General features: G+C 38.5%; 3 protein-coding genes across 3 annotated transcripts; 1 reads left to right on the forward strand and 2 right to left on the reverse strand.

Moving 5' to 3' along the window:
• Positions 1-4,415: 4,415 nt before the first annotated feature.
• Positions 4,416-12,984, reverse strand: LOC139729387 (sulfotransferase 1C4-like). The gene is made up of 6 exons (XM_071640315.1): positions 12,825-12,984; positions 11,284-11,537; positions 10,362-10,479; positions 8,078-8,175; positions 6,327-6,510; positions 4,416-4,525 (listed from the first exon to the last, which is right to left on the reverse strand). Exons 1-6 carry the CDS (start codon positions 12,982-12,984, stop codon positions 4,416-4,418), a joined length of 924 nt encoding a protein of 307 aa, XP_071496416.1.
• Positions 12,985-18,180: 5,196 nt separating this feature from the next.
• On the reverse strand, positions 18,181-31,568 carry LOC139729388 (sulfotransferase 1B1-like). Its single transcript, XM_071640316.1, has 7 exons — positions 31,439-31,568; positions 26,744-26,911; positions 25,700-25,959; positions 24,873-24,990; positions 22,881-22,978; positions 20,466-20,649; positions 18,181-19,973 (listed from the first exon to the last, which is right to left on the reverse strand). The coding sequence occupies exons 2-7, from the start codon at positions 26,901-26,903 to the stop codon at positions 19,864-19,866; spliced, it is 930 nt and encodes a 309-aa protein (XP_071496417.1). The 5' UTR covers positions 26,904-26,911; positions 31,439-31,568; the 3' UTR covers positions 18,181-19,863.
• A 3,540-nt stretch (positions 31,569-35,108) lies between these two features.
• LOC139729397 (uncharacterized) lies at positions 35,109-58,523 on the forward strand. Its single transcript, XM_071640326.1, has 20 exons — positions 35,109-35,207; positions 35,991-36,102; positions 40,945-41,008; positions 42,095-42,147; positions 42,783-42,875; positions 43,665-43,763; positions 44,743-44,844; positions 45,308-45,467; positions 46,032-46,085; positions 46,618-46,665; positions 47,372-47,737; positions 48,379-48,480; positions 49,066-49,142; positions 49,953-49,978; positions 50,649-51,216; positions 53,390-55,036; positions 55,433-55,669; positions 56,730-56,898; positions 57,565-57,746; positions 58,307-58,523. The coding sequence occupies exons 2-20, from the start codon at positions 36,016-36,018 to the stop codon at positions 58,481-58,483; spliced, it is 4,311 nt and encodes a 1,436-aa protein (XP_071496427.1). The 5' UTR covers positions 35,109-35,207; positions 35,991-36,015; the 3' UTR covers positions 58,484-58,523.
• Positions 58,524-62,741: the final 4,218 nt, after the last annotated feature.

A 62,741-nucleotide genomic window follows, 5' to 3' on the forward strand; every position in this document is an offset into this window, starting at 1 on the left:
GTCCACAGGTGTTCTGTTGTAAACGCGGTGCGCTTAGTCTTTATTCAAGGCAGCGAAGGGAATATCCAAAGGGTTATGATGTCCACAGCTGTCACGCGGTGCGCTTAGTTCTTTATCTAGACCAATGTACCGTTATCATATCTAAAGTTCCTCATAACAGGGATTATCTATACTGTTTTTATACCACCCTATCAACAAATACATCAGTTTTAAACAAAAATCACTCTGTTCATTTACAATGTTGTTTATTATAATGTATTGTAGTGTACCGGTACATTGTTTTTGCATTATCTTTCATTGTTGGAGGGAAATAAAGCGACATTGGCGTTGTATCAGCGTTTTCACCGTAGCGTTTTCACCGAAAAATGATAAATAATTGAAAGATACGGTAAAAATCACGAGGAATTGCTTTTGTTGTTGTTGTTGTTCTTAGATAAAAGCATATACACTGTATCATACGCTTTGGACATTCCCTTCGCCGTCTAGAATAAAGACTAAGCGCTGTGGACATCATAACCTTTGGATATTCCCTTCGCTGCCTTGTATAAAGATTAAGCGCACCGCGTTTACAACAGAACACCTGTGAACATACCACAGAGCTGCATTTTACAGCTCTATGGAACATACAGAAGACAGTGCTCTTCTTTGTATGGCGGTTAGTTTCGATTCAGAAGTATAGGGATATAACAACGAGACCAAATTGGTTAAAAATTCATTTACTATGACTAAGCTACTCATTTGGAAATGCTATCATAGCTTGATAAGCATATCTATGCCCGACAAACAAAATGACACCAAAAAGGTTTTGCCACCTCAGATGGTACCAATATCTGGCCTGGCCCATGGACTAACTAGTAGTTTTTACTCTTCAGACTGGTGAAAGAATCAACGAGCAGTTTTTGTTTCTAGGAAAACAAAAGGATCTCAAGGCCGCGAACGAGGAAATGCTTGTGGCTATTTAACCAATTAATCAACAACTTTGTAATTAAGATTTTGACTTTAAATTTTGGTATTCTATAGATTAAAACATGTAGATTCCAGAAATGTAAAAAAAAAATCAAATTTGATTTTTTTTTTTGGGGGGGGGGATCTATGATTATTATATTCATGAAATTGTGCCCCCCCCCCCCCCCCCCATGTCAGTTAGGACAACCAAAATTACGCTCAGGATAAAGAGACTCAAGAATAAAAAGGAAACAGGGCAGACAAGAATCTGGAATTTTTTACAAGTAAAGTTTGTGCTTTCTGTTAAGAGAAATGGGCAACAAAGTTATTGCTAAATCAGCAAAACTTAAATGACTTTGGCAAAAATTTGATGTTTTTGAGAATGCTAGCGCCAAATAGCATCGGACAGTGGTTAAATGTACCAATGCACCACTCGAATTAGAAATTACGATTTTGTTTTATTGTTCCAAACTCCAGACCTGAACAATATATCTCATCTCTTTTCTTCTTTTCTCTCTTTCTATACTCTTCCTATTCGGGTACCTTATTCTCGGGCTTTGTTTTGTTTTGTTTTGTTTTGTTTGTCCTTCTTTCGTCTTTATAAATTTAATTATAAATTGTTGTCCTTTTTCGTCAAATGACATTTGAAATACTTTAAAGATTTACATTATTTGTTCTACGTGTGTATAATTTTTCTGTTCTTTCCTTTAGTTATATAAAAAAATTGTTGCAAGGCATGCGGTTACACGTATATTATAATAATTTCATCAAGAGGCCGTTGCCCAAGTCAAGCGTTTTGCTTATTGATAACGGTCTCCTCCGCCTGTACACTTAAAGATCCGAAATGATATCTATGTATAATTACACATGATTATGTATTTGTAATGCGACATTTTGTTTATATTTTCATGATTTGTGAATAATATGAAGAGTTTGTTTGCAAAAAACGATAAGTCCATATTTGCCATATGGAGATATTTGCGATTAAAGGTCAAGAAAAATAAAGAGAATAATAAGAAATTTTTTGCTTCTTTTGACCATAACTTAAAAATATACCTGTATATGTAGTGACCAATATATCTTTTAAAAGGTATTATTTTGAACTTTATGACAGAGATCGTACTTAAAAATCTTCAAAAATGGACTTATCGGTTTTTGCAAACAAACCCTTCATTATTATGTTCGGTATTGTCATACCTGTCTGTCATGTACGCGTGGAGAAATAAAGATTACTGAAACTGAAGCTGAAACTGAAATGACATTCATGTACTTTGTCCACTTGACACGGCATAGGATAATATTATTAGTTGCTCCACTGAAAATCTTGTCATTGGTTTTGAACGTTGCATAATGTAGAACAAGGAAGAGAAAAGAGACGGGAAGGACAAACTGCATTTTGTATGATTGTTTTTATTATTAAATTGTTTATCAATATGAGCATGATGCAAAGTTTCAATTCATATTCAAGCTCCTATATACATGTATTTCTTCACCTTTACTATGGTACAGGTGGGTATTAATCAGACACTTCCCCTTTTAGATGCTTTGAACAAAATTACATACCCATCAAGTTTTGTCCCTTCTTCTACAAAACATTGGTTACCTAATTCAGCTCGTCCGATGTTATTGCTACACTTTGCAGTTGTTCCTTGGTCTGTTGATTTTTGTGGGCTAAAAGATTTGTGATTCATCGCCTAGAAGTTGATGCATCCACAAGTGATAAATGGCGAATATAAAGGGGAGCAGAATTCTCTCTCTCTCTCTCTCTCTCTCTCTTTTGCGTTTGATGAAACATTTATTTTGTGTGATACCATGTACATGTCCATGTACAAAATGGCAGTAGAGATCTGTTCATTTTTAAAGTTATACATTGATTGTTATCCATTCTAAGGATGCATAGCTTCAATGAATTTGGTAAAAAAAAAATAATACGGTTATTCAATTTTGAATTTGCCCCACAGGGCATTAACCAAAAAAAAAAAAAAAGAAACACCATACAAATATTTTTTACAATCGCAAAAATGAGTTTTAAATGAAGGCAAGTTTTCTTTACATTTTGAACAGGCAAGCATCCTATTGTTTTACTAACCCCTGAGTGAATGAAGCTGTTTCAGGCTAGCATGACCTCAATATGTGATCGGTAGCAGCCTTGGCCTTGATTTAAGTCATTTATTTCTACTTTTAAGTACTGTACTTTTTACAACCTTTGCAAAATAAAGCATGGCACCTAGTAACATGATGATGACGGAATCATAGCATCAGATAGATATAATCTTATCTAAAAATATCCCTGGACAGATACACTGTATACTATAATTTCAATACAATTGCATATGTGACGAATTATGATTTTGTAGTCAATTTTGAATAAACACGCATGCAGCGTACAATAAGCAAGAATCATCGAATTCGTCACGGCAACGAAGAACAAAAGAAGAAACACTACATCTGAGTATTAATCATATTTTATCTTAACTGTATTAAAAATGTGCTACATGTATGCTTATCTCTTGAATTGTCTTCCGAACTTAAAGGTCTCAAGAGAAAATGTCAACATATTCAACAAAACTAAACGGGGTCATCCCACGAGCTCAACACCTACGAAGGGTAAAGCCCACGAGCTAGACACTGAAAATATCTAAAGATCTATGAGTCATACACCCACGAGTCATACAGCCACAAGATAGAAACAAAGTGAACGGACATACCATAACTGCAAAGACACTAAGCAAAACCGCCCCATGTTATAGACACTATAGTCAAATAAGGCCCATGACCTCGACACTACTCAAATACTTGTGAGGCCCATGAGCTCGACCCTAAGCAAATAAGGCCCATGATCGCGACACTATAGGAGGCAAATGCCCACCAGCTCGACACTACATATACATGAGGCCCCATGATGTAATGAAAAGTTCGTGGGCCATTTTTGCCTGGTGTCCAGCTCGTGGACTGTACGACTTGTGAGCTGCATAAACTCGTGGGCTGTATAACTCATTGGCATATTATGACTTGTGGGCTCTATGGCTTGTGAGCCGCATGACTCTTTGATGTTGAGCTCGTGGCTTGCATCCAACTGGACATTTGTAAAATACAGGCGACTGTGTATATACAAGCTCGTACGTGCGATTTACCACACTCCAGCAGGTATGGAAATCGCAATCACATTACGCAAAATGTATATATCGTCATTTCATCTAGCCTATATCACTATATCACTGATGTCCCATTTGGTCATACATACAAATCTTTGCATTCCACTTTCTGTTCCTGGCTGCCAACTTAATTTTCACATCACACCAATCTATAATTTTGGCGAGTGTGTTTCACAGTACACTGTGACTAAGTGCAGTAAGATGACATTAATGTAACCCATTATGCCCTAGTATAAACAGGGAAAGTTCTGTACAAACTTTAGTTCGTTTTTTATTTCCCCCTTGAATAGTGGAGTTGGACGCGGATGCTCCATTTCATTCAAAAGATATGTTGAAGTTCGTCCCCGCCATTTCTTTCTGATACCATTCATCGAAGATCTCATTTTGTGCCACAGTGAAGCGAGTTTTCCACTGCCCGATCTTACCTGTGATGTAAAGGCAACATCAACAGACACAGTGGATAGAAATTACTCGAATTATTATCTAGTATACCGATTAAAAAAAAAAATCGGAATGTTAGCGCACAATAAAAGGAATTACCTTCGTTTTTAATTTGTGATAGGGTGATTCTAAAGGCACTGAAAGCCGTAGAATAGTTGGACAACGATCAGTGACGATAGAAAATTTATACAACAATACTTCCAATAACATCTCCCCTTCTATACATGTACATGTTTAGGAGTTTAGGAGAGATGTGAAAGTTATACTTAAAGTGAAAAGAGTAAGTTTCACAAACGCATGTGCCATTGATTTTAGTTTTATTCTATACCTTCTATATTCTGTACAATTTCATATCCATCTACTCAATGTATTGGTATTTAGTTTAGTTTCGTTTTGTTTTGTAAATTCCGTTTTCATCAACACAATTACCGAAAGCAGTTTGTCAACAAATTCGTAACCACTTTACTCGATGGATTTGGATAGCCTCAAATTCCTCAATATTACGGGTATAAAAACCACCGTGCAGTTGTATCACTGATATGTTTTGATTGATATCGTATACTCGGTATCTATTATCTATAGCGACATAATTGCTTTATCATGGTTGTTATGTTTGACTTCTTATATGTGCTGATTAATCAACATTTCATCATTGCCGCAAAAAAAGAAAAGAAAGAAAGAATGTAAGTAATGTAAGGTATGTGTATCATTATACCATGCCATACCCACAAACAAAATCACTTTTCCATCTACACAGTTATCATAACGTATGAATTTTGTTTATTACTAATGCAAGAAATTTCATGAGCTCAATTTTTTTTCACAATGTATAGGCATAAAAGGGTCGTGCGTTTGCTGCAAGACCATGTCCACAGTCAAATTAAGTTCCTTGATCACGGTTGATCTAATTTTATCATCTCTCTTTTCTATTTAATCATCAAATTTTGAACAATTTTGCAGCCGTGAATTATATACACAAAGCATGAATTATCGTGACTGTAGGTATATTACGGTTCGCAATGTTATTCCGAAGGTTCGTTAATCAGAAAAAGAAAAAGGTTCGTACTTCCGATATAAGGTTTGTTTCTATGCACGTCTTTGCGTTTTCTCAATTATTGTATTGTCTAAATAGATATCTGTATTCCATAATTCCCCTTATCTGATTTATCCTGGGACCTACGACTGAACAAGTTAGCTTTTACGTAGGCCCCATCCCGGGGACCCATCAAATTTCTTGTACTATGAACATGGCCAAATATTACTGTAAACAGGCCTTTGTGTTTACATCGAGACAGACTGTTGTACATTCCGGTGAAGTTTCACCTATGCTTTGTAATTTTGGCATTGTGTAGTTGTACTTTTATCTGTATGAAATATAACAAACCTCACATCATTTTCGGATCAACGAACCTTCGGAATAACTAACGATCGGAAAACGCTACAAACTTTCGAATGAACGAAACCTAATTTCTATATTTACGAACCTCTCATAGGTATGCCGAATTTGCGTTTCGGAATAACGAACGTTTAGAATAACAAACACCATCCCCATCACTCATTTTTTTTTTGCTGTGGAAAATAACGAACTGCGCGTTAATCTACTAGTGGTTTCCTATTCACATTCAAATTTAGATAGAATTGAACTCTTATTTACGCTCTTGGTACTTCAATGATACAAGTTGCAAGATAATTCATAATTACAAATATCATTATTAAAAAAAAAACATAAAAACAAAACTACAATCTCAGATTTTGAAACACTGGATTAGACAACATGATACTTGCCTTTGTTGAGAAACGAATTCAGACCAGGCCCACGAGTGAGATTTTCTCGCCCAGACTCTGCGAGCTTGTGATACGTCTCCTTCATTTCCGACAGGGAACTGTTCATCACAACTCGTTCGAGAACTTCGTCCGATAGAGGGCGCCCAATGTGTTCGGCTATATTCCTGACACCTGTCATTGGATCCTATCCAACGTAATAATGATAATAGTTATGACAATAATGATGATGATAATAATAATAATAATAATAATAATGATAATAATGATAATAATAATAATAATAATGATAATAATAATGATAATAATAATAATAATAATAATAATGATAACAATAATAATAATAATATAATGTTAATAATGATAAAATAAATGAATGAATTAAAAAAAATTAATATAAAAAAATTAAGTGTTAATTAGTTGTATGGATATACATGTACACCAAAATCTGATGAAACAACAAAGCGCTTCACAGAATGTCATGGAATTCCGGACCAGTTAAAAGTTACACCGAAAAAAAGAGAAAACTTTTGCAAGCATAGCAGTGAAAATTTTTGCAAGCACAACAGTGAAAATTGTAATCAAAATCGGAAAAAATATTGAAGTTATGAATGTGTGAAGCTTTCATAATTCTAACCAAACAGTTATGGAACAGTCAAATCTGATTTTGCAAATGAATGAGTTGATGATGCCATTGTCTCACAACTTGTGTATTATTATAGGTTGTATACTTAAAATCTTAATTTCATTTTTTTTAATTATTCAAACGCTGTTATAATTATATATGCTCCCGTCTCAAATCCTATAATGATTGATCATTATATTGAAGTCATTTTTATAACCAGGGATAACACAACACACAATGGTTTACAATTTTGTAGCAGAAGAATTGAATTTTCGTCGACTGATGCACACGATCAGTGAATAACGTCATCAGCTCACTCATTTCCTTTATTCATATTGACCGTCCAAAAACTTTTGTAACTTCACAGTTTAATAACTTCCCTAATCGTTATCCGATTTCCATCAAATTTTCACTCTTGCGTTTGTTGTTATTGTACTCGATCTTTCTTTTCCGACCTAACTTTCAAAAGATCCAGAATTTCCCTTTAAGATAAGCCGACGAGGGTGTCTTTGTTTGGTCCATCCCTAGATAAAGTTCTTCACCCACGACGTCCCTCCACCTAACCCGCCGCATGTTAGAATCGGGTACCAGGCATCGCTGGGTGATAAACAATCATGACTGGATCCTCAAGGAAATAAATTGCTACCCTCGTCATGTGAATTGGACTAAACCAAGCGTATATATCATTATCACCCTCACAAACTGTGATTGAGCGAACACTCTATTGACCGGGTTAGGTTTTCCATCATACCTCCATCCATTGTGTTGATGATGGACAGGGTGGCATTCGGATTTATGGGTGATGTTCGTTCTTCCGAAGGTTCGTTATTCCGAAGGTCTGTTAACGCGAAAATGAAATAATGAATAACCAACCGTATTTCATTTTCGGAATAACGAACATTCGGAATTATGAACCTTCGGAATAACGAACCCTATTTCATTTTCTGAACTTGCGAACCATCGGAATAAAGGAACTTTCGGAATAGCGACCCTTCGGAATAATGAACTTTCGGAATAGCGAAACTTCGGAATAACGAACCGTTACCGGATTTATGGGTTATACCATGCGTATTGCTTTGACGGATACACCCCATCAGTATACGTGACCCGTGTTTTTCTCCTTTCTTACCCGCAGAAGCTCCTCGTACTGTACGATTAGTAGATTCTTCTCTCCCCGACTATCCAGGGCCTCTTTTACGTGTGCAGGCCATGATCCCCAGTACATTTCTGTGACGGAAAAAAAAAGAAAGAAAAAGAAAATCAGCAGAGAATAGCATGAAAAAAAACATTAAAGGGATGGTGTAATTTGGGTTTAGATGGAGCTTCATGTTTCCAACTTTTTTGTGAGGTAACGAGAAACCTCTTATGAAATATGAAATAACATACAAACCAAAAATGAATTCAAAGTTTATGACATGAAAATGGTTTTGCAATGGCTACAATATACATCCAAAAACAAAGAGGTCATAATGAAAGGTGGGACCTAACTTTTATCATGATCACCTTCTCTTATCATATTTTTTGAATAACTCAGCGATTTTAAAACTGATTTTCAAAAAAAAAACCACACACGTCAAATTCCTCTTGGTGATATTTCATGAGTGATAATTGGCTGGTATAAGGCTTAAAGGACAAGTTCACCTTCATAAACATAAGGATTGAGAGAATGTAGCAATATTAGTAGAATATATCATTGAAAGTTTGAGGAAAATTGGACAGTCCGTTCAAAAGTTATGAATTTTTAAAATTTTTGTGTTGGAACCGCTGGATTGAGGAGACTACTACAGCTTGTGAGTCATATGCGTACAACAGTTTAAAGAAAATGTAAAGAAAATTCAACATAGTTTCACTTTTTTCGCATAATAAAAGACCACTTGACTTGCCTCTTTCTAAAGGCAGGGGGAATAATATTACCCATAACATATGTCGGTAACGAGTCAAGGGAATGTGTGCTTTTTTCCAAAGATGAAATTTTGTGAAATTATCTTTAAATTTTCCTTATATCGTTGTACGCATGTGACATCTAAGTTATTCATACACTGCAGTAGTCTTCTCATCAAGCGGTTACTGCACAAAAACTTCAAAAATTTATAACTTTTGAACGGACTGTCCAATTTTCCTCAAACTTTCAATGATATATTCTACTAATATTGCTACATTCTCTCAATCCTTATGTTTATGAAGGTGGACTTGTCCTTTAAGGTGCATCAAATATTCTTTCTTGAGTATGAATGTGGCCCTGAAAAGGGCTTACCCACTCCCGGCGTTTCGGCAAGCATGTTGAATTCTTGCCGTTTTGAAGAGAATAGGGCTTTTTACACTTGTAAAATTTTGCTTAGCCCCGGACTGGGGCTAAGGGGGGGGGGGGGGGCCTTAGCCCCACCGTTGGTACGGGACTATCCTTAGCCCACTTTCTGTTTACACTCGTTTTTGCCAAAGTGGGCTAGCCCCACCGATAGTACGGTACTATCTGGCCCTGCAAAATAGCAGGGGTTAGCACCGCAATTGCGGTGCCAAGCAAGTAAGTGTAAACAGAACGAAAAAATAATCCTGGGCTAAGCGACGGAGACGAATTCACTGACCAATCAGAAACGAGGTAATCAAGTGCTGCCGGTGCGTGCGTGTACGTGTACAGTACACAGCGTAATTATGAATATTCATGTGGTTTGGAAAGTCCGGGGCTAAGAAATACGAGTGTAAAAAGGTCAGTTTTCTCCTTAGCCCCGGACAAGAGATAGTACGGGACTAACTGGCGAGTGTAAAAAGCTGAAAAAATTGGTACGGGACTAACGATAGTCCTGGGTCAGAGAAAGTCCGGGGTTAAGAAACACAAGTGTAAAAAGCCCTAATGGGAACGCCGGGAGTGGGTAGGCACTTTTCAGGGTCACATACTTACGCAAGAAAGAATACGGGGTGCAGGGCAACGTTAGTAAGCCTTCTACCACCCCAAGTTCTATCGCCACGGAAGCCTTTCAAAGATTTCTTCATACAATGTAAGCAGTTCCTAAATATCTCGCAAAAAGTTAAAATCACAATCTCCCATTTCAACCGAAACTATACCAGCCCTTTTAGATATGGTGAAGATATGTCATACAGACACTTGTTAAAAATGGAAAATGAACATGAATAGATCCTATGGACATAAATAAACATAATGACGTAGAATGTTCCATACCTCTCTGCATACAATATAAATGATAATGATAATAATTATGATAATAATAATAATAATAATAATAATAATAGTAATAATAATAATAGTAATAATGATAATGATGATGATGATGATGATGATGATAATAATAATAATAATAATAATAATAATAATAATAATAATAATAATAATAATATTCATGTTTATATCTGGAAAGCAAAATTTAAAGGAAGTAATAACACAAGAAGAAAAAACTTACTCCCCTGAAGGAATTGCTCGAAATTATCTTCCCATTTGAGCCCCACTATCTTAGAAACCGAGTAAAAGTTAAACCATGACGTGGTGATATCCTTTGGATTGCGGACGCAGTAGATCGCCTGCAGGAAAAAAAAAGAGAGAACAGGAAATTGAAAGAAGGAAAATTACAAATTAATATAATCGGACATAAAGCGTATATCTGACATTCAAGGGATTAGGTTATGGAGGCCTATCACTGTAAAAGATTGAACGGCAAACCTCTGAAATAATTAAATTCAACAGATCTGTCTCATAGATATGGATGTGTTAGAGACGTGAATCCGCAGCATTTCCCAAATTACAGTAACCATGGTGATTTCAAGTGGTATTGTCTAACCGAGGAGGTCCAAGAGATGGAGTCCAATAGCAGTCTTTAAATCCATGTTTGGTGTCGCCGCTTACACATATTTGATGCATATGCGGAATTTGATCTGCCTCATAATTATGTAGGAAGACAAGTTATTCATTGCTCATGTCTTCGATTATTGCATAATGACCAGCCACTCTGTAAGGAAGGTGCGGATGATAATCATTTCTTTTCCTTCTCTATATCAAAGATGAGTGAATATCATGGACACGGGGATGTGCCAAAAATACAAATTTCGCAAAGAGCGATGAAATAATGATTAAAAAATATCTCATTTGAGCATGTCCCTGGCGTGCACTAATCTGACATATTGAGTTGTAAAGAACGGGTATGCAGGGGTGGATCCAGGAATTCTGAAGGGGGGGGGGGGGCAACTACTGGTGCCACATCCGGGTTTCATTTTTTTTCTTTTGTTTTTAACGAAAAAATAATGGGGGCGTGCACCGGTTGCGCCCCCCTCTGGATCCGCCACTGGTATGTTAACTCTCAGCTCTTGCACCTCCTTGATCCAACCTACCTTAGCTTTCTTCAGCATGTCGCGGGGCATGCGATTCAGTCGGATGTGTGTGAGAATCACCCTCGGCGAGGGCGCCTTATCGATCACGTCTAAGAAAGGCGACATATCCAAATTGGCCAGGTCTTCTTTCTTCGTTGGGAATTTCTGCTCCATGTTAATCATCTCGGCAGCAGAGGAAAGCAGAGTTCGATCAACTTTTTCCGGGTAGCCTTCGTTCAAGATGAGAGCTACGATCTCTATTATCCAATGAGTTCCTTTATTTAAAAGAAATGGCATTTTACAGTCATGAGGCCCCAACTGCCGCTTCACTTACTTTGTAATAATGGCGTTATTATTGTACAAGAGCGAGATGAACGGATTTCCGTTATGTGTGCACATTGCAAACGTGTAACTTCTACAGTATAAGGTGTGTATAAACACGGTATAATAGTCTGTGCTATGTCATAAATCTGTATGTGTTTGACGTAATACATATAATATTCATCTTCCGATATTTCTCTCAGGGTCAGATATAGGCCTACCGATTCAAGCATGTATGACTATAGAAAGGCACATAAATGCTCCAGATCGACAATGCATACAAATAATCATTACAAGCTACAAAACTCCACGCACAAACAAACGATATACATTACTCACATTATACACACCATACATTATCATTGAACATTGCACTGAAGACCTATTCACACACACTCGAGTCATGATTTATATCGCGCTTTTTGCTCTCTAGCATATTCACACTCTCAGATACCCCCCCCTCAAAAAAAAAAAAAAAAAAAAGAAGATATCACGGTCCAAATGATAACGGCCAACCTGTACTTGGACTTTGTATTTACTTTGACTCAAAATCATTGTCTCAAAATGTCCGACCTATTGCGCCTGGTATTATGGCTTGTAAAAAAAAAAAGTACGATTTTGCACACCGTTCATACAGATACCTCACTCCGCGAATACTATATATATAGCAATCGCGACTATTTAGGTAAAGTCGCACTTTTAGTGCCACGCGGATCGCGATTTGAATCTCACTAATAGTCGCGATATAATGTCCACAAACCTTTTACAAAATAAAGCCAGTGTTTGCGCCCCGACGCAAATAATCGGGACTATAACTAACTGCATGGTGGTTGCGTGAATGGGTCTTCTTACACAAAAGCATGTTTCATTCTGCACAACCACATGTAATCAGGGGTGTGAGACTATACTTGCACAAAAAAAAGTCTGAAATAATCTAAAACCTATATATAAGAAAAAACCTCTGCAATAGACTAAACTGTTAACATTACAATGCATTTGAATTGCAAGAAAGTTTGAAAATGGGTTATGGCAGATCACAATAAAGTCTGAAGTCTCACATCTCTATGGCATATCCACACATACAGGAATTGTATATAGATTTTTGTTCCCAATTGTGCCCCCCACACACATACGCACACGCAGACACACACACAGACACACGCACACAAAAATGTGAAAACATAGCTTTTTTTCACATTGCAAAGACCCCCTCCCCCTTTTCCATTTCCCTCCGTTTTTACCTGATTTTGGGAACGTGATCACCCAGACATCGTCGGGACGGACTTCGAATGATCGAAGTGCTTCGATGCTTGATCTGAGAACGACCTTCGGGTACCATATCCCATCATGGTAGTACTGTGATAGAGCTTCCGGTGGACTCTGGGAACTCTGTGCAGCCATCTTAGATTCTCTGTCAAGACAAATTAGTGTTAATTCAGCGGCTATTGAGTCTTTACTATCCTGATATCGATCTGCATGTGCAATGCGGCTGAACCTATGGTTCCAATAGGATTGTGAAGGAAATGACATTGAATTTCAATGACGATATCATCATGTTATTATGTTATGCCCTGATAACATTCTTACGAGTATTGGCCTATATGTATATTACGATAATCCAACGTGATTCTGCGATTCGACATGACACGACATGATCATACTGATATGATATTGATATTGATATTGATATTGATATTGATATTGATATTGATATTGATATTGATATTGATATGATATGATATGATATGATATGATATGATATGATATGATATGATATATCATATCATATCATATCATATCATATCATATCATGATTTACGATGCGAAAGAGCTTGGGTTATGACTTGATATGACGTGATAGTGCACGATGAAATGTCACAGTGACATATTACGTGAATGTGCATGCCATGACAAAATTGATGCATATATATAATATTACCAAAAAAAAATAATTCATCAGTATATAGAATACAAGAGGTATAGAAGCCGATAGGTGAAATCAAACAACTCGGGGCTACATGCATTTTTAAGAATGTCTGTATGGCCAGGGAGATGGTAAAGAAGCGCCTATTGCTATAGTATAATTATTCAACCTCCCTGGAATGACATAAGGCTATATAGAAGATGCCCGACACAAAAGGCACCCATGCATTTTGATGTCGTTAAAGTGCATTTGACCTTTATTTCCCTTGCAATAATCCATGGGTATGAAATCACTGGTGTCACCTCCACTTACTTCAAGGGGCTCATCCCAGCATGAGCTCCATAACCACGTGTCACGACCCAAGAGAGATAAATATCTCTATAGAGAACGTACACGAGTTATACAGCCCAGCTAGACACCAAGTAGAACAGGCCCACTACGCACTGTATGGCTAGTAGTGTAGGACCTAAAACAGGCCCATGAGCTAATCACTTCGGGAAAATAAGGCCCATGATGAGCTCGACATCAAAGGTAAAACCAAGAAGTCCACGAGGTCGACACAACGTGCATTAAGACCCTTGATGTTTAGTGTCGAGATCATGGGCCTCCTTTGCCTAGTATCGAGCTCATGGACCGTATAGCTCGTGGGCCTATTATAGTTGATGTCGAACTCTTGGGCCTTGAATGCCTAGGCTCGATCGTGGGACGACGGAGCGTTTTCAAAAGTGTGTGTGTGTGTGTGGGGGGGGGGGGCACTTCCGGGTTTCATGAGCTAACAAGCAAGTAAAAAAAGAAAGTCTTCGGCTCATCTCTCCCCTTCCACTTCAGGGTTTCTTCAGCTGACAAGTAAAAAAAAAAAAAAGGTCTTCAGCGCAAAAACATAATCTTACAGCGCTCACACCTCAAGATCTCTATCTATTTCTTTTTAGTGCCACTTACGTACTTTCGGGTTAAAAAAAAAAGAGTGAAGGGGCCCAAAGTGATGACACCTTATGTAGTCCTTTGTATGGTGCACAAAAAGTGTGTGTGTGTGTGTGGGGGGGGGGGGGGCGAGCCCCCCTGGCCCCCCGGTTCCGCCGGCCATGATCTTGTCTTGATCGCTCCACTCATAAGTTGCAGGGTAATGTAGTGACATGATTATTTCTCAATAGTTATGAATATGGGGGCGCTGTGGCATAGTGGATAAGACTCCTGACTCCCGATCGGAGGACCCCGAGTTCGAATCCCGCCCAGTGCTTACGTCCTTGGACAAAATGTTTTTACCCACCATGTCCCTCGACTCGGGTGAATGAATGAGTACTAGGCAACGCTATATAATAGGGTAATAATAATGGCAGGGCCCTCTGGTAGAGCAATGACAACACTGAAGTAGCTACCCTAGGTAAATATGTAAGACCTTATTATTATTATTATTATTAATGATTTATGATATGACAATGTGATACATTGCATACGACAAGTATTATTATATGACTGCAATTATGATAAACATCCATGATATCATGGTGCATGTGATGATGATGGTGATGATATGGCCGGTATGCTACGATATAAACTGATATGGCAAAGGAATTATAACAGGATTGATTGATATAATTCATGACACGACAGAACATCATCACCATGGGTTTTCATTCGATAGATCCAAGAAACATAATCATTGATGATAGGGGAGAGAATGAGCACATATTGATATAGATATAACACTTATGAATACAATGTCAAATTCCAATTCAAATTCAAATTCAAACTATGTTGACTATACCCGGCCAGCAAGTTTACCTTAACGATAGACCCTTTTGCACACAATGTCATGCAGTCCGGTCAATATACGGCAATCGTGTAATAATAGCTGAAGTGAAGGCTTGACTTGCAAGATGAATGAGTGCCTGCCTGTAAATTATACAGTAACACTGAGTGTCATATAGCAACTGATGACATACCGTGTTCGAAGGTATCCCATTGACCTATTAGTGGCATTGTGATAAGATTGAAGGTCAAGTAAGAATAAAGATAGACTGGCGATAAAAATGTGCAATTATTGTATACACTGATTGGGTCCATGATTATGTTAATAATAACAATAAAAGGGGTATTTATAATGTCCTTTACCACTCAGTCTGGGTGATCAAAGGGCATGAACAATCTTACCTACACCATAAAATAGAGAAAGGAATAGAGAAAAGAAAGGAAGGATTCAGAAATATTGAATCATTGACTAATCATTCATATGCTTAATGACTTATATATAGGTGTGTTTTCAGAACTGTCTTTAAGGGATTGTATAGTTTCGGTTCAGACATAACTTCAGATTTCTAACACTTTTTTTTTTGCGAGATAATGAGAAACTTTTTATGAAATATGATAGAGCATGTAATTTTAGGAGGAATTCATTGTTTATTTGATGAAAATTGGTTTCGAAATGACTGAGATATAAAAAAAAGAGCGATCCTAATAAAAGGTGGGACCCAGCTTTTATTACGATTGCTTTGTTATACTTTGTTTTGGGTGCCTCAGCCATACTTACCAAACCCGATTTTCATCAAATAAACTTTGAATTCCTCCTAGAATGGTATCTTCTTTACTATTTCATAAGTGGTTTCCTGGTATCTCGAAAAAAGTTAAAAGCCAAATTCTCATCTCCACCAATACTAAACCATCCCTTTAAAAGAATTCACTGAGGAGATAGTACGAATGTGTACAGAAGGCTTGTTCCAATTAAAGAGAGGATATCCTGCCGTAATGAACGAAAGACCTGTCACCCCACATGGTTTTTGTTTTGGCAACTATGAGGAGGCCAATATTACTAGAACGGAGTAATCTTGAGGGAGCGTAGGCCTACTGATGAAACAGAGAATAATTATACTGTGGGGCACATCTTTTTAAACAATGATAAACAAAAAGTAACAACTAAATTGAGTGCGGTAAAGAATGGGTAACCAGCGGAATGACCCATGTACAGGAGTAATATGAGTGAATTTTGATTTAAGACTGATAATTCTTGATGCAGAGTTTTGGACTTTATGCAGTCGTTACAGGTGACTGTGGAGCAAACCATATAGAAGGGCATTGCCGAAATCTGAACGAGATGATACATGGACAATCTTTTCTGTGGCCGAGCGAGTGAGGTACAATGTACTTACTTCCGAACAAAACATATAGCATGTACAGGGTGCCTATACGGAGCTGATATTGCCTATCTGAGCACACATGGACATAGAAGAATCGAAAATCATCTCAAGATTTCTACAGACAGTTTATATTGGTATGGATAAGTCATCAATCTCAATAGATCTGAGTCGAACTTTCCTCAGTTGTGACTTTGGACAAATTAATAACAACTCATACTTTGTTAGGTTTAATTGTCAGGAGCGAGAGCTCCTCCCTGAACGTATAATTATATCATTGACATATCGTTGGAGTCGTTGCAACCAAAGTTGAAGGGGAAATCCAGTCCAAATTTAAATTAGTTTGATAAAAAAGAGTAAAACCTTACGAGTTTAGTGATAACAAATTGACTGAAACCGGATGAAAATAAGGACATTATGAAGTTTTGCTAATTTCTGCAAAGAAGTTCTTGAACAGTGGATATGAATATGGAAATTAGTGAGCTAATCATATCATAACCTCACAATTTTCCATTGATCGTGTACAAAATGATGACGAAAATTCAATGTTTCTGTCATGGAAGTCTTATTTGTTATTCTCGGTTGAATAACTTCAGAATAGTATTCAGTTAGATAAACCAGAATTTGAGCCTAAGGCATAATAGCGTTTGAATGAACAATCCTGTGTACAAACCATGTGGCAAGTTGTGGGGAAATGACACGCTCACTTTGTATTTGCATATTCATTATTGACCGATCAAGAACCGTTTCCTGCCAGCGAAATTTCAAAATGTCCTAACTTCCTTATTTTCCCCCGATTTCTATCAAAATTTTACCGTTGAACTCGTAATATTTTACTCCTTCCTACCCGACTAACTTATATTTGGACTGGCTTTTCTCCTTTAAAAAGTCCTGATGTGAGAGATTAAAGTCAGTGTTCCTTCCCAGTAAAGGGTATAAGTAGGTGAATTGCTGATACAGACACACAGACACACACACACACACACACACACACACACACACACACACATATATAAATTCCACTTGACTACAGCTGGATTGTGAAGGCTACGATGCAGATGGCGTCTTGGCGAAAAACTGTATCTGGCTGTTGATAATGATTATACAGACACTTGAAGGGGATTTTTTTATTCCTCTTTCTTTTTGAATCTGACTACAATATTTGTCTCGAAAGAGAAAGAGAGTGTGTGTGTGTGCGTGTGTGTGTGTGTGTGTGTGTGTGGAAGGGGGGATGAAGGAATAGGGAAGGCTAGAATTTGAAATGTTACGAGTATAAAGTGTGTGCTTTCTGTTTAGAGAAATGAGCAACAAAATTATTGCTGAATCACCGGTTGCTAATACAGATCATACAAAATGACTGTGTGAATGCTGAGCCAAATAGTGTGAGTCAGTAATTAAATGGTATACATTAACTTGTCATGGCATAAAGTATGTAATTAGTTGCTCGACTGAAGACATTTCCATCGGTTTTACAAGTTGCATAATGTAGAACAACATAGGACTGGGAAAAAGACGGAATGAACAAGCATAATTTTCTATGTCCATATTTATTAATGCATTGTTTATCAATATAAGCATGATGCAAAGCTTCAAATCATATTCAAGCTCCTATATACATGTATTTCTTCACCTATACTATAGGACAGCTGGGTAATAATCAGACTCTTCCCCTTTTACATGCTTTGAACAAAATAATATAAACAGACGGGACAGATATCATTTTATTCATTGTAAGGATAATAAAGCTTCAATAGATTTGGTCAAAAATATGGTTATTCAATTTCAAATTTGCCCAACAGGGCATAAAAAAAACAATAGTTTTTACAAAATGAGTATGATATGGGCAAGTTTTCTTTAAACTTTCTCAGGCAAGCACCCCCGGCCCCCATTATTTTACTTGCCCCCTAGTGAATGAATTTGCTCCAGGCAACCAGACCTCAATGTATGATCGGTAGCACCCTGCCCTTGATTTAATTCATTTATTTCCAATCTGAATTAATGTGTTGATATTCAAAGTTTGCATAAGAAAGCATGGTATCCAGTAACATGATGATGGCGGAAATATAACTAGCATAAAATAAAAATTTTATCGGAAATTATCCCTGGACAGATAAGATACACTGTACTGTTATGGATGTCAGTACGATTACATAGATTACGTGGTGGATATAATTTTGTGTACAGTGTACAATATACGCAAGAATAATTGAATTTGTGACGGTAGCGAAGAACAAAAGGAGAAACACTATACATCGGAGTATCAATCAAATTTATGTTAACTGTATTAAAAAGATGCCACATACTTATCTTTCGATTTGTCTTACGAACTTAAAGGTATTAAGAGAAAATTTCAAAGTACTCAGGAAAACTAAATGGGGTCATTCCTCGAGCTAAACACTGACGAGTCATACGGCCCACGAGCTAGAAGTGAAACTATCTAAGGGTCCACGAGTCATAGAGTAACAGATAGACACAAAGTGAACGGACATTACTACAGCAAAGACACTACGTAAAGCAGGCCCATGAAATAGACACTAGTCAATGTCCATGAGCTCAACACTAGCTAGGCGAAATAGGCCCATCAGCTCGACAATACATAAACATTAAGCCCCATGATGGAACGAAGAGTTCGTGTGCTCTTTTTGCGTAGTGTCGGGCTCGTGGACTATAGAGCTCGTGGTTATTGTGTAGTTCGTTGGGCTGCATAACTTGTGTGCTGCATAAACTCGTGGGCTGCATAACTCATAGGCAGTATGATTTGTGGGCTGTATGGCTCGTGGGCTGTGTGATTCGTGGTGTTGAGCTCGTAATTTGTACCCATCTGAACCTCGTATTAAAAATACAGACGACTGCGTATAATACACAAGCTTAAGTGCGATTTACCACACTCCAGGTGTGAGAGTCACAATGATTATACAAGTTACAATCAGATTGTACAAATATGATATCATCGTCTCATCTACATTACTGGAATCCCATTATCTTATACAGACAAATCTTTGCAGTAGATTTTCTAGTTATTAGGAACTGCCAAATTTATTTTCACATAAACCCCCGAACTGAAATTTCGGAACAAATTTTGGTGAGAGTGTTTCACAGTACACTGTGACTAAGTGCAGTAAGATGACATTAATGTAACCCATTATGCCCTAAACAGGGAAAATTCTGCACAAACCTTAGTTCGTTTTTGATTCCCCCCTTACTGGTGTTGTACACGGGTATTCCATTTTATTCGAAGGATATGTTGAAGTTCGTTCCCGCCATCTCTTTCTGATACCATTTATCGAAGATCTCATTTTGTGCCACAGTGAAGCGAGTTTTCCACTGCCCGGTCTTACCTGTGACAAAAAGGCAACAGCAACAGACAATGGAAAAAAAAAAATTGCTCGAGTTATTATATACCAATAAGAAACAATCAGAATGTTAGCACAATAAAGGAAATTACCTTCATGTTTATTTTGCGAAAGGGCAATTCTAAAGACACAGAAAGCCGTAAAATAAGACTAGTGGGCAATGATACAAAATTTATGCAATAATGCTTGCATCTCCCCTACCCCTACATTGCAGAGTAATAAAAGAAGTCAAAGTAAAAAGAGCAAATATCACACATGGTTTAAATTTCGATATCATTCGAGTTGTACGTATTCATGAACTATTCACATAAAAATGAATTGAACCATATTCACATTTTCGGTATAGACGTACGATCTGTGATGCAAGCAGCAAGAGAATTCATAATTACTATGCTTTAAAAAAGCAAAAAAAAAAAACAAAAAGCTTCAATCTGAGATTAAAGAACACTGGATCGGGTACATGATACGAGTACTTACCTTTGTTGAGAAACGAATTCACACCCGGGCCTCGGGTGAGATTTTCGCGCCCAGACTCTGCGAGCTTGTGATACGTCTTCTTCATTTGAGAAAGCGTACTGTTCGTCACAACTCGTTCGAGAACTTCGTCCGATAGAGGGTGCCCAATGTGTTCGGCGATTTTCCTGATACCTGTCATTGGATCCTATCCAACATCAAAAGGAAAAAAAAGTTAACTAGTTGTATGGCTATACAATCATGTACACCAAAAATCAGATGAAACAACAAAGCGCTACAGGATGTCATAAAGTTCCGGACCAGTTAAAAGTTACCCTGAAAAGAAAGAGAAAAACTTTGCAGGAAAAACAGTAATAACTTCAATCAAAATTTCTCTTTTTAATCAAATTTTTCTTGAATAGTGGAGTTGTCCGAACGCTATCATGATTGTATACGCCACCGTCTCAAAATAATCCTTACATCTGATTGACCATGATATTGAAGTCATTCTGCCGGGGATAACTCAATATCTTACAATTTTGTAGCTGAAAACTGAAGTTCGCCGGTTTTTGTTCGCGATCACTGTAAACTGAGAGGTACTGTAATCATGACGATTGTCATCAGCTCATTCATTTCCTTCTTCACAGTGACCGTCCATTGCAAGAAATTTTGTGAAAATAAGAATAACTTCACAGTTTCATAACTTCGCAAATTGTTATCTGATTTCCTTAAAATCATACTCGATCTTTCTTTCAGATATAACTTTCAACTGATTCGCAATTCCCCTTAACCGACAAGGGTGTCTTTGGAAGGTCCTTATAGATAAAACTCTTCACCCCCGAAATCCCGTCGCCTGACCCGCCGCATGTAAAATTTGGTTTGGGTACCAGGAATCGCAGGGGTAATCAAAGTAAAAGTCGTGGCTAATGGATCCTCAAGAGGATATCTTGCTACCCTATGAGAATATGAGTGATTAATTGGACCAAATTAAGTGTATCATTATTATGCTCATAAACCGTGAAAGACTATGGCGAACAATCTATTGAACGGGTTAGGTTTTTTCATTATACACATTGTACCCACTTCCCTTTGTTGATGACGGGTTGTATGATGGCAGTTCGGATTTATTGGTGATGTTCGTTATTCCGAAGGTTTGTTCAACAAAAAATAAAATAAGGTTTGTTTATCTGAAAATGAAAAAAAAAAACAACATCGCCATATTCCGAAGGTTTTGTTTTTCCAAAACACATAAATTCTATTCGTAGAAGTTCGTTGATCCGAAAGTAAAAAGGGTTCGTTTATCAAAACACTAATTACGGCGTTATTTCGAAGGTTCGTATTCTTAAGGTCCGTTATTCCGAAGGTTTGTTAATCCGAAAGTGACATACAGGTTATCATTCCGAAAGCTCGTTAAACTGAAAATGAAATAAGGTTTATATTCCGAAAGTCCATTAATCCGAAAATAAAATAAGATTTATTAAACGGCGAAAGAAATATATAAAATTCGTTATTCCGAAAATTGAACAACCTGTGGCGAAGACGGGGCATTATTTCTAAATATGGAGTATAGCTATAGAGGGTGAAAGGGACTGATATAATAACAAGCAGAGATCGCAGGATCATTTCAAAGGGGATGATCCCTCCACGCATACGTTATTTATTTATCACTATTATTTTTTTTTTTGGCCTTTCAGTGGCTCCTACTTTTGCGTCATGGCTTATCCTGTTATTGATGATGTGGGGAGGGTGGGCAGGGTCGCAGACGGAGGAGGAGGGGGAGAAAATTCTTCTTTGCTTCGTAAATCAAAATTACAGATTATACGATTATAATATTCCAGCTCGTTGATAAGTGTATGTGTATCGTGAGTGTAATTGTGCGTGTCTGTACATGTCTGAGCGTGTGTGTGGATGTGCATGCGCGTATTTTCATTAAAATTTCATTGCGTGATAGGCCCTATCTTAGGTTTGTTTTGTTTTTTAAAGTAAAACAACGTATTTTGTCACTGACTTTTTTTTTCATTTCCGGAATTTTGAATCTTATTTCATTTTCGGATCAACGAAGTTTCGAAATAACGAACCTCATTTTTCAGATTAACGAACTTTACTTTATTTTCGGGTTAATGAACCTTAATCTTAATTTCGGATTAACGAACCTTCGGAATAATAAATATTAGGAATATCAAACCCTATTTCATTTACAGAATTACGAACCTTTGGAATAATGAACTTTCAGAATAAAAAAGCTTCGAAATGAAGAACATTGGGAATACCGAACCGTATTTCATTGTCGGAATCACGAACATTCGGAATAATGAACTTTTGGAATAATGAACCTTTGGAATAACGAACTGTAACCGGATTTCTATCACGCCTATCATGCCTATTGATTGTTTGACGGATGTGCCCCACACGTGACCAAGGTTTTTTCTCCTTTCTTACCCGCAGGAGCTCCTCGTACTGTACGATTAGTAGATTCTTCTCTCCCTTATTATCCAGGGCCTGTTTGACGTGTGCAGGCCATGACCCCCAGTGCATTTCTGTGACGAAATAAATGAAGATATCATAAACAGAGGAAACATGAGGAATCTTTAAAATAGGATAAAGAAAAGGCATATACAGTGGCGTATCTAGGGAAAACGGCGCCCGGGGCAAGCGCGAAAATTGCGCCCCTAATTTCTGAAAAAGTGTTCAACCCCAACCCCATCCCGGTAGGGACTTTAAACAAAGTCCACATGATATGCTTTTTCAAGCACTTAAAAGGGGTCTTCTGAGGATGATTTAAATGTAATGAATTTTGATAAATTTTGGTATTTCAGCTTACAAAACATGGAATTCTTGTCTTTTTTGCTAATCAAATCTTACAATTCTAATCAAGATATAGTGACGGCCTTATAGATAACAATTTATACCAACAAACTGCATGAGGAATTTAAAAAGTACTCTTATTTAGTACGCGCGAGTTAGCCGAAATTTGTATATTTCCACGTCTTCATCACGTTTTGTTCTTATCTCTTTTTTCTTTTTTTTTTTTGGGATAAATTTTTGCGAGAGAGCGCAGCGAGCGAGCCGAAAATTTTTGTATTTCAGCTTACAAAACATGGAATTCTTGTCATTTTTTGCTTATTAAATCTTACAATTCTAATCAAGATATAGGGACGACCTTATAGATAACGATTCATACCAACAAACTGAGGACTTATAATACTGGTACTCTAAATTAGTACGAGCGAGTGAGCCGAAATTTGTATATTTCCGCGTCATCATTACGTTTTGTTCTTATCTTTTTTTGATTTGTTTTTTTTTTGCCCCCCCCCCCCATGCTCGAAACCGTTGGCGTCCTCTCTTGATCCAATTGACGATCGCTTCAGAACGAATGAAATTGCAGCCGCTGCTCCTGCTTAATATGAAATGACATGTGCAAAAGACATTGTCATTTTGTCCGCGTCATCGTCACGTTTTGTTCTTATCTTCTTCTCTTTTTTTTGATAAATTTTGGCGAGCGAGCCGAAAATTTTTGTATTTCAGCTTACAAAACATTGAATTCTTGTCATTTTTTGCTTATTGAATCTTACAACTAATAATCAAGATATAGTGACGGCCTTATAGATAACGATTTATACCAACAAACTGTGGACTTGAAAAAAATACTCTAAATTGTACGAGCGAGTGAGCCGAAATTTGTATATTTCCGCGTCATCATTACTTTTTGTTCTTATCTTGCTTGATTTTTTTGCGCCCCCCCCCCGTATGTTCGAAACCGTTGGCGCCTTCTTTTGATCCAATTAGCGATCGCTTCAGATCGAAAGAAATTGCAGCCGCTGCTCCGTGAAACATTTTGCCTGCTAAATATAAAATGACATGTGTGAACACAAAAGACATTGTCATTTTGCCCGCGTCATCATCACGTTTTGTTCTTACCTTCTTTATTTATATAAATTTTGGCGAGCGAACGCAGCGAGCGAGCCGAAAATTTTTGTATTTCAGCTGACAGAACATGGAATTCTTGTGTGAACACAATAAACATTGTTATTTTGTCCGCGTCATCATCATGTTTTGTTTTTTTCTTGTTTGATTTGGTTTCCTGCCCCCCCCCCCCACCATTCTCCCTCCCCCCCCCCCCCCCCCTTTCCGGGCGAGTTTTTTTTTTTCTTCTTCTTCTTCTTCTTCGTTTTTTTTTCTTTTTCTTCTTCTTCTTTTTTTCTTCGTTTTTTTTTCGTTTTTGCGCCCCCAAGGAGTGGCGCCCGGGGCACGTGCCCCCCTTGCCCCCCCCCCCCTAGATACGCCACGGGGCATATACACATTAAATTGCACCTATTCTTCCCTTTGTGACGAAGAATGTTCTATATATCTCTGCATACGTAAACTATGATATGTTTGCAACTGAAAAACAAAATTTAAAAAGAAGACACAGCACCAGAAGGAAAGACTTACTCCCCTGCAGGAATTGCTCGAAGTTATCCTCCCATTTGAACTTCACAATCTCAGAAGCCGACATGAAGTTGAACCATGACGTGGTTACATCTTTCGGATTGCGGACACAGTAGATGGCCTGCAGGAAAAAAAAATAGAAACGGAACAGAAAATCGAAAGAAAGGATATGACAAATAAATACAATCGGACATAAAGCGTATTATACCTGATAGCATACAGGGGATTAGGTGTCGACATGTAGGCCTACCGTAAAAGATTGAACGACAAAACCTCTGAAATACGTTAAGCCATACAAAATCTGCCCTATTTAATGAAAACGATATCGATCGATGTGTTAGCTATGGTATAGAGAGGTGAATACGCAGCAATTCCCCAAATGTTAGAATCCATAATGATATACCGGTACTGTGTATCCGACCAAGCGGTCCAAGAGATAGTGTCACAGCAATCTTATTCCTTTGGAATCTATGTTTGATGCCGCCACTGAAAAATAGTTGAAGCATCTGCATTAATCTGCCTCACGCATATATAGGAAGACAAGTTATTAATGTCTTATTGCATAACGACCAGCCATTCTCTATGGAAGATGCGAATGATAATATGTAATAATTACTTTTCCATCCATCCTATATACTGAAAATGAAAGATGAGCGAATAGGACATTATGTACATAGGGAGTGATACTGCCCACGCAGAAATTTCGCAAAGATTAATTTGATAGCAATCGTGCTCGTCTGGGCATGTCCTGTACTAATCGAACATAAGACGTTAAAATGGACCGGTATGGTAACTCTGACAGCTCTTGAACCTCAATTTATCCAACCAACCTTTGCTTTCTTCAGCATGTCGCGGGGCAAGCGATTCAGCTGGAGATGCGTGAGAATCACCCTCGGTGAGGGCGCTTTATCAATCACATCCAAGAACGGCGACATGTCCAACTGGACCTTGCCCACGTCTTCTATCTTCGTCGGGAATTTCTGCTCCATGTTAATCATCTCAGCAGCAGAGGAAAGGAGAGTACGATCAACTTTTTCCGGGTAGCCTTCGTTCAAGATGAGAGCTACGATTTCTGTCATCCAGTGGGTTCCTTCGTAGAAGAATCGACATTTTAAAACAGTCATCATTTCATCAGAATCGGAATCACGTTAACTAAAGTATATAATTAATGTATATCTAGAGGTAGCAATCTTATCCGCTCAAACACATGTGTATGCGCGCGTACATGGAGTGCAAACTATGGGGTTCCTATAGGTAAGCATTGTTCCCAGTTTGTTCCCAGCACACACACACACTACACACACACACACACACACACACACACACACACACACACACACACACTTTTTTTCCTTGATATTTTATTGATTTCATTCCTAAATCAACCCATTCTGGATGTAACATGAACATAAAAGGAACAGATGCAATTCAAAACACAAACAAATCCATTTGTCCATTTATAGGCCTACTGCAAATCATCTCTCTTCAATATAAACAACTCGATTATAAATCAACCCTACTGACAATTTTTTTCACGAGAAAGTATTGACATTACTAAATACCAAATGAATAGAATAAACTGAATCATGTAACTCACACTTACAAAAGCATATACATAAAAAACAAACATGCGTTTTACAAATCTATGAAATCATTCATGAAAAAACCCAACCAACCCTTCCCCTACCAACCAAACAAAACTACATCTATCCTATAGGACACCCACCCACACCCACACACACACACACACGCACACACACACATACACACACACAAATTCAACACACAAACAAACACACACACGCGAGAGCATTTTATATCACATCAAGCGTATAAAGAAGCCTCTCCCCTCCCCCATTTCCCTCCATTTTTACCTGATTTCGGGAACGTGATAATCCAGACATCGTCGGGACGGACTTCGAATGATCGAAGTGCTTCGATGCTGGACTTGACAACGACCGTGGGGTACCATATCCCATCATGACAATATTGAAACATTGCTTCCGGTGGACTCTCCGAACTCTGGGCAGCCATATTAATCTCTGTCAGGACAAATCAGTGTTAATATTTATGCAGTTATTGAGTCTGTCTACTAATAAAATTTCATGCTGTGGCTAAGCCGATGGCTCCAATCGGAGTGTGATTGAAACAAATTTAATAATGACATGTCAACATGTACACCGTATTTTGCTTCGATAACATTTTGTGAAAAAAAAGGAAAAAGGAAGAAAAAAAAGAAGAAATTGAACACTTCTTTTCAAATTCAAAATTTTCATACAAGACTGCAATATACAATCGAATGAAATACAGGATATGTTATCCTCTTTCCTATACTGGTATATCAACGCCCGAATTATCACACACATCTTTCTCTTGGAAGGTGCAAAGAAAGAAAAAAACAAACCCCAAAACAATTGGCAATAAAAATGCCCAAATCAGTTTATATTCCTATGCAGATTCTTAGCAACAATGGATTCTGGAGATAGAATATACACGATGGCTTTGTATTTGAATGAGAGAGAAAAAAAAACCAAGTTAATTGAACTGTACGATTGGATTTTCAATCTGTCTTTGACTTTCCAGAAAGTGGGAAAGAGTTGGAGCTTCTACCGAGTCCAAATTTTAATGGATCTGAGTTCAGATTTTTCATACAAAAACGGGCGTGATCACACTAGGCGTTAAATTCCTCTTTGTGTTGCCCTCACCAATTTTGTATTAGAATGAAATTTCCTCTTTTATTGATATGCATTTCATTATTCTATTGCAGTGTGGTATGAAATTTCTAAACTTGAAAAAAATGTTCACTTTCTTTCTTTGCTGAGTGAATTTAAACACACTGAAATGTGAAGCGTTCACCCATCACGCCCATGGCAAGGACGCTCTGTTCAGATGCTGGTCCCGATTTTCGTATTAAGCGGTCAGCATTTCTTTTTTTTCTCCCTTTGTCAATGGCGCTCTAAAATGACTGGTTACAACAAAAATTTTGCTATAACCGTGATTAAAAAAAAAAAAAAAATTGTGTACCATAGACTTTAAGATGATAATTTTTGGAACCTGAAGTTTGACTTCGTTATACAAGTAGCTATAAAGATAGATTCGTTATAAGCGCGTTCGTTGTAAGCGGAGAGCACTGCATTTCTTACCACAGTCCCATATTCATCCAAATAAAAATCAACCACTGGTAAACCCTCCCTGTCTTCCTACAGACAAATTCTGCCATGTATGGATCTCACTCTTTTTTTCCTTCAAATTAATGACTTCATATCAAAACAATCCCATTTGAGTAAAGAAAGAACTCAACAATGGTAACTTCGATCGGATTGAAAACAGACACATCAGTCTGTTGTATAGTCAACAGCGTAGGCCGACTGCATATTATTACAACACGTTCATATATATCATGCTTAGTATCAGCTTGTTCCAATGTTTTAATGTTATCTGCATATTATTACCATATACAAAGTAAACAACCAAATCTTGGTTCATAGGTCTTAACCCTTGCCTCTGAAGCAATCTCATTGAATTAAAAGGAGATACGTGCATAGGAAAAGACTCGGGATTGGAGTCCCTCTGTTCTGGAGGCAGACGCATTACCGACTGAACCGAATCACTAACCATTTTAGAGAGCACGAGCTAGACATCAAGCAAAACAGGCCCACTATTACAGTTAGACACTAAGTAAAGCAGCCCCTTATGAGCTAGACACCATGGGCAAAATATGCAGGCTCATGAGTTCGACACTATAGGCGAGCATTAGCTCTGTTCAGAAGTGGTTGTGTCCCTAATTGCCCTTGAAACCGGACGTTATAAAAATGTCCCACATGATGAAAGATTTTGTATAATCTGTAATTCTGGTGATGTTGAAGATGACTTTCATTGTTTTATGATTTGTTCTGCATAATGATGATTTCAGATCACAATTATTCAGTACTATGTCAGAAAGAGATCCTACTTTCCCTCAGTTACCTATTTACCAACAATTCCTTTGTTTAATGTCATCAGAGTCACTGTGCTGTCAAGTAGCCAGTTTTGCCAACCTTATTTTTAACGTGCCGTAACAATTTATTATATTCCCACAACTGATTACCTCTTTTATGTATTATTTAGCCCACCATATTCTCTCTTTTGTTATGTCAAATTATTTTTTATTATCTGTATGTCTTACATGATACATTTATATATTTTGTATTACTTATGATGTTTGATGTATGTATCACTAAAAGGCCTTTTTAGGCCGGCCGTCCGTGTGACGGGTGTGATTTTTAATAAAGAATAAACTACATAGGGATAAAAGGCTCAAGAGCTCGAAACAACGTATTATACAGGCCTATACATTAAAGACATTTAGACCTACTTACCATTTGCACATGAAAATTAAAAACCCAACATTAGTGCTTCAAAATAGTTCTAAAATGTGAGTTAGGGATAGAACAACCAATGTAAGAATTTAAAATAGTATGATCAATGTTATAAGTATGGTTAGACATAGGCCTACAAAATGTGAGCAATAGTGTTTCCAGACTAACCCGTCTGCAGTTACGGTTTATTGAGAAAAATAGTGATGTGTCCTTTATATTTAAGGTCTTATTGCAAAATTCTATTATGGTAGGATTTTTTATGATACAACTGACTTACACATATGCATCAATGAAATTTCTTGTACATCTTTTTTAATCACTGCTCCCAATGGTAAATAGGACCCTGTAAGCACCGTGATGTAATGTCGAGCTGGTGGGCCTTTTTTGTCGAGTGTCGAGCTCATTAACCTTAGAGATCTTGGGTATTTTTCAGTTGAAGCGAGCTCGAGGGTCTTGTTCATTAGGTGTCTATGTGTAGTTCCTGTTTATAGTGTGACTCATGCTCGTGGGCAGTATGACTCGTGAGTGTCGAGCTCGCGACGTGCATCTGATACAACAATATATAGAACATGCTACAGTTTTCTTGATTGTTATACACTCATATCATCATTGCACAAAGTGAACGGAATACAGTGACATGATTGATAATATTATGATATCTATACATGGGGTTTTCAGCCCAATTTCATCAGATTTGCATTCGATTTAACGATGTGGTCATTTAAGTTCAAGCGAATTTAAACTACCCACGAAATGCATTCAAATTCATTTACAGCATTTGGGCAATGCTTTTTTTTCAGTTGCTTATGTTCTTTGCAGTAACTCATCTGTTTGAATGCAAACTAAAATGTACGGTGAAGTGGGATCTTTGACTTATATTGAAATTAATTTTCTCATTTTCTCCGACAAACCGTTATCCGAAGCAACAACTTTCATACGCATATTTATACATGCATGCATTATACATCCATTTATGCTTGACTTTAATGGCTGCTGCTTGAGAATCAGATTACAATAATACATGTATCTTGAATATGAACAGAACTGTAAACATATATAGTAACTGAAGCATTGATAACCAGCAAGTTTACTGTTGATATAAGACGAAAAAACAACAACAACAAAACAAAAACAAATGCTCTTGCCATGCACACGCCTGGGTCGAGCAACGTACATAATTATAATCTGGACACGAGGAAGGTAAAAAATCGACCATGACGAAGAGGGTTAAAAAAAATGTATACCATACATGAATCTGGACGTGTTAAAAATTAGAGATATGACCATTTCGTAAATGTTAGCTCCATATTGATTGTTAATAATGATAAAGAAAGTGGAATTGGAAAAAATAGAAAGAAGAGAAATACATAAAGTGTGATTGAAATTAACTGATTAAATTAAACTTTGAAATAAAGAAGGAATTATTAAATCAAATATTTCAACAGTTAAAAAATTGAAAACTTGACATTTTATGAGGCATGAAATAATATATAAAAGAATTTGTTTATGGTGACTGAATTTGCATGTTTAACGTTCGAAGTTGTTATATACATGTATAAGTAAATTAAGTATAATAAGAATAAGTAAATTAAAATTTGTACTCGGGACGAAATTGAACGTCTGTCCAGCTGGAGCGGAATTCAATGCCAACTTTACCTCCTTAAATTGAATAAATTTCTTTCAAAACTGAACGAAATATAAACTGAAAGGAATGACATGAAACGAATGAATGATAAAAGAATCAAAATGAACCGAGAGAGCAGTCGAGCGTTGCTTGAATATGAACACCTTCAAATTGCATTGAAATCGTTTGAATTTGAACTCCTTCTCTTCATTCGAAAGCAAATCTGATAAAATTGGGAGGGAAAAAAAAGTTTAGTTACATGAATGATTATGATGTGAAAATGACTATCTATTGTGACACATTATTTTTCAGGATGTGATTATGATTATGATAAAAGTGTATGTGATTCTAATGATAAGATAATTATGGTAAGATGATAGGGTAAAACGTTACGACATCCTGATAACACTATATTGAACATCACCACCATTGCATTACATCATCATTACAATCATAATTTACCCGCGAAACATAGATGATATACGGAAGAGAATGTGCACATTGTTATCATTATTAACATAATAGGTTAAACAATATGAAGTGATATCTACTTTTAATATAGTTATATACTCGGACAGCAAATTTACCTTGCCAAGTATAGGCTCTTTTGCGTGCACGCAGTCAAGTTAATAGGACAATCGTGTAAGGACAGCTGAACAGAATGCTTGATTGGCCGTTGATATTGGCAAGACCAAATGAGTACTTGCCTGCACCATGTGCACGTACGTATGCAGTAATTACACTGTTGCACACCGGCTGATAAGGTATCCGTGTTCGAATGCATCTCTAATGTGTATGCTATGTGTATAATATCAAAGGTCAGGATGAAAAAAAGCTAATGATAACAGTTTGCAGTTATTGTATGCATTGTTGGGTCAATAATAAATTGCAGCAGATATAGGAGGAATGATCGATGTGTGTGCGATCTCGTGAGCCACAAGACAGTAAGGCCTGTCTGTTCTCCATTTTGTTAGACTTTGATGGAGTAATCATAACGTAAAAGTTACAGAATAAAAAAAGTTTTACCAAAATCTGTCAAACAATATAGAGGTACATTCGGTCTAATCACATTAGATCACATAGATCGTGGCGTCAAAATGATTTCGTGGAAACGGTGATCAAAGTGTTACACAACTAAACAGTTTCTTTTATTACTGGTTTGTAGAGGACTATGACAGATAGACATTAACACCATGATGATCAGCTCGATGATTGTATTATTTTTAAAGTTTATGTTTGGACATATAAGAGCAAGTTCACATCCTTACAATAAAGGCAAACCTAGCTTTCAATTATATTGCATATACTGCAATTTTATAATGATATTTTAGAGCGAAGGATATCATTCTTCTTCATTCATCTTAAATCATTGGTATAAATAGGATAAAGAAGGTCTATATACACTCGAAGATCAAATACTCTCTCAATGCGTTTTGAAGCAGTTAGTGCTGATTTCTCCTGAACAAGATATTCTATCGATATTTTTACTCTCTAAAAAAATCGAGTGAAAATTTTCACTCTAAAAAGAGTGAATACAAAAAGAGTGAATTTCGAGTGAAATTGGAGTGAATTTTGAGTGAAAATGCTCATTTTCACTCATTTTGGAGTGACGTCAGGGATCACTCCAAAATCTTCGAGTGATCCCTGACGTCACTCCAAAATGAGTGAAAATGAGCATTTTCACTCAAAATTCACTCCAATTTCACTCGAAATTCACTCTCTTTTGTATTCACTCTTTTTAGAGTGAAAATTTTCACTCGATTTTTTTTAGAGAGTATCCAAATCAAATAGCTCTTCTTCATTATACGAGTTATCATCATTAGACACATGTTTTAATGTTCTCTTTGACCCCCCCCCCCAAAAAAAAAGAAAAAGAAGAAGTCTATGAACTTGACACAATACATTTCCTATCAACACTTTATCTTCTCACTCAGGAGAATAATTTCCATTCATTTCATTCGTTTGTTCGTTGATTTAATTTTCCATTTCCAGCAGAAACAGTAGGTCTAAATATTTTACAGAAGTTGAATTACATCACAATGCATAATAAAGGAATTTATAAATTTGCAAAATAGGGAAACTATCACTCCGGAAATGCTGGAAAATTCTTACTATTTAATTGGTAATTTCCAGCATTATACCATGGCCAGCTAGGCCATAATAGGCCTACTAACGTTTAATACAATGTTTCTGTACACACAGATGACTTGACAAGTAAGGTTTATTTTTGCCTTATCTCAGACCGGCATCTTTGTTCATAATTGCACAGGCTTACTGAATATTACCGAATTATGCGGCATTCACATCGGCTATCTTTTTAAGGGGATTATTGCTAAAATACATAGGCCCTATATAATATCATATCAGTCCTCACAGTCTCGCCTATACACAAGATGTTGAATGTTCACAAACGCCATGTATCGTTCACACAGTTCAGCCCAAGAAGAGCCTTGATCAAAGACTAGGTTTCAGCTTGCACGAACATGTCGTGTTCATAGATTTCTATTCTGTACTGGATAGGTTAATATGTCGAGCGAAAGCTGATGTTAGAAGACAAACGCCATATTGCTTGAACACTTGAATCGGAAGGGCAGCGGCACATAGCGCGGTATGTTTGATCTTTATGGGAATATTACGAATATTACCTTCATTTGATATCTACAAGCGTCTGTTTTTTTTTTTTTTTTGCTTATCATGTCGATTGACTATTCATAGCGGTTATGTATTATTTGTCTCCCCATCTGCCAACTCATCTCCCTTTTTATTATCCTTCCATGCATTGTATCACTCAATGTAGTTTTCTCCTGTCAATCGGTCATTTGAATAATTGATCCATCAATCAACAAATGAGAGGTTATGACGTCATGTGTGGACAACAGTAAAGGGAATACCGCAAATAATCACTGTTTCAATCCAGCACAATACATCCTGATGCTGAATATAGGCTAGAGGGTAGTAATTATTCCCCCTGCTTTATATGAAAGTGGTTAATAAATTGCTCTTTCATTATGCTAGAAAAGTGAAAACACGTTTTATTTTCTTTCTTTATCATTGTTGTCCCCCCATGATGTCATAAACTCAATTCAGTGTAGTCTCCTCATCCGGCGATTCCAACACCAAAAATTGATTTAGAGAAATTCATAACTTTTGCATCGATTGTCCAATTTAACTTTCACTGATGTGTTCTAATAATTGCTGCTTTCACTTCACCCACATTTCTCTTTGGGTTTTGGTTTATCCTTTTAAGTGGCTTTCTATAATAAGTGGCTCTAAACCAGATCGAAACTACGGTAATCTGTGGGCTATGATAGTGGGCATAGACCGTTACATGCATGATATAGTAAATGAACCAAGCATAAACTAAACTATAAAACTAATCAAAACTAGAAGGTAAGATAAACTAGATCTGTAGGTCTAATAAACTACAAAACTGAACTTTGACTATTTAAACTTACATTGGATTCTTTGATTTTGCTTCATATATCTGTTTTTAGTTTCATTAAGTCATTATTCGTTCTTTTATGTGTTTTTGAGGGTCCCATACCCTACAAGCTTTGTTTTTTAGTGGGACCCTCCATTTCCATTCCAATCCATGAATGGTATGTGGATACCTTAAAAAATAATTTGTTGTTACTTGTGATCACATGTATTTTGTTAATTTACATTTGTGAAATTATTACAAATATGTTATGTTAATGCATTGTATACAAAAATAAATTTGAAAAGTTGAACTACACAAGTAATAAAAATTCACCTCAAATAAACTAAACTGAAGTTGCTGGACTCATTCACACTCGACTGCAGTCTAAACTAAACAAAACTAAAGTAAAGTGAGATAAAGTAAAATAAAAAGTAAATTAAATTAAAGTGAAGTGAAGTGAAGTGAAGTAAATAAAACTAAATGAAATTAAACTAAACCAAAAAAAAAAAAATCAAACAATAAACCGTAACATCGTGTCACATAAATCCATCCTTTTCCCCCGGCCCCGCATGTCAGCAAACACCCACGCGGTCCTTCCATGCTAATCAGCAAGTCTATGGGTCAGTGGCAGGTGCAATGACAGCCATGTGGTTCAACTGTGCCTATCGTGAGTGTGTGTGTGCGTGTGTGTAGTGCGAGAGAGAGCGCTGCATCATATCAGTGCTCAGCTCACTGCACTAGCTCACTGTACTCAGGAGCGCCGCCGCGGGTTCAAGCTGCGGTACGGTACGTCCCCGGATTGCGGAGCGGCTATTCTAGCAAGTTGACTTTTCTTCCGCGCTTTCTGCTCGGGCTTGGAGCGTGGAACGAAAGTTGAGCTTAGAATCAGAAGATAAAGTTGGCAGCAGGAAAAAAGCATCAGCCACCTCGAACAGGTAGGGGTATATACGTATCCTTCAGTACTTATGTCACTAGCTGCAAGGATTTAGGGGGAGGTTCAAGTACGATCAACAGTCGTTGAATAGGCCTATACTGAGTACATGCCTGATGTGAAGGAATGAATGGGACTGAAGTATGTGGCCTGTGCAGCTGTGCTCCTACTCCAGCACGTATACATTACAGTACAATGTAGCCTCGGTACTGTATACGGTACCAGGTACCACCACTATCAGTCCATTTGGGCACTGGCACTGTGCACTCCACTCACAAAAGGAAATTTACTAGATTAACTAGATCTACTTCATGTAGTTACATGCCATCTAACATTTACAGATGAATAAATAATGATTTAGAATCTATAGTAACACTGTTTGGTAAGGCTGATATGTAACTTTATAATAATAGACTAACTGTTAGACTAGCCTGACTAGGGATCTACTGTAGTAAGACTAAGTGAGTTGTACACTAACACTGTTAGTTAAGTTCGTAAATTTAGTACCAGTAGGTAGACATACCCAACACCCTAACCGCAGCAGCGACCCCGTACGGACAAATACGTACAAATACGTACTGTGTTACAGCGCCCTGCGACGGGGTTACCAACACCCTAGACATTCTTGTGCCCTGTAATTTCCTAGGAGTTGATACAGGCTGTATCAACTCCTAGGAAATCACAAACAACCCGAGCAGCTAGCAGCTATAGCACGCAGGTGGCAGTCCGCGTCCGCCATCTCCTAAATTAAACTAAGGGAGTAAGTTTGTTTATCACCCACACTCAGTGCCTCCAGTTACAACGGCCTCAAGATGATGGAAATGGATGCAACTCAGGCCTTGATCTACTCTGATGAGGAGAGTGAAGCGGAGGATGACACTGAGGGAAATCGCAAAGTGGTGAGTCTTGATTCTTTTGCAACGTCCATACAACAGTAGCCCAGCCAGGTTTGTTAAGTTGTAACTTGTGTTAGCTGCAAGCCTGCAAATCCAATTTCTGCCAGATCTTAGTCCAGCAAACAGCAGTGAAGAATTGATGTAATGTTACATCTTAGTACGGGCTACTATGTCGAAATATAGGATCCCGTGAGATTTTTGTGCCAAAATTGATTTTTTTAGCTAACTTGGTCAATTTTGGGGTGCTGAATCCAAAAAACTTTGGTTCCATTTTTTCCGACCACGTCTTCAGCCGCCATTTTGAATTTCAAAATGGCCGCCACAGCAAACTGTATTTTGACCCAGTTCTCATAATGTGAGCATCATAGAAGGTTCAAATTTGATGCAAAAAGCATGTTTATGATGTCGGACATTCTGATACCCCATTTCCTGATATTGTAGATTATTTTAATACAAATTAAGGGCTGCCATCTTGAAATTCAAAATGGCCGCCATAGCTAAATGTATTTGTACCTGTATCTCAGGTTGTAAGCATTATGGAAAGTATGAATTTGGGGCAAAAAGCATGCTTATGATATCAGACATGCTAATATATACATATATTTTAAATGATGGATCATTTTGGTTCGCGGCAATCTTGAAATTCAAAATGGCCACCATAACTAATATAATTGGGCCTATATCTCATATCGTATGCAGTGTGTAAGGTTCTAACTTGGGGCAAAGAGCATGCGTATGCTATCACACTTTCTGAAACATCTTTTTCTGAAATGATGGTCCATTTTGATATTATAGGCGGCCATCTTGAAATTCAAAATGAACACCATACCAGAATGTATATTTTGACCCATATTTCATGTTGTAAACAATACAGAAAGTTCACATTTCGGGCATAAACTGGGCTCATGATGTTGAACATTCAGATGCACTTTGATCTCCTCCCTAAAATTGCAGGTCATTTTTTAGGCTGCCATTTTATCATTCAAAATGGCTGCTTTTCAGCTAATATCTGTGGTTACAAGCAACTTTCAGGTATTAATGTTTATGGTGGTGTACATTGTACATTCTTTTACAAACACAGGCACATACACATAACATTCTGTAATAATGGATTATTCGCATTGGCTGCCACTCTTGAAATTCAAGATGGATTTCGACCCATATTTGGTGCTGTAGAATCTTTACCCTGCAAACTCGAGCATGCTGGAGAACTTTCATGTAGGACATATATGTAAGTCAATTACTTCCTGTAGGTACACTGCCAAGTTGAAATGCAAAATGGCTGTCGTGGGAAACATTCCTTTAAGAGCATTGCATTTGGGTAAAACTTGTGAATGGGAAATCATGGGATTCTGGTGTCAAAGCAAATGACTTTCAAAAGTACCTCAATATCTGTGTCTGAGTGAACTAGATGCCCCCATTTAGACGACTTGGTTGTAGAGTTTAAATAAAACAATATTAGCTGTGTACTAGAAAATTTATTGGAAATTTACTTAGTTAATTCTTCTAGGCTCATTCCCTGCATGTGTTTTTACAGTCACAACACTTGTATAGGGCTGTACACACTGGAGAATTGGTTCTAAACTCTTCAGAAACAATGACTTCTGCATTTCTTGCCATATGAACATGATAATGAATTCTGTGGCTACCGTTGGTGTAGGAAGCTCAAAGCATTTAATTGCACAGTTTATGTATATCCGCTGGAAATACAGTAACTACAATGTACCATATCCTCCTGTGAGTAGAGGCACAAAATAGGTTGTGAAGGTTTACAGAGTTTGTTCTCTGGATGTGTTGTATCAAGACTCTACGAGAGCAAAGCGGGAGATTGTCCAGGTTGAAGTCATCCACGCCCAACTTCTAGACGGCATGGACTGTGTCATTGCACATTCTGCATGATTCAAGGCTTAGATAATTCTTCATCCATCTGCTCTTTGAAACATCCTCAAATTGTCAACTTCAGCCTGCGCCATAAAAGGCATGACCAAGCAGACCTTTGTTTTTCGCAGCAACTTGCAGAACATAATCTCTCAACAATATCGATTGTATTTCATCATCTCTGTTTCCAGTGATGGAGCAGACAACATGCGATGCAGTATCAAAAGTAAAGCAAAGATCCATTAGGAGAATGAAAATGTCAGTTTCTATACGTAATAATCATCCATATATCTCTGAAATTCCCTGTTGCTCTTGAAGTAGCATCCAATACATGCAATGGAATGAGGATATCTGCTTCCTCGTTGTGACGCGTGACAGCTCCCATGGCATCTTTGATGAACCCTTTGTTTCGTTTTTTCCCCGTTCTGTGTCAGATGGAATTGACTAATTAGTACATGTATTTCATTTTTCAGGCTGAATATTTGGCTCAGTTTTGTGGGTTTCTAAGGCATGGGTATGAAACATGAACCTGTTTGAGAGAATGAGGAGAAGGCCATAAAAATGTGAGATGAAGAGTGATTGTGGAATTACTTAGAACAGTAGAACTTATAACTTCCTATCATTGTATCGTCCAGTAATGACTGGATAATGACAGGTCTATCAGACTGTTGTACCGATAGAAGTGTTATAAGAAGGTATAGTAGTCCTCTTAAGCTTAATGACTTTTGATCCAATCTTACATGGTGTATTTAAATTGCAAGTGCTGAATGTCTGGCCTTTCTCATATCATCATAGACAGATTTTATATATATATCATATATATATATATATATATATATATATATATATAATTTCTTTCAGATACAAATTCTTAGTACAGAACATGAAAACATCCCTTTTCATCTCTTTCTAGAATATCCTCCTTGAATGTGTCCGATACCTGATTGCCAAACACCACATTCACTAGTTTGCAGTGACAATGTTTGAGATTACCCTCGTGTGATGGTGTTCTAAATTGTTGAGGAATTCTGATGCATCAAAAGTGCCACAGAACTGAGCTATTATTGTTCCTTTGTAGTTTTAGAATCATTGGCGGTACAGCAGTAAGCATCTTGGAAGTCTCGATTATTGAGGATGACCCACACAAGGGCAATCAAAAGAAAATTTACTCATTGGCATTCCTTATTCATTCTGTGTTATTCCAGAAATACATCCAGCAATTATGGGCTCTCTGATGAGTTGTTTCATTTTGTGGTCAACAAACAAGCTTGAATGGGACGCCTGGTAGGGTGACCATGGCATTTCTTGCAATGGCGAGACTTTTCCTTGTTTGTTTTCATTCTCTCGAGGCAGCATCAAGTTTTTGAAATCACTTTTAATCGTATCAATGCTTGCTTTTGTAAATATATTCAAAAACTGGGATTAAATATAACTATTAACGAAGTTGCACGACAGCAAATAATGTTTTGCCTGAGAGGCAAAAACAAATCACATGTACGCGAACCACATACCCGCTTGGCTATTATATGATGTGGGATGTAAGGCTTACACGCTTGCCCACACTTATGGGAAGTGGTGTGGGACCCCTCCCCCCCCCCCCCCCCCCCCCTCCCCCCACGCAGTTTTTGCCCCTCGGGATGGCTTGATGACGTCATTGGAACCTCGTCCTTACAGTCTGAATTTATGGCGGCCATTTTGAATTAAGAGATGGCTGTTCTGCATGACATGAAAATGAATTCGGTCTAACTAGGACAATTTTGGCAAATTCATCTAAGGTGCTTACCAAAGTATTATATATTTTTCTATGGCCACCATCTTGAATTTTGAGATGGTGGCCTATCTAATGGTCCACAATAGGAAACAGCTGTACTGGAACGTTGAAAACCACACGAATGTGCATTACTGGAAATTTGATGCTCCTACAATAATTCCAACATAAGATATGGTAAAAACGCTTTGGCGGCCATTTTGAATTTCAAGATGGCAGCCTATAAATTGTATCAGAATAATCCACAATATCAGAAAATGATATATCACAGTGTCTGACATCACAACCATGCAATCTGCACCAAATTTGAAGCTTCTACCACGCTCACTGAATGAGATATGTTTCAAAATACTGTTTGCTATGGTGGCCATTTTGAAATTCAAGATGGCAGCCTACAAATTGTATCAAAACAATCCACACTATCAGAAAAAGATAAACCAGAATGTCTCACATCACAACCATGCATTTTGCACCAAATTTGAAGCTTCTACAATGCTCACTTAATGAGATATGGAGAGAAATACAGTTTGCTATGGCGGCCATTTTGAATTTCAAAATGGCGGCTGAAGACGTGGTCGGAAAAAATGGAACCAAAGTTTTTTGGATTCAGCACCCCAAAATTGACAAAGTTAGCAAAAAAAATCAATTTTGGCACAAAAATCTCACGGGATTACATAGTAGCCTCTACTATCTTCTTGAGTTTGCTCTTGAGAGTCATGCTGTTCTGTGCCATGGAACACTTAGTAAATTTGCCCTTTGTTGGCCTTTGCCTAACATCTCAAATAAACATTTGCTGATATTTTATCATGTGCTCTGTGTAGTGTCTTACGACTCTCACACACAGTGATTTCTTTATATGTGAAAAACTTGTTTTATATTGTCATAGTTTATGTATGCAAGTAATTATTACTATAGTACTGATCTCCTTTCAAGAGATCAAATAGAAAAATGTTTCCACTCATGCTTCAACAATTTTTTTTATTGGGAAAGAAAAGTTTGTGTCAGATGGCAGTAGGTTGACACCGGTGATGATAAAAAGAATTGTAGCATGGCAGGGGACAATTCTGTATTTTTATCATAGTTCCACAAAATGTGTAAAGACAAGTCTTTTAGAATAGGTGTGAGCTCTTACATCCTGTACATTGCATGAATCAATGACAAGAATTTTCCTTGTTGCACCACTTATATTTCATTCATAGGTGGCCATCTTGAAAGTCCTCGCTCAGAAGAATGTGTCTGAGACCCAGCACAACATCTATGAAGGTACTAAAGTTTTTGTCCACTTTTACCCCCATTCCACTGAAATTTTTCTCATCAGAAGCAAAGTTTGTTGCTTCCGGCCACCCACCGAAATGTATCGGATGGCAGTCTGATGAATCAGACTTGTATTGGTCGACTATAAGCAGGTCAGAGTGTCAAGACATGTCACGTGTAATCTTCATCGGACGATCTTGCCTCATTGGATCATTGCCCAACATGTCTGACGCTGACCTGATAGTCAACTAACATAAGTCGGATTTGTCAGATTGCTATCCAATACATTTTGGTTGGTAACCAGAAGCAAATATTTTTGCTTCCGACAAGTGACCGATGAGAACAAAAAAAATCTCTGTGGAATGGGGGTATTAGTGATGTATTCTCTTGAACCTGTGATGCAATTTTCTTACACCACACCTATCTTGCTCACTGTAAGGTACTTCTTATACCAAATGCAAAATCTGCATGTATGCTTCAGTCTCATTTATAGCAGAGTCACTCTGTTTTGTGTTATCCATCTGTGAGTCCATCTGGGGGATATCTCATTCAAATTTATGTCGGCAAGAATTATCAAATTTATATTGTCACGTACATTCATGGTTTTTCTTGATTTGGTCTAATGTCGTGATATGAATGAATATCATTTCCTTTGCTCATTCAGTAGTATGAAAACAGCAGTAGTAGCTATAGTAATACACTTTAATAGCACATATACCTTAAGTTCAAATGCGCTCTACAGTGGAAAAAAATATGAACGAAACAAGTAGGTTTAAGGGTGTTCTTGAAGACTGAGGAATTGCTGGTTGCGGAGAATTTGGGGTACAATAATATTATAGTTGATTCCATAGTTTTTGGTGCAGCAGATGAAAATGCTTTTATAACCAAGTATGGCCAATGTCGATTGTGTGTGTGTGTTTGAGTGTGTTGTGTGTGTGTGTATGTGTTTACTTTATTCTGCAGAAATACTTCTTTCTGGTAAGTTTTGAAAACAATCGAGTATCTCAGTAATATACAATTTGATTATGTGCTTTATTAATTTATTTTCTTTTTATCTTGGCACTTATTCATTTATCTCTCTATCTATTTCACCAGGCAGCAACTTCATTGGTAGGCATGACAGTAATTCCATCCACATGCCATACAAAGTAAGTACTCAGCACTTTATCTTTAGCTCAGATATCTCCTTCCAGTGTGTTACAGACATTTAAAAGGGAACTTACCTCAGTCATTCGTGGATTTAATGAATGCAGAGTTATCTAGAGAACATGTCTACAGTTTGTGGTAAATTGGTTCATCTATTCAGAAGTTATGAATTTTCAAAGTTTTGATTAAATCCATTTGTTGTCATCTCTAGATAAGAAGGATACAACAGTCTGATGTCACAGGAAGGAAACAGTGTTTTTAATATATAGAGAGGATTCCAGAAATGTCACTTTTTCTGAAAAGTCCCTAGATTTGCTACTGGTGTATGTTGAGGTTAATAAAGCATCTCCTTCTTTAAGGCTGCTTAAAAAAGAAGAAGTAATAAATCACTCCTGTATTGCGGTCTCTGGCAACATTCATCCATTGGGGCTTATATTTAATAAATAAAGATATACAGACATTCACAAGACATATTTATTTTAATGAATCTCTAGCATTTGCAGGCTCTATCCAAGCAACAGACCTGTATTGAGGTCTCTAGTGATGTATTTCAGTATCATATTATTGGGGCATATAATTGCAAGCATAAAGTACAATTTTATGAGACATATATTTCATGAATCTCTCTCCCTTGCAGGCCCTATCCAAACAACACGCCTGTATCGAGGTCTCTGGTGACACCCACCTCATCTATGACATGGAGAGCAGGAACAGGACGAGAAGAGGAAAGGTAAGTAGCATCACCTCGTGCCAAGCTCTTGGCTGTTGTTGCCAGTAGCAACGTTCATGTGATGGCATGTTGGGGAGGTTATTTTTGGGGCTGTGAACAAGTGGCACATCAAGTGTTTTTCTCACAGAAGATATACCGGTAATAAGTCCTTTCAGTTAGATCAAGTCTGATATACATTAAATTCATGAGTGCCCCAACTTTTCATATAAAAGTTCTTACCTTTAGACAGTGAAGAATTATTTTATTTTTGTTACTGTTTCCCTTTTTTATATTTACTGGTGACATATTCAGGTATTTGAAATTGCTGGATTTATGATGAATTTTGCTGTATAGATTATACATGTGATGACATACATGTAAATGGTATCCCAGGGTACCAAATAAAAATCAGCCATTTTGTTGAATTATTTATTTTTTTTAAAAAGGTTGTACCCTGGGTGCCAAAAAGAGGAAATTATTTTGGTGCTAGAGCTAGTGCGTGCTAGCCACTGCACTGCACTGCACTAAAGCACACGCTAGTGGTATCGCAGCTTCATGCACGCATACTATAACATGCAGTGGCATGGGAATGCTATGTACACGTACACACAGTGCATGCATTTTTCTCTGGCTGTCCTCGAGTGAATGTGAGGTGGCGCTACACAACACGGTTACCCAGGGTACTACGGTACCCTGGGGTAATGCGTGATGCATCATATGCAACACCTTTTGTAAAGAATGGGGGGAGAGAGAGAGAGAGTTGAAAAAAAAGCCATGTTTATGACATGATTTACTTGCTGATTTTATCAGATGTTCCTGAAACCCAATGTTCGATACGAGCTGCGGTATAGTGACATCCTAACGTTTGGCGATGTCAAATGCGAGTATGCTCCATCTGCTGAAGAAGAGGTGAGTGGAAACAACAAACATGTGATACTTTATTCTCTCCTGTACGTAAGGAAGCGTTATCATGACAAGTTTAAAGAGTGAAGTATAATCCTTTTTTTATTTAGATGACCGCATAAACTAACATCTTACTCAACATTGACTCAGAGAACAGGAAATATTGTACTTTTTTTCATCCCTCCCACTTAGTAACTGTCTCCGAGTTTGTGTGGTTTAGACTCATGCTTCTATCTTCATGTAACTTTCATTGTGCCTAGTTGACAATACATCTCAGAAATATTAGAGAAAAAAAAATGCCAGAGATTTCAATGCAGAAAATCGAAGGTTTGAAAGGGAGTAACCTTGTAGTTTGTTTATTTGTAATGTTTGTTTGTTTGCGTTGACTAACTGATGAAGTTGACCTTTGGAACTTTGATGCCATAGTCTGTTCAAGATTACAGCAAGGAGCAGTGGAGCCCAATTCATGTTACTAGTTAGCTCCATCATGGAAAAGTCTGTGTCGTGAATGTACATGTAGGTTATGAAAAGTAAAACGGCACAAAGTTTTTTTTTTCAGAAATTTATATTTGAGCAAGTTGGAAGAGAGAGAACCCATGTGCTTATGAACCAGAGGAGAAGCCCCTGATATTTTTACCTTATAAAAGCATTGTTGCCCTAATGACAACACAGTTGATAAATTTAATTAGTATGCCAGTTGGCATACCAGAGAGCCAGGTGGTTAATGTGTTGTGCAGCCATGGTGGCAGATGGGGAATTATGTGTGGACATGCACACAATCAAACAAAGTTACTGTATGACAAGTATCAAAAAATTGAAAAAAACAAACAAACAAACAATCTGTCAAACTGCTGAAATGATGTTGGCTCTCCGGAAAGTAGTTTGGAGCTTGGGTTAGTGCTCGTCAGTGCTGCTTGTCATAGATAACGCCAAGTTCATCTTGTGCAACACATTCATGGTGCAGCATTCGTTTGGTGTCTTGCAGCCTGTTGTCGAAGATTCCGGATCGGACACGGATTCGGACTTGATGCTGCAGCCTCCTGACCCGGAGAACTTGGCTGTTGGTGACGGAAAGTCCAGCCAAGAAGTGAGAGGCCACTTTGATTGATTGATATGACCACCCCTTGTATGCCATGTGATAATGTTTACCTCCAGTAGCATTCCCACATGGCATTATACATTTCATTGTGCATTGATGTTATTGCAATGTTGTTTGTATGCATCATGATTGATGGACAGAGATAAATATGTTTGAGCAAACAAAAGCATTTTCATCATTTTGACACGTAAACCATGTTTCGCCATGTATATAAAAGACGGCTCTTCTCAGGGTATGTGTTTTGTTTAAAGCCAAACTGAGTTGTCATATCCTTATGTTTATATTTACCTTTATGGTAAATTCATGTTGCTTGTTCATTTCAATCTTCTCCCATCATTATTCTTCACATTAATTTACATTTTCTTCTGTTTATTTCACATTATTTTGTTAACCTGCGGTCATTCCATCCCCTCCCCCCGTCCCTTCCCCTCCATGCTGCTTTTCATGCCAGGATGAAAATGAGAATGATTCAAGCTTCAATCTGAATGATCTGTTGCAGCCGACCCAGGCTTGCGTCGAGTCCCCCAAGCTCCAATTTAAGACTCCCAAGCGACTGAACACTGGGAAGGTGTTCGCAGCGGAGTCGGACGATGACTCGCCCGAAAAGACTTGTGAGTTGAAGATATTTTGCCTGTTGAATATCAACCAAAACTGCCGTAATGTAGGGATGTATTATTCTGTATATTAGAAACAAGGGGAATATGAATTATTCATGCAGAAGTAGCTAAGTGTAAGTGAGGATGTAATGCGTTTATTCATGTTGTCTTCTTGATGGGACTCATTTTCTGTTGGTAATACAAAAATGTTTGAAGATTTCCACTTTCCTCCATATTGGGATGGTGTGTTGTAGCAGTTAGAAGGTATATATGTGATACTTCAGGTTATACTTCAACAGAACTGTAGTCTACATCTTTGGTTTGATTTTTGCTTCAGTTACTCTTTAATACTGTGGCCATGCTGAAATGTGTGCCAATATCCAAAAGTACAAAACAGAATGTGCTGGTGATGATGTGTCAATGTACATTTAAAAGTTGTAGGAGTTAATCGCTCTGCTATGCTGGCAAGAACACCCAAATTATCTCTTTTTATTAACCGGATATTCACAGCAAACGATATGACTTTGATGCTACCACGTGTAATGTGAATATGATATTTTCTTTGTGTTTCAGTGAAAGTTGATGGTGACGATTCCTTCATCCCTGACACCCAGCAGTCTGCCAGGAAAAAGAGCCGTGAGTGTAATTGAGTTTTAATTTTGATTTTGTTTTTTTTTTAAATTTGCTGAAAACTCCAAAGGTTAACAATAATGTTTGCTTTCAATTTTTCCTAAATTTGTCCTAAAATTATGGCAAACGGAAGATGATATATTGCCATTACTTAATGAATTTGGTGTTGATATTAAAAGGGACCCAAGATCTGTATTCTGTAATATACATGTATGTGGCATTGTGCACTAACAACAGTGTAGTGAAACTGGTTAGTACAATAAAACTCTTTCACCCACAATTTCCCAGTTCTAGTGCAGCAAAATTTGTTTTCTTAGGGATTTTTCCCCATCAAATGTAGCACCTTTGTCATTGTTTATGCCCTATATTCCTCAAATTATGCATATTTCCCCTCTGATAGGTGTTATGCACTGAGAATTGCTGTCCATGACTGCAATGTAAGCACTGCATGAAAATTAAGCAGTTATTTACTGAGTTTGATGACAGATTTTTGTGTTGCAGGATTAAATGTGAAAAATTCTTCTCTTCTATGCAGACACAGATACTGTTGTCCAGGAGTCGGATTCAGATACTGACATAGAGGGTAAGAATCGGTCCTTGAACATTCCTGTGTCTCCTGTAATCACCAGGAAAAGTGGTCTAGAATTCAAGTCTCTGATTGATTGAATGCTGAAGTCAATAAGAGAAGAGTGTGGCCAGTACCGCATGACACTTTTTTTTTTAATTTATTTTTTTTAATTTTATTTTATTATTATTATTATTATTATTATTCTTTTTTTTTTTTGGGGGGGGGGGGTTATTATTATCATCTTTTATAATGGTGGCACATGTGTTTCTTTATCAACCAAAATATTGGGCCTGCTGGGGTAAGAGACTACCTGTACACACTCTGAATTGTGCAATCTTCCATTGGATTACAAACTTGAAGTAGAAATAATCTATTTCCATTTTTTTTTTCAGTATCCCTATAATATACTAAACCTTACATATCTATATAAATCAAAACATACAGAGAAGAGTCATATGAAACCATGTCATGTTGTGTACTTGCACATGAAATCATGAACAAGGCTGGGGAAATTATTAGCTATACTCAAGCTATTCTATAAGAACATGATCCAAAACTTACAGAGAAGAACCATTTAACAACAGATGATGTCTTGTTCTGTACTTGCACGTTAAATGAAAGCTGGGAACTTTCAAGCTATACTCGAGCTCTTCTGTAGGAGTGTAATCATACTGCAAAAAAAAAAAAAAAACACTATTAAAGTGGTTGGTATCTCCTGCAGACACGGCTCCCTTTGATGTGAGTGCAATGGCCGCAGCACCGACGCAAGCTGTAGAAAACATGGAAATACAAGCTGTGGAGAACATGGAGACTCAAGCTGTAGAAAACATGGACACGCAAGCTGTGGAGAACATGGAGACCCAAGCCGTGGAGAACATGGAGACACAGGCGGTGGAGAACATGGAGACGCAGGCCGTCAACGACGGGCCGACGACTGCGAAGGGAAGGAGAGCAAATGTCGCCATTGAGGATGAGCCGACACAGGCCGTCGGTGACGTGGACATCGAAAATGCAGCGACGTTGGCCGTGGGACAAGATGAAATGATTACACAGGCCTTTGCGCCGGACAGCGATTCCTCAGACACAGGTATGCAACAGGGTTAGCCTTATTACAGACATGTTCAGATTTGAATCCCCATGACTTTGATGAAAGAACAAAGCGGGAGATAATAATGTGTAGGAATATATTAATGTTATAATGTTGGTCTTCTGTTTGCCTACTTGATTCTGTGCAAAGGCTGCTTCATGATATAAACCATAAGGGTAGATAACCTATTTTTTTTTCAGGCTGTATAATTTGCAGAGATGCCAGCTGTTACTTTTTGCTGAAAATAGTGCAAGTTTCTTGGAAATACCATTTTCCCAAATTGAGTTTTTGTATGTGTATAGACATGTGCAATAACATGTGCGGGAAAGGTAGAAATGCTGTTTTTTTCCTCAAAAATATGGCATGTCAACCTTTAGAATACTGTGATGCTGTTCACATAGGTTGTCATCCGTGGATTAGATTTTCTTAGTGAGCAAACCAGATTTTTATGGAAGGTTTACCACAAAGCATATTCCAATTCAGGCAAGGTTAAATGATACAAGGTTGTCAATGTGTTTATACCAGAAATGATAATGATAAGGATGATGATGATCATGATGAAGATGAAGATGATGATGATGATGATGATAGTGATGATAGTGATGATTAGGATTGTGATGTTTTGCTTTCACTTTGATTAGATCTAGAAGGTGTCAGACAGAGTCTGCTTGATGCTCCAACTCAGGCCTTTGGACCGATGGATTCTGATGAAGATGACGAGGAGAAGGAGAAGGGAGGCAGAGGTATGAGGAATGGCAAACAAAGTATCTTACCCACAAACTTTACCCTCCTCATGATAGATTGTTATTGGGTTTAGTTCATTTGGTACTCCAGTGTGTATAGTACATGATGTTCGATGCACTATACCAGATTACAGTGCATATGTACGACAAGTGCATGATTTTCCCAAGTTTTGATAGTTTCATTGTACCAAGGCCGAAGGTCAATTATTACCAGTAATACTTTCGGTTCTGTCGATGAAATATTGAAATGCTATTAACCGGTATTCATTCAGAGATCACATATTGCAGTTACAGGATGAATGTATAACACAACTTGTTGAACTATTGATTGCATAGAACTGTTCCAAATCCCCAACAATTTTTGTAGTTCACGTTTTGAAAATGCCTCCTAAAATGAATTTGTAGGTGCGTTATCTCAAATGTAGGCTTCATTAGTGGGAAGATCTTAGCGTTGGCCAAGGTATACAAAATGTTTTTTCTTTTTCTTGCATTAAACCAGTTTTGTTAGTGAGCATTACATAGGAGTGGAATGTGTATTTGAGGAATGCTGTACAATCTTCCCAAACTTTGATATCTGGTTTACAGGGAACCTCTCAGGGCCCACCCTTGTCTTGGAGTCATCTGTAGCATCCAGTGATGCAGAAGACAGCCCAATAAAGCAGGTGTGTGTGTGTCTTTGCTTTAAATGGACAGGCTATATTTAACCCTTTCACTGCTAGGCAGGATGGTTGTCCATATGATCTGTATCAGTGCTACAAACCATTTACCAACTTAGAGGCGTAGAACATTCCATACCTCTTTTTATCCTCAAGGATTACAGTCCTAGCTTTTGAACTTTTTAGAAGACTTCCATCCCTGTGTAGGATGATTGAATGGCATCGAAGTACTTCACCCTATTGTTATGCATTGCTTTTGTATTAACATCATTTTGAAGTGAAGAAAAATTGGCATATCAAATCTCGTAGTTGTCATAGGAAAGCCTTGTGTGTGTGTGTGTGTGTAATTTTACTGCATGAGTGATTTGTAAGTACGTGTCATTTTGTAGAAAAGTAGAATTAAAAAAAAAAATATATCATCTACACATGTATGATATTGCCAAGAATGCAATGATTACATTTGCTCTTAAGACAACGTGGAAAATAAGTTAGATTCCCAAAGGAAGAAGTATCTTAATATGAAAACTTATGTAAAACCAGCAGATCACCTAAAATTCCAGGGAAATGTGACAAAAAGTAAGAAAATTACCACTTCTTAATTGACATGATATCATCTCGGCTGATATTATAAATACCAATCAGAATAACATTCGGGGTTATATTATCATGTCACCTCTTGCATGGTACTACTCATTTGCTGTTCATCCATCGTATCCCATAATGATAAACAACCTCATCATGATGTAAACACTGCCCAAAGTCCCTAGCACAGAGAGAGTTAAAGTGATCACACCATTCCCTTCTTACTCCACTCAGCCCAAGATAGACACCGGGCGCAATCTGTACGAAGAGCCCACTCAGCCATGTGATGGTGTGGTCTCCGACTCTGACTCCGACACGGACGTCGAGGGAGCCATCGAAAACGCAGAGACTCAGGCAGTGCTGCCAGATGGTCAGTAGCAATTCTGATTTTCAAAAGCAGGAAAAAAAAATCTCTGTACATGCTGGGCCAGTTTCAGGAAACCTCGTTTCTATTGGAAAATTTTGCAGTGGAGAATATTGCTCTATGCATTTTAATATCTCCAAAAGAAATGTGCATTGTTTTTTTATTGTATTTTTGTGCAAGCTTATTAGAGCGCACATTCATTAAAAAAAAAAAAAAAAAACACACCAAAAAAACAAACAACAACAACAACAACAAAACAGCCTCTCTATGAAATGTTATTTATGTACTGGGGAATAGTTACTTTAACCTGTTGAAGACTAGTCCCATGTACATTGTATACTGGGGCAGATGGCTATGGGAAATGTGTGTTATAGCAAAATCATCTCATTTTTTTGTTTGATGAGTAGAGGTTTATGTTCCATAGAATGCATAGGTGTCAATGGGTTGATTGTTACTCTTTTCTATCTGTGGTATTTCACGACACTAGGTGCTGGCCTTGACGACATGGCTACTGTTCCCATACCAGCAGATGATGAAGACTCAACAGACCATGAAAATGGTGACAGCAACCTGGTGAGAGATTTGACTGCCCTCGAAGGGACTGTGAAAGTAGACGAAGGTTTGGAAGATATGGCAACCGTCCCCATATCAAAGGATAGTGAAGATGAATATGATGATGACACTGACGTTGAAGGAGGAGGAGGAATGGACAATGTTACAGAAGCAGCGACTGTTGCCATTGATGACATGATGGACACAGCAACTGATGATGATGAAGTTGCAAGCAAAGAGAATGAAGAGTCCGTTTCAGGGGACAAACCATTCAAGCGTTATGCACATTCTGAGCCAGACCCTGCTACTGCTGCAGTAAAAATAAAAGACGCCCTTGACGCGACCCAGCAGTATGGAGCATTGGACATGGCAGACTCCAAGGATGAGGATGAGGAGGATGCGGTGCGTCGCCATGGCGATGATGCCACCGTTGATGCCACACAGCCGTATGGGGACCAGAATGAGCCGGCATCGCCCAAACCTCAAGCTGCCGCAGCCGCAGCCTCTGAGTCTGATGAGATTGAAGCAACTCAAGCCTATGGCACAGATGAGGTGGAGGAGGAGGAGGAGGAGAAGAAGGATGTGCAGAAACCAAAGAACAATGAGGTGTTGGATCCCACCCTGCCATATGGAGCTGAAGATGACGTTGCCATGGAGACAGAGGAAAGTGAAGTTCAGTCGACACAAGCATATGGCATGCAAGGCGGTGACACAGTTAGTATTCAGCATGTGCATTATTCTCTTGGTCCAATTTTTAGCAGTGTACTATCAAATTTTGACCAAGCAATATGTTCACCCAGTATTCAGGATATTTAATTTCAGTCAAAGGAATCTGGTTTGGTACAGAGACAGATCTTTCTGATATTTGATATAAATACAGTATTTTGTGGAGGCTAAGAAATCAAACTATACTTTACAGTGATATAGTTAATGATTTCAAGAAGGCAATGTTCTTGATGGTTCTGTGCGACCTTGCTTCATGTCAAAGACTTTGGATTTTACTGATTATCACCAAGCATGATGCAGTAGATGATTCAAAACCTCCAGAGCCTTATTTCATCTATAGACCTGATAGCTTTTTGAATATTTTTTTTTCCCAATTCTATGTTCCTTTTTTGTCTCGCCCACCGGAGGTGAAGGCGAGACTAAGGGATCCAAATGGCGTCCGTCCGCCGTCCGTCGTCCGTCGTCCGTCCGTCGTCCGTTACAAATGTTAAAGTTTACCTGCAAGACTCTCTTATGATGCATAACTTGGCATCTGTTACAGCAATGGCAGCCACACTTGGGTGATAGAAGCACTAGGGGTATCTTCATGTTATGGTGTTGTCAGAGGTCATGTGATGATGTCAAAGGTCATTTGAGGTCATAAATTAAAGAGTATGTGCAAGACTCTCTTTTCTATGTTAAAGTTTACCTGCAAGACTCTCTTTTGACAAATAACTTCACATAAGTTGCTTGGATTACAACCTAACTTGGATCATAGATGCACTGGGGGTACCTTCATGTTATGGTGCCGTTGGAGGTCACAGGATAAGGTCAAAGGTCATTTGAGGTCAAACGTTAAAGTTTACTTGCAAGACTCTCTTATCACATGTAACTCGACACATGTTGCTACAATGGCAATCAAACTTGGGTGATGGATGCACTAGGGGTACCTTCATGTTATGGTGCCGTAAGAGGTCACATGATAAGGTCAAAGGTCATTTGAGGTCATACGTTTAAGTTTACTTGCAAGACTCTCTTATCACACGTAACTCAGCACATGTTGCTACAATGGCAATCAAACTTGGGTGATGGTAGATGTCTCTTGGGAAGTTGAAGGTAACCACAAGGTCAAAGGTTACAGACAGGGGTCAACGAACTTTTAGGGCCCAATGTTAAGTTTTTAGGGCACATTTCGTTTATGGCTCATAACTTTTGATCCCTTTGTCCGTTTGTGACCAAACTTCGATGGAAGATGTCCCTTGGGGAGGTGAAGGTCGTCACAAGGTCAAAGGTCACAGACGGGTCAACAAACTTTTAGGGCCCAATGTTATTTTTTAGGGCACGTTTTGATTGTGGCTCATAACTTTTGATCCCTATGTCCGTATGTGACCAAACTTGGACGGTAGATGTCCCTTGGGGAGTTAAAGGTCATCACAAGGTCAAAGGTCACAGAAAGGGGTCAACAAATTTTTAGGGCCCAATGTTAAGTTTTTATGGCGCGTTTCGATTATGGCTCATTACTTTTGATCCCTTTGTCCATTTGTGACCAAACTTGGATGGTGAATGTCCCTTAGGGTGTTGAAGGTCACCACAAGGTCAAAGGTCATAAGCAGGTCAATTAACTTGTGGGAGTTATAAAAAATATTAATTCCTTGTACGCGAATGGGCGAGACACAATTCGGCGATTGCCTTGTTTTTAAATTGTAGCCTGTGGGTATATGAGCTCTCATCTGTCAGTTGCTGTTTTTTTTAATACTAATTGACTTGAAAAGGGTTTATTGTACAGATGAAGCTACACTTATTTTGATTCCCATACTGTTAAAGTGGTGAAATATCTTTTAGATCTTTTTCTAACTTTACACAGCAAGTGGCAGACAGCCAAGAAGGTGACACTGATGATACTGCTCCGTCATCAAGATTTCCGGTGTTTGAGACCCAGTCTCCGACAAGGTCCTGTCTGAAGCAAAAGCAGAAGGTGGAGAAAGAGCCACTGAAAGCAAGAAGAGTAACATTTGAATCATCGAACGAAGACTCCTCTGAAGAAGTAGAGATAGACTTGAGAAGGACGAGAGGTAGAACACCCCGATCTCGGTCCGATCAAACGAACAAGACGAAAGCTAAACCGGCACCATGTGCGCAAATGCAAACACGAAAAACTGCAACTGTTGCAAATTCTGGTGCAGAGACGAGGAGAAGTTCCCGATCAAGGACAAACGATCTTGAAGAGGCTGGTGATGCTGATGGAGGGAGGACCAAGCGAGCAACCGGAAGAAATTCTAAGCAGCCACAAGCATCGCCTCAGGTGACTGAGAGTGGAAGACAAAGGGGTAGGCGGTCGAAACAGAACAAAGCGGAAGAGGAGATAGACGGAGAACTTGATGTGACCGTGCCTGATGCTGCGCCCACTCGAAAGAAGTCCTTTGACGAGGAGAATCCAAGGCCAACGTCGCGTCGAGGTTCGAAGGTAAAAGACAGTCAAGGAAGGAAGGCGTCCACCAGCAGTGTATCATCCGCTGAAGGGGAGGTGGGAAGTGAGACGGGGAAAGGCACCCTGGGAACTCTTACCAAGATTGGGCAAAAACTGCAGAGTCTGAGATCAGGCCGGAAAAAGGGAGCCGCGAAAGACGAGGCTGGAATATCAACTGATGCCGCTGAAAGTGCTAGGAAGACCAGAGCTGCAAAGAGTTCTGAGCCATTCGTTGCTAGGGGTGATGATGAGGAAAGCGATGACACAGCATCACTGTCCTCAACCTCCTCCAGCATCAAGGACCTGGCCGAGGTGGAGACTGGCAGGAGATCCAGCAGGAGAGGAGGAGCAGGAAAAGGGAGTGGAACAGGGGTGGATCATCTGGATGGTCCTCAGTCGGCAAAGACTACTCGATCAAGGAGAGCTGCCAAGATTGAAGTGGTGGCAGAAGCGAAGGCTAGCCCGCAGGATGAGAAGCGAGCATCCCGCAGAAGTGGTAGAAATGAAAAGGTTGAAACTACGGCTAAGGGAGCGGTATCAACCAGAGGGAAGTCAAAGAGCAAAGCTGATGACGACGAGGAGCTGGCGACAAACAGAGCAAAACGAACAAATGTCAGAAAGGGAGGAAGTGCGTCGAGCAAACTTAGTGAGGAGACCAGCACCACTGCATCACCGAGTGAGCCTGTCTCAAGGAGTAGTAGGAGGAGCACAAGAGGTACCGCTCAAAGTCAGGATGATGCCATGGAGAGCCAGGAGGAGACTGTGAGGCCTACTAGGAGTGCCAAGAGGGAGTTGGAGCAGCCGAAGGAGACCAAAGATGCCAGGAGGCAACCAACGACGCCAGGAAACAAGCGGAAACTGGAGCAGGAGAAGGTGGCACCGGTGAGTGATAGCCAAAACCAGAGCACATTCGCAGTCCCCAAACCTGTAACAAGAGCTGTCAGACAGAAGAAGCAACAGGGAGATGGTGCTCCTCACCATCAAGAAGCAGCAGCAGATACCAGCTCTGCTGAGACGGGCAAGAGAGGCAGACGTTCAGTCACTGTGGCAACAGCCTCCGATCAGCAGGCAGAGTCTTCGTCAAAGGCGACCGCTGCAGGCAATGAAAGCACCAAGACAGCGAAGAAACTCACAGTGCCTTCTACAACAGCAAACAATTCCAAAGATCAAAGGCCATCAAGAAGAGGAAAGGAAAAGTTGGAGGATGATGAGCAGAAGACTGAACAAGTGGTAAGTTTGGTGATCCTATGGCAAATTCCTTAGGGCTGCATTATTTTCATGTTTTGCAAGGCAGTGTATTTTGAATAAATTTCTAGGATTGTAGTCCACATATCAAAACTTGAAAAAAAAGAAAAGAAAAAGAGGCTAAATGACATCTGGCCATACTGTGTTACACAAAGTCTCAAATGTACTCAATAAATTGTGCCTTGTCTACCATTAGTGTTTTGATTGAAAAAACTTGTCTTAATAGATTGTTGCTTGATCTGATAATCAATCTTTGCTTCTGTTATATGGTTCACTTGAATTACCCTCAGGAATTCTTTGCAAGAATAGAAAATTGTCTCACATGCCCCTCATCAAATTCCCAATGTCTCGTTTTCCATTTTTTGACTATGCATTTCCCAGGTTAACAGGCGCACAAAGAGGGCAGCAGAAGACATTCCTACGCCTACGTCGGCCAAGAAAGCCAAACAGGCGACCCTTTCTCCACACCCTAGCGTCGACCCCTCGTCGAGTCCGGCCCGGACACCTGGTCACCACTCCTCGCCCCAGACTGCCGCCAGCCCCTCCCTGAGGAGACGGACCAGTGAGGTCAAACCGAAGGTCATTTTCACGGGCGTGACGGATGCCTCATGGCAGAAGGTAGGAGAGTGAGAAGTGTGCCATCAAACCACATGCTGGCATAATGATCATTGGCATGTGCATGTTGATGGTATTTGGTCAAAGTTCAATGTCAGAGGTCACTGTACTTTGTTAGAATTCAGTTGGTAATTTCCAGTGGTATTTGCATCTGGTGAGAAGACTGGAAATGAATAAGAAATGAAGTTGAAATGCTTCTTTGTGGCCTTTAACTCCAATGGGTAAGTCCAATTAAGATGTTACCTGGTATAATGGGTAAAAATAAGTTCGTGCAGAGAGGATTAAAGGTCATTCGTTGGTCAGAAGATGTTAAGATCAGTGAACATCATCAATGTACGTGAGGGCCATGTACAATTGTATAATCATGCAGCACATATTAAAGTGACTGCATGGGAAGTGGAGGCATCCCAGTTGATTTTGCAGCTGTTAAGTTTCTGTAGTCAAGATTTGCTGTAAAAGCTTACAGCCTAGACTTTGTTTTGAGGCAAATGTGTATCAGTGGACATATCTAATTTAGTACAAACAAGTTTTGTATTGCTTGATATATGTCAGTTCTGTTATTATTGATGTTGGCTTTCTGAAATTTGTATTTACCAGTTTGTGTGTTACGATTAGATTAATCATAGGTAAGTCCTCTTTAGGACCAAACTCGCTTGCAAGAAAGAATACTGTAAAGCAAGATATATTTTTGCGAGTTAGAGCGGATGGCCTTTTTTGCAGCATGAAATTATTGCGAATTGCCACTGGCATTCAATACATGTAGTGTAGACAAGAACTTTCAACCGCTTTGTGATTTCCCGATTCTTGCCTCTCGCGAAATTTGTGAAATTAAAATGCATAGGAACATTTCAAGCTGTCCAGTAGATGGTGTCCCATGAAACCACCAACCACTAAATGCTCCATCACCATGGAAACCTTTGGAGAATACCAAATTAATTATTATTCATCGCCATATTTTTGTATCTGCATAGGTCTGTTGATTATGGAATCATGTATATCAGTCTTCAACTGCATCTCTTCCGTGTTTTCATCCCCCATCACCCTCCCCCATCTTTCTTCCTAGACGGTGACAACCCTTGGTGGTGAGCTGGTGGACTCCGTCCATGGTTGCACCCACCTTGTGACGGACAAGGTCCGGCGGACGGTCAAGTTCCTATGCTGTGTGGCCCAAGGCTGCCTCATTGTCACTCCGGCCTGGCTTGAGAAGTCCAAGGCATCCAAGGCTTTCGTTGGTAAGGAAACTGGCTTATAGGCCTGCCCAAAGATGTTGAGTGACAAGATGACTCCCAAACTCTTTTGGAATGCACATACGGGCACCCAAATGGGGTTAGCGAAAGTCAAAATCTAGTGAGCTCAGCCTTGATGGCTTCATTGTTCTTCATATGAGTTTTGTGGCAAAACATAGCTCACTACCACATTGGAAAAGGTGAATTTGACAAAAATACATCCAATTTTGATACAGAAAAAGAATGGATATTGGTAGAAGAAACTCTTGTCTTTCAATCAAAGTTGATTTTGTGGTCAGCATAACACAGGCCACGAATGCAGACACTCTTGTCTGCATTTTGGGAACCTTGTATACCAGGTTCTTGTAAAGAATGGGTTAAAAAGGTAAGTGGATTTCATCAGCATTCACCAATCCATAAAAACTTGACCCAGCGGTAGATTAGCAAGTCCCATACAGGTGAAGTAGCATGCCTCAGTACAGCAGGAAGGCCATGCTGACACAATAGGGATTAGAGAGGATTAGGTAATCTCTATTCATTGACATTGTAATTCCAGAAATCTATGCCAAGCAGCAATAGAAGCACTCATTTGTACTTGCCAGTTGATGAACAAAGCAAAGTAAGAATTAATCTTGGTGTATGTGTGTGTGTGTCTCTCTCTCTAATCTGAAGATCCACAGCCATTCCTGCTGATTGACAAGGCCTCTGAAAAGCAGCACCGCTTCACCCTCTCGGCCTCCCTGCAGAAAGCCGGCCAGACGAGGCTGCTGAAGGGATACAAGGTCCACGTGACGCAGGGGGTCAAGCCGGAGCCACCCCACATGAAGGACATCATCAAATGTGCCGGCGGCGAGGTGAGTTTATAAATGATCAACTGTCAGGAGTGTCAGTCTGATACTTCTCACTGTATCTAGAAGAACAAAAATGTCATAGCCCCTTTTGTACATTTATGATGATAGATTATTATGTAGTCCTCTTATACAATTGGATCCACAGAGCTTTTCAATAAGAAATGGGGGGGGGGGGGGGGGAGTTTATGGAAAAGAATAAATCTTCAGGTAGCTTTTACCATTTGCAAGTGAGGATGCAGTTTGAATGATTGCTGGAAGCTGACTCAAGAGGCGAGGACTGAAAAGCATCGTCTTCTATTACTGTAGAAGATGTTCTGGGTATATGGTGAAGGGTACTGTCTGTGTGTATTTGTCTGTAAGCTGCAGTACATTAGTTTCTGGTGAAAAGTAAAGTTGGGCCTATAGGCAAAATAAAAGACTGGTCACTGGGATAGCTCCTTGATTAGGAGCCACAGTATCACCATGTAAGATGTTCTATTATGCTTTAGGTGTATGAAGTTGCCAGTGTAAGTAATTTGACCCATATCTCGCGCAATCCTCGTGTTCTCTATGCTTTTCTCCAGTACCTGGCCAAAATGCCCACCAAGTCCACCCCCAAGGCTGTGGTCGTCTCCTGCGAGACCGACAAGTCCCTCTGGTCAGTCGCCTCCCGGGCCGGCATCCCAGTCGTCTCCTCAGAGTTTATCCTTACGGGCATCCTCCGGCAGGAAATCCTGCTTGATCAGTTCAAGCTCTCATAGCGGAGATGAAGTTGCCTGGCAACCCCTCCAGTGGGCAAGAAAGTGCCAAAAATCATGGATCTTTTACTACATATTTTTTTGCTCGGTTCTTTCTTATGCTGACTGTTATTTTTAATTTTTATATTTGAATTCTGATATACAATCTGGTGAATTCTTTCTTTGCTCTTGCATAAAAAGTTTTCACATTACTGAAGCTATATGAAGTACAAGTGTAGGTAGAGGCGACTTGACACCTTTAACGATTTTTGCAGCTAGAATGTTCAGACTTTATGTGCCTTGTTTTATTGTGGGTTGTCGTCAAGTGTCAGGCAGAGCATAGCATGAAGGGGGGGGGGGGAGGGGAGGGGAAGGTTGTCATATTACTGCAACATTTCTCTGTAAGCTGTTACTAGCACAATCACATCTGTCATGCTCGACTGTGGAGATTGTTTCATGTACGATTGCATTGTGTTTTCTGGAGAGCACTTTTTGCACATTTTATGTACCAGTATAAGATATCTTTTCAAACATTCTCATACAAACTGACTTGATTTTATTAGCACATGCTATGATGAATGTGCTGACAGATTTTTATGCCTCCGCAACGAAGTGGCCGGAGGCATTATGTTTTCGGGTCGTCCGTCCGTCCGTCCGTCTGTCCGTCCGTACGTCCGTACGTCCGTCCGTACGTCCGTCCGTCCCGTTTTGTTTTTGTCGATATCTCAAGAACCATGTGGTGGTTTTACATCAAACTTGGTATGAGGGTATATCCTTGGGGGATAATACTTTGTGTGGATTTTAGGTTCACAGGGTCAAAGGTCAAAGGTCACAGGTTATTTTGTGGAAAAAAATGAAATTTCATGTTTTTCTCCATATCTCGCAAATGGTTCAAGGTATCTTCATGGAACTTAGTATACAGGGGAAACTCGGTATAACGAACACTGCTATAACGAGATATCGGTTATAACGAGGAGATTTTCTCGGTCCCAAATTTCCTTCCACACAAGTCTATGTAAAATGCTACTCTTATAGCGAGATCGGCTATAACGAAATAACTGCTATAACGAGATAAATTTTGTGACTTCCAAACAAAGAAAAACATAGTAAATCAAACCTGCTATAGCGAGGTAAAGCAAAATGCCTTCGGTAAAGCTTTACTGTGCTATCATCTTCCGAGATTGTAAAGCTTGATGCGCCAAAAACTGTCTTGTACACACATAATCATTAAGCACTCCAGCTAGCACTGCATGTTGTACGTGTGAAGTGTGTGTGTGCACGCACACTGATACATGCAGAAAATGTAGTGGGACGGCCATATGTATACATGACATCATCATGACGTTTAGCAGGTGTGAGGCAATCTGATGCTGTGATTGGCCTTCTACTTAGGGAATTCCCCGTCTTCACACACACGCAGTCATAATGTACATACAGAATGTACATACACACACAGCATTGTGCAGACCATATTCAAGCTTTCCACGCACCTACACCCATACGATAACCACATACCAATCCACAGTCTGGCACAGACGATCTTGTATTGATACAATCGCAAGCTATATGAATTTACAAATTTAAACATCTACAATTAATAAGAAACACATTCTTGATATTGGATTTCCTTGGCAAAAAACATCTTCTTACCCATAAAGGTGAGTAATTCCCTCACACACAATATCAAGTTATCAGTATTGATTGAAATATGATGGGTAGTCCCACATGTGCAAATTAGTGTCTTTATTTTATGCCTTCTTTTATGCCTACTGATATAACGAGATATCGGCTATAACGAGGAAAATGACTCGGTCCCGACCATCTCGTTATATCGAGTTTCGACTGTATATGCTTGTACCGATGGGCAGTGATTATCTAGGGAAGTTGGGGGTCATGGGTCAAAGGTCAGGGGGTCAAAGGTCAAGATCAACTCCTCAAAATATCACTACTTTCCTTAAAATGCAATATGCCTGAATTTTTTTTTTCTTTAACTTGATGTATGGCATGTATTACCCAATATATATTTTTGGGGAAGTTTCTTGCCAAAAGGTCAAAGGTCAAAAGGTAAAGGTCAAGTGAAAGTGCTAAATTGCACTTTTTCCTCCATATCTCGAAAGTAACTCAAGGTATCATCATGAAACTTACATATTTATGCATGTTCAACCTAACAGTGATTCTCTATGGAACTGTGAGGTCAAAGGTCAAATGCCAGGTTTAGATAATGCTATTTTCGCATTTAATACTGAAATTATACTTTTTCTCAATACCTTGAAAATTACTCAATGCATAAACTTATAAAAGGGTCAAATGTCAAGTAAAAATCATCAGTTCCCCAAATACCTGCACTCTGACATTTTAATCATTCATCCAATTGAACCTAGTTCTAGGAAAGTGAACATTCAGCACATTTGTGTCAAACCTGTCATTTTAATATTTTGCCAATTGTGTGAAACTGTCATCACACATTGTCAAGACATTGTACTATAGACCTATTAGGAGAACCATGCATTATGGCGGAGGCATATCAGTAGCCGTAGCGATATATCTAGTTTTTAATGCACAAAGCTGCTTTTTTTTTAGTATTTCATTTTTTGTTTTTTTTACTGTGGAAATGTAAGTTCGTGTACTTGATTGTATTCTTTTTATCTTAAGAATTGATTTTACAGTGTACTGTAAAAGTGGAAATTTTCGCCCAAATAATTTTTCATGTTTGACCAAGTAAGGTGAATTTCGCATGTCTCTAATTCCGCAGAATCAAAATGTGAACTAGTATTACACTTAGGAAGCAAAAATGTTCACATGCTTTTATTTTTGCGCTAGTTACACTTCGCGCAAAATGCACAAAAATTTCCACACTGTAAAAATTTCTTCTTTTACAGTCTTTGAAAAGAGCTTGTGCCTGGGTGACAGTCTACTTGATATCATTCCAGTTCTGTGAAACTGTATGTATATCACTAACGTGATTGTGAATGAACTATTTGAAAGATTATGTCCGTTGCACGATTGCATTTTTAGTACAGCTGTATGAACAAATGACCAAGACTCGGTGCTTTTGCTTTTCAAACTTCAAATGTTTTAGTAAACTAAACAGGAAATGTGAAATGAATAAGTGCAGGCAGATATTTTGCATTTTCATTTGAATACTGTCATGAGTAACTCAATATGAGAACTCTTGAAGTGTAAAGATTATGGAGTAAAAAACAACAACAAAAAATGCACACATTAAAACTAACAATATATGCCCCTTGAATAGAGACTTCATTGGATAGGGCCCACTTGGTTGCTGAAAATGCAGTTTTTCAAAATGTCATTGTTTTAGTAAACTATACTAGGGAATGTGAAATAAAATCTGTGCTGAAGTTATTTTGTTTGTCATTTGAATGCTGTCATGATTGACAGTGGAAGTTCAGCGTGAGATTTGTGTAGAGCAAATGTTACTGAATTAAAAAAACAAACAAATAGTACACACAATAAAACGAACAAATATGCACCTTGAATTGAGACTGAATTGGGATTAGACTGACTGGGTTGCTCTAGATTGAGGCATGCCTACAGTGTTGATTGCATGGAAACCGAAGTCTTGTAAAGTGTGTATGAACCTCCCCGTTGCAAATGCTCACAACTCTTGTTGGATTTGAACTCACAGCTCACATATATGTTGGTGATCTATTAGTAGAGCGAGTCAAATTCTGGACCAAAGTTATTGATATGCAAATTGATTGACAAATTGCCCTTCATCAACAAAAATGAACACTGATTGCCCCGGTATTCAGTATTATGAGTAGTAGCCATGATAAAAATCATGGGCCAATATACTCCTACCAGATTATGTATGCCCATGATTTTAGGGGTAGTGGTTACTACTCTTAATTAATTGGCATTTATTTATGTTCAGAGATGAAGGGCAATTTGTTGATCAGTTGCAATAAAAACAATCTGAGCCAGAAATCATTAATTTATTTGAATTACTTCGAGTTGTTGATAGGCAAGTGAGAAAAGAAAGCCTTCTTCAAATTGTCTTTTAATTTGTTTGTATTCCTAAAGTGTCAAGTAATTGCCGTTATTTCAAGACAAGACATGTAACATATTTGAAAGTCAAGATAGTATACAAATATCGACTGCTACAGAGGGAGATGGTAAAACTATTTGCAGCGAGGTGATTTCTCAACAGTGCTATGCCCCGAGACGAAGTCGAGGGGCATGGCACTGTTGAGAAATCACCGACGGAAAATAGTTTTACCATGGCCCGAAAGAAAACAGTCGATATTTGTTTTATATCCCT

The sequence above is a fragment of the Diadema antillarum genome, unplaced genomic scaffold (assembly GCF_040938485.1).
Source record: "Diadema antillarum isolate AM-2024a unplaced genomic scaffold, OU_Dant_1.0 seq00000238_RagTag, whole genome shotgun sequence".
Classification (NCBI taxonomy): domain Eukaryota; kingdom Metazoa; phylum Echinodermata; class Echinoidea; order Diadematoida; family Diadematidae; genus Diadema; species Diadema antillarum.

Coding starts and splice junctions, on each gene's coding strand:
- LOC139729388 (XM_071640316.1), bottom strand. CDS start 26,903: ATGGCTGCCCAGAGTTCGGAGAGTCCACCGGAAGCAATGTTTCAATAT. Junction 24,991..25,699: donor ACATGCTGAAGAAAGCAAAG/GTTGGTTGGATA, acceptor TTTTTCCTGCAG/GCCATCTACTGTGTCCGCAA. Junction 22,979..24,872: donor CGAGCAATTCCTGCAGGGGA/GTAAGTCTTTCC, acceptor ATTTCGTCACAG/AAATGCACTGGGGGTCATGG.
- LOC139729397 (XM_071640326.1), top strand. CDS start 36,016: ATGATGGAAATGGATGCAACTCAGGCCTTGATCTACTCTGATGAGGAG. Junction 45,468..46,031: donor TGACTCGCCCGAAAAGACTT/GTGAGTTGAAGA, acceptor TTTCAGTGAAAG/TTGATGGTGACGATTCCTTC. Junction 55,037..55,432: donor AGCAGAAGACTGAACAAGTG/GTAAGTTTGGTG, acceptor TGCATTTCCCAG/GTTAACAGGCGCACAAAGAG.
- LOC139729387 (XM_071640315.1), bottom strand. CDS start 12,984: ATGGCTGCACAGAGTTCCCAGAGTCCACCGGAAGCTCTATCACAGTAC. Junction 8,176..10,361: donor CGAGCAATTCCTTCAGGGGA/GTAAGTTTTTTC, acceptor TTTCCGTCACAG/AAATGTACTGGGGATCATGG. Junction 6,511..8,077: donor AGTACGAGGAGCTTCTGCGG/GTAAGAAAGGAG, acceptor TACGTTGGATAG/GATCCAATGACAGGTGTCAG.